Source organism: Crotalus tigris, unplaced genomic scaffold, assembly GCF_016545835.1.
Source record: "Crotalus tigris isolate CLP2741 ecotype Arizona unplaced genomic scaffold, ASM1654583v1 scf7180000017947.1575755, whole genome shotgun sequence".
NCBI lineage: Eukaryota > Metazoa > Chordata > Lepidosauria > Squamata > Viperidae > Crotalus > Crotalus tigris.
Window position 1 is genome coordinate 289,159 of NW_024096739.1, and position 71,706 is coordinate 360,864.

The following is a 71,706-nucleotide window of genomic DNA, read 5'->3' on the forward strand; positions in this document are numbered from 1 at the left end:
TTATAAGCAGCTATTATTACCACATGAATCTTAAATGGGCTTTTAAAGTAGAAATTATCACAGCGCCCTGTTTGTTTTGAGTCAATGGCAACCAAAACCAAAACCAAAGAGTAGACACATCCTATGTAAGAGAATATATAATACTCCTTATAATTGCCTATAAAGTGCACAATCTGGTCTTATTGGTCTGGATCTTGGAGCAGATGAGGATGGAAATCTAAAATATATGAAGGGCAACATATAGCTTTCTAATAGAATATAACATGTGCACAATGCATATGATCTGTAACTAAAGACAATATCTGAAAAGCAGTGGTGTGCAGATTGGTCTATAAGCTGGCTGGCAAATAGTTACTGTATTAGAGTTCCCAGTTTACAAAAGTATCCACAGAGGGTGAATGATGGCAAATATGAATCAAGTATTATGCTATTGCAACACTTGTTTATCATTTTTGAAAAAAAATATCAGATGGAATAGTGTGAACTTGTTTGGGATAAAACTAGGTTTTGCTTGTTTGTAGCATAGCATTCTGATTAAAATGCACCTAAACTGACTGGCACTGTAGTTAACATTAGGAGAGAATACTGCAGGGGCCAAGAATTAAGCCTGGTAATTTAATCTATACCTTTCTTATTAAAGTGTTAAATAAAAGCTTCACTGACCAAAGCTATGATGGGCAGCAGAGTTCCATATTTAAGGAACCATTTATGAAAAACCATGTAACATTGAAGGCTATAATTTGGAATGTAATGTAAGAGGAGTAAATGGCAAAGAGCATGAATTAACAAATGAAACGAAAGAAAGAAAAATATATTGTATTTTGAGTGTCTGAGGAAACTAAGGAAGGTGATTTGATCTTACAGAGCAGAATTAATGAATATATTTAATTATCAAAAAGATAAATTATATATTAGAAAGTATAAATTGGTGACATCTAGATTGAAGTGGCTGTCTACGATATGAACTGATGGATGGAAACGAGATTACAGGAACACCTGATTCAGTTGTAGTACGGATGTATTCTTACAATAGATAATAAATTGGATGATGTCCAAGATCACTTTCAACTGTTACATTTTGATATGATTCATTTGGAGATCCAAAAAGAATGAGGGTTAGTTGGCATCAACTGTGTTTTTAAAAAGTGTGTTTTGAATATGTAGCGTAAGCATGATTTTATCATACTGTATGTAAGCAAGACAAAAGGCATTATTGCTTATGATGAAAGGACACAAAGGCAATGAATTGTTCTGAATGTGGGACAAAACCATATCTTAGTAGTGTCAAGTGTCAACCTGGGGAGCATGGAAGATGAAAGAAATGAAGGAAAAAGAGAATTGTGGGATGAAAGGGTATACATCCTCTGCCAAAAAAAAAAAAGTTAGAAAGTCAGTTACTTCCCAATGAATTGAATAGAAAGTGCACATAAGGAAAAAGATTTTGTAATTTGTTCAGAACAGAGTGCTACAGAAGTGTGTAGATGATAAAATAACTATAAAATAAGAGAAAAATAGTTGCAAATATAGTCAAAGACCAAAAAAAAGTTAAAACTCAGAACTGAATACATTCTTTGGAAGTAGATGAAAGGACAGGACAAAGAGCTGGGTGGAATTAAAATAAATACCGGTATGAAATGGCAAAATGTACAAACTGTCGGGGAATTGCTAAGAGTACTTGACAAAGTTCTGACTGAAAGATTTTAAGAGGTGATAAAGTGGATATCTGGGGAAGCAAAGTGTGGATTTATGCTAGGCTTGTTGTGTGCAGATTCAAGAATGTGATTCATCTGGTTGCTCCCAATACTTCTTGGAGGAAAGTTACAGCATTCTGGAATGGACTTTACTCAGAATAGTCCTGACTATTGTGAGAAGCAGCATCACAGTCAGATATTTTGTAACACATGTTAAATTAGGTGATGTAAACTTGATGGCATTTTCACTATCTTTAGGAGTAAAGTTGAATGAATCATTCCCATTTTTAAAATGTCCTTAGTCTTCAAAGGTGGTTGAAGTTGGGTTTGGAATCAGTTACCCAAGTTCAAAATAAAGTCCTGCTGCTGTGCCCAATATTTTACTGTGTGTCCGAGATAGTAAGGCGGCATAACTTCCAAAGATTGTGGCAAAAATATGCCTACGCACTGTGAAGTCCTTAGCTTTTACATGCTATGTAAACAATATTTCTCACACAAAACATGCCAATGTTAAATTTCCTCTCCTCAAATTCTGAGAATGAACTTACTCTGTGTACAGAAACTCGGGTGTTCTAACAAATCAGATGCCAAGCTGCTACATTTTAAATTAACATATATTTTACTATCTCAATCACAGCAATCTCATACAGCAAGTTACACATAAAAATATATTTAGCATAATATCACATTTTTCTGAACTACAGGTATTTCATTATATGTATATACATTGGACTGTTTCATTAAAAGCAAGATAGTTAATCCCTGCTAGGTTCACTGTATAAATTACGTGGCATCACAGTTTTTAGTTAGTGTTATGTGAATAACAACATGGTATCCAAAACAAGAGAAAATTAAAAACTATATAGTATAGCAGCCAGCTAATAACAGCCATGATGCTTTAAAAGGTTAAAGAGAAACTCAATACAACAAAATAAACTATACAGGCAGATTCTTTAGAAAGACTAGATTTGTTTTAAATTTGACATTATATACACATTGTATCTACAGGTATATTAATATACACCGATAAAAGCCCATCTATAATTTTGAAAACCTTAATAACTCACATAAGCAATGATTCTATTAAGCTTTCTTGTTGGTGGGAAATAAAATAAAATAGAATGTAGAAAGCCATTTTGATCATCCTTTTTTTCGGATTTTCTTGAGCGTATATCCTTGTTTTGATATTATTTTGCTGCTGGCAACTTTCTGTAACAATCATTTGAAGATGTCATTAACGACAAAAAATATCAACAAACGTACAAATATATATTGAATCCCCTTTGAATTGCTGCCCACCCTTGCTAATCTTCTTCCCACCAACCCCTCCCTGCACACTGATAATGTAATCACTGGCCATTCATATAAGTTTAATCACATAAAAGGTGAAAGGATTATATTCTTACAAATCCTAGAATCAACAACCATGCTCTTAAAATGTACAGTTTTAGGTCAAGGATAATGTTCCACAAAACTCAGAATTCAATGCAATGGCATAAAAAGGCTACATAAATGTTAGAGTGATATCTTGATACACTTTGGAACTAGATCAAATTATGCATTTAAATCTACCTCCAGGACAGAGAAACCTTAATGGCTGGCAACAGCATTAACTCCTCTCACTTTTTTTTAATATAACCAAATTGCAGTGGAGTGCAGCTATGCAGAGTGTATGTAAACTATTCCCAGAAATGTGAATGAGAGACAGCATAAGTAAATGTGTGTGCACTCAACTCTTTCGAATATTGAGTTTAAAGAAAGGTGAAGTTATGTATCCAAATGTTTCTGATTCAGGAAGCAGAATTTCATCCAGTTGGATGGAATAAAGAAAACTGATTTATAGAAACAAGTCTCTATAACAATGGTAATATGCTGCGGGTCAGATAAAGTACAAAGTAAAATGTTATCTGAAAAAATAACCCAGAGACTTCAATTACATGATCTTACCCATTTTCAAAAGACCACATACTGAAAATATTTATTAAAATAAACTACTTCCAAATTATTTACAGTAAAAATAAGAATCTGATACATGTGCAACAGAAGAATCATCGTTGATTATTAGAAAACAGAGCACTCCAGGCATAATGTAACACATACAAAGTGACATCTTTTGAATACTAGAACAGTCAAACAAGAAGATGTTTTGGCAATGTGGACAATAAGATAAACACTCGGTTTAAAATCTAATGCATATATTGGAAAGTCTGCAAAATGACAACATCCATGATATCTCTACTGGAGCCCAGGAAATGTATGTAAACTTCATTTAAAAAAAATGAGTGTGGAGGGGACGAAGTAAGAGCAAACATACGTGTGAATGTTTTGTATAAACTACAAACAACTTTACAATGATCTGAATTGTTCTTCTGGTTGTTAGGTTGCCCCTTTATTCTGGTGCTATGTTACATAAATGAGGCAAAACCAGCAATAAAAGAACTATGACTTTTTTTTAGCAAAAGAAAGTAAATTAATTGCCTGGTTCTGAAAAAACAAACCAACAAAAAGAAGTGCTTCTCTAACTCATCTAAATGGAAAAGCAACTAAAAGTTGCCTAAAAAGAGTAGCAGCATCAGTTACACTACAAACCTGTATAAAACCACATCATCGGGATTGGCACCTATGCTGTATATACTATTAATAGGGCATATCTGTTTCTCTTCTCTTAAAAGTTTGCTAAAATACTTATCAGCATATTTGTGTTTTTAGCCCTTTTACCCCAAAATAAAGGATTCTGAAAAAATATTTTTTTAAAAAAAATTATCTATAAACCAGGTGCGAGAGCGGATTTGATTTGTAGTTTAGTTGATTGTTTGGCAGAAACCTGTGAACCTCACTTTTTCGACAACAGGGATCATAATTGTAAGCGTTGAGGCAAGTATCACAGGAAACTTTAGAACAATAAGTGCATGTGTTGGTAGCTCCTGAACGGTTGCAAAAACCACAGCGAGAAGAACCCAAAGCTTTGGATTTCGAACTGTGAGATGCTCGCTCTTGAGTCTGTAACATGTATTGTGGCTTTTCCCTTCCAGAAGATCCAGACGTATTTTCACCTGAAAGTGATTTGAGTGAATAGTTGCTTTGTTTTATTGCTGGATATTCTTGTCTGCAGATGAGCACATTGTCACATTTTTGGCAAATGGAGGTGCCACAAGATAATCCGCAATTTTGGCACTTAAGGGAAGAGGTCTCTTTGGCTAGATGTGCACGCTTATGGTAACTTGGATTGGCATAATTTTTGAGCAGCCATACATCATGTTTAGAAGACTCTTGTCTTTTAAACATGCTTCTAGAATCAGGGTCAGTATATAAATCTAAATCATCTTGAGGGGAATAGTAAGTACCAAACGGCATACCTGTTCTTAATATGCCATTGGTGTGGGATGAAATTGGCAAATATTCCTCAGTACATCCATCTAGAGAACTTGACATGGCTAGGAGGGATGGTGATGGTCGAATTATTTCATCTCTAATATCATCTTCAGTATCAACCAAAATGGGCTCTTTCCGGAAACTCAATGATGCCATCAAAGGTGGCTTCTTACTATCCAAATAATTATCATACGTGTCCACTGATTTAGAAGGCTTGCTAACTTTGGGTTTGAAATAATCTTTAGAGCCTCTTTCACTGGCAGATTTCTGAAGTACCATTCGTGACATGGAAGTGTTTAGATTCTCTTTGCATTCAGCACGGCGTTTCAAGGCATCTGAACAGCCACGAACATCATCATTGCTATTTTTTCTCTCCTTTACAATGTCAAGTTCAGAATAACCTTTTTCCTTCACCTGCAAGTGAATTTCAATCAACTGTTCACATTCTGTTTTGGCCAGAAACAGTTCAAATGATACCATCTTGACTTGAAAGGTATCAACCAGGTCTTTGAGCTTATACATAGTTCCAAGTTCTTGAACGTATCCCATCAAGTTTAATATCTGTTTTATATCCTCATCAGATAATGTAGACTTTACATAATAAACAAAAGGTCCTGTATAAGTCTAAAAAAAGGGAAGAGAAAATATTTATACATATATTAATGAAGTCAAATATAATTTTGACATATATTATATATATAAACACTTCAAGAGATCTCTTAGACTATAAAGATTTCTTGGGCACTATCCAAAAGAACTATATTGATAAACTATTAAACTTAATATTAATCAAATATTAAGCCATATTAATTTATATCACAGTACATCAATATCAATAATATGATAATCAACCTCAATAATTGGTAAATTGGGTTGCAGATTCAAACTGAAGCCAAACTTTATCAGTTAAGAGCAATAAAGCATTCTGGAACAGAACGCTGTTTCAGAAAATTCTTGGGAGTGAGTAAATGGAATAACTAGAGATTTTTTTGCTTCTATTATTTTTTATCAGAACCAGAGGTTGCTTAAAGCTTTTCTATAATGGACACTGAAATTCGAAGAACATTTGACAACAGGAGTTGAAACTTTACTCATTTAGCAACCATAACTGGGCTCAGCAACTCGATCATTAAGCAAAGCAGTTGCAAAGTGAAACTTCATCTGTTTATGATCTTATTTCACTTTTCTGTCACTTTATAGATCTGCAAAGGTCATAAATCCGAGGATTGGTCATAAAGTCACTTTCTTAACCACTGAAATTGAGAACAATTGCTAAACAAGACATTTTCTAAAGAAAAATTACCTGTATTACTAGAAGTAGAAATATAACATCAGCTTAGATTTTGGAGACTCAGGCCCAAGATAGGGTGGTTTATCAACTTCAGTGTTATAAAAGTCTTTTAGTAGGGACAGAAAACCTGTGATACTCCTTCATCACTAACAAGGGTGGTTGGGATTGCTATGAATTGAAGCCCATCAGTATCTAAAGGGCCATAGGAATTTTTTAATCTCTCCTTTACATGGAAGGATCAGAATACCATTCATTCAATTTTACTTCCATGTAAATGTCAGCATTACCAGGAAAATCTGGGATAAAAACATCTGTGTTTCCCTTGAGAACGTATTGTAGTCCACTTTTTAAAATCTTTGATGAAATATTTCTGCCAAAGAACTAACAGGAGAACATTACCAAATGTTCATATGTCAAATTATATTTCTCATCTGCATCTTATTTTTAAAGCATTTTCATTTCCTTTTTAGAAAAGAACAAAGAAAATAAGAAGTCAGCAAAAAGGATAGATAGCATGTATCCGAATTTACAACCCAAATGTTGAAGATGTGGAAATTTAGATGCAACTTATTTTCATATTTGGTGGACTTGTAAAGATATTAAAGCTTTTTGGATTAAGATTTGGTGGAATATTCAAAAGATTTTTAAGAAAAACATAAAGTTTACTCCGCAATTATTTTTCTTGGGTATTATTGTAGATTTGGATGTTAAAGAAACTAATTTGATGTTGAACTTTATAACTGCTGCAAGATTATTGGTGGGACAATATTGGAAGAAAAACTTATTGCCTACTTTGGAAGAATGGATACTTAAAGTGTCTAATTTAGCAGAAATGGCGAAAATCTCCGCCTATTTGAAGGATCATTCACAAGAAAGATATATTATGGTTTGGAGAAGATGGATTGATTATATTCAGAAGAAGTATGAAACTGAAAAGTATTATCTTGCTTTTGAATAGATTTTAGATAATTATTAATAGTATTAATGGTATTATTATTTTTGTCTTAATTTGTTAATATTTGTTTTGAGAAGGAGTTAAAGTGTATTATGGTTTTGATTGATAGTTTAGTTGGTTTATGTTAGCTAGAGTAAGTTTGTTTATTTGTTATCCTGTAATCAGCTCTGGGAAGTGGGGGAGGGGATGGGTGGGTTTATATTGTAATTTGTAAAACTTTTAATAAAAAAAAAAGGATAGATAGCGCAATGCCTTGGTAATATGAAGATTACCATGGAAGATTCTTCAGAAATTTCCAAGAAATTCAAGCATACTATACTTCGTTTCCCAGATATGATATATTTGTACAGGCTTACCTTTATATTTTTGAATTCCTTCTTCCAAGGGTAAAGAAAAAGATTAATTCCAACTGATTCTAGCACTTCGAATGCATTCTGGAGTGAATGCAGACTTGAAGCTCTCAAGGATCGAAGTGAATTTTCAGCAATTTCATAAAACTTAATTAACCGGAATCTATAAAAGGGATCAATCTTGGGAAAGCAGAGTAAAGCTGAAGCTGCCATTTGTAGATTGGTAACTGGGCACAGCTTTCTGTCAGAGGTATCCAATTTAGATTCATGGAACTGGATATATTTCCTAAATACTTCGTCTTTGTATTTTGTATCCATCTGGAGTTGGATTTAAGCACGCTCGTGGGCGGCTATCTCATCTCATTCATGGCTCTCTTGAAGCCCACTGATCAAACAGGCAATGTAAGGCTGCAGTGGAATAGATTCTAAAAGAAAAAAAACAAATTACATCATAGTTTCATTTAAATTTCATCAAAAGTATTTTCAACTATTTTTTCTGTCCTATAGAACTAAAGCTTTTTTGAGGATTCCTTTCATTTCAGACTTAAGTATTTCACATGAATCAGCAGAAAGAAAGAATGCTGATTTTTTGATCTGGGCCTAAGGGGTTCTCCAGTACTATTGTTGATTGCACTAAGATACCTGATTTTAATTTCATACAGATAAAATAGAATGAGAAGATATTTCAGAAAGGCAGAAAGGCCTAATTATATAGCACATAGTGGGTTCAAAATGTTTATTCTTAGCATGTCAATTCTAAACTGTATTAAGAGCTGAGGTGGCGCAGCAGTTAGAGTGCAGTACTGCAGGCCACTTTAGCTGACTGTGTTCAGCAGGTCAGCGGTTCAGATCTCACCGGCTCAAGGTTGACTCAGCCTTCCATCCTTCCGGGGTAGGTAAAATGAGGACCCAGATTGTTGGGGGCAATGTAAATATATATATATATATATATATATATATATATATATATATATATATATATATATATATACATTGCTTACTGGTGTACACTGCTTAGAGAGTGCTTGTACTTAAAGCAGTATATAAGTCTCATAAATAATAAATAATAATAATAATAATATTTTTACTAATCATTGCAACTCTGGGGAAAAAAAAACCTTTGTTATCCTCAGTAGGGGTAGATACAAAATTTGTCATTTTGAGGCAAGCGTACCAAATTTGTACTTCCCAATTATATATGCAAATTGAATATACCACTATGCCACAGTCAGAATTATATGAATTTTGTGATGCAATGTGTAATGGCATATGAACCCACATACATTAGGAAATGCTCTCCGTAAAGATGTCCTTTTTGTAAATGTGCATGCAAATTTGTTTATATTAGGCAAATGTTCATACTTCTACAATATAGAGGAACTGAAGGTTGCAAAAATGAAAAAAAAAACCTATTAAAAATGAACAAGACATGTTTCACATCCCTAATCTTTAAGCAATCCAATAAACCTTTCTTGTTCTCTTTTGAGATACAGAGAGCCGCAGCTAGTCTAATCTGGATAACAAAGTTACTTATAGGTGTTATGCAGATTTTCCCCACCTTCATCTACCTATTCAAAAAATCGCACTGTACATTGGTTTTAAGAAATATTCTATGGGATCCTGTTTTCTAAGAACTGTTTAACATGGAAAAATGTTGTTTGGTACAATACAGAATGGCCAATATTTAAAATACCGATGCGGTGTAAAAAAAACCCAAATGTATGGTTATAAGATAGTAGATACTAGCTAATAGCTTTATATATAGCTATCACTAAGTTTTTTTCCAAACATGGTTTACCTGATTGTATTAAAATAAGTACCTACAAAAAGAATGATTACATCTTGAAAGCTATTTGAAGAGAAAAAAATCCAAGCATCCATACAAATCACAATTCTTTCCTGTCCTTTCATTGGAAACAAATCCCATTCCTTCAGTGTGATCACTGCTAAGTGAAATTGCATCAGGTTAGACCACAGTTGTAATACAACTCACAAATGACATAAGATAATTAAATTGCAAATGAATATTAACGATTATCACCTTTATATCCTGCTACAATTGTATACACTCTCAGTGACTGACAATGTGAAAACAATAGCAATACAAATAAAAAAATAGAAAAAATAGTAAAACATGAAATAGCATACAATTCAGGTAGGATGAGGAATAAGCCTTAAAATATCCTCTGGAAAAGGTGTTTTCAAGAGATTCTGGAAGGTGACTAGATTTGGGGCCAAATGCATTTCTCATGACAGAACCATTCCAGAGGGTCAGTCCAATGACAGAAAAACAGTGCCTTTGGGCCTCAGCATCCCTGATCACATGAAAAGGAAGGGAAGGGTAGGGGCAACTACATTGTGAAATAACAACAGTAAGAACTACAGAATAATAGGTTGACTCAGCCTTCCATCCTTCCGAGGTCGTTAAAAGGACCCAGATTGTTGGGGGCACTATGCTGACTCCATAAACTGCTTAGAGAGGGCTGTAAAGCACTGTGAAGCGGTATATAAGTCTAAGCGCTATTGCTATAATGCAGTATGTTTTAAAGGATCAAGACAGGCTTTATAACATTTTAAAAGCCTACAGTTCAAATCTTATTTGATTTGAATTGTTCTATTTTGACTAGACTAGTTTTTATCATAGGTGGGGCAATTTTATCACACCCACACAGAAATCTCACAAAGTTCAACAGGAATTAGTCCAAGATAACCGCCTTTAAAAACTGAAACCTTACACCTGATTAAAAATCTTGAATAAATACTTTTGTTTAAATTGCTTGTATTTTTTTTATCTCACTTCTCATCAACAGTCTCTAGACTTATCATCATTCAGATGTATCATTTATAATGTCTCTACCACTGGGCAGAAACTTGAAACTGATCACAATAGGATTACTCAATAGGTTTAAAAGATAGACATTAAAAAGGTTCCTCCATCCCAGAACATAAACACACCCACAAAAATGTTCCCCATTTAAGAAGCATACCCTTTCCCAATATATGGCTGCACAAATAACAGTGGAGGCTCCTTTTTAATGAAGAGTTTATTAGCTGCAATATATCTTCACTCATCCGGCGTCCAAGCACGGAATCAAACTGAACAATGAAAACTGTGATTAGGAATTAATGAGAAAAAGGCTCCCTTATTTCAGTACTTTTTTCCATTCACCTTAACCTACATCACATAGAAGCTGCAGCTATTATGGATGGCAAGCAATGCTTCTCACCCGCCATCTGTAGTGGTCTCCCTTTTTATTACATCTCTGTAAAAACCAAAAGAGCGACTATAAAACTCAGACGGGGAGCCAATATGGTATTTATTCACTGGCCCACCAGACCCCCTTCTGGACCTCTCACCGCTGGGCAGCTGAGGAAGAATAGGCTCTCGCAAACATCTAGCTCTCTTCCTTGGGGATACACGGAGCCAAACCAATCCGCAACCCCAACCAGCAGCCACATCCAATGACGCTCAAGGCGAACCTACCCTTGAGTAAAGCCTAGGACCCGACCTCCTGCTTAGCTGAGCCTCTGACTTCCCTCTTCGCTTTGAGCCCACCGACTCTTCGCCTCCCCCACCATGCAAACTGCGGGAATCCGGCAGCAACAGCCCACCTAAAACCACCGACCAGCAACCGCCTTCGACACTGGCCAGACCGGAAGACACTCAGGACCCGGAAGAACAATCTCTTCTGCTTCGCTCTCGTTCGCTCTCTCTCTCTCTCTCCCGCCCCCCGGCCTTCTACAGAAACCCGGAAATGGGATTCGTCTTCGTGTCTTGCCGCTGACGCCTTTTTGCTGAGGGCGCAGGCGCAATTTCCCAGGGCTCACAGAGATACTGACACGGATGACGCGTGTGTAGGTGCATGCATATGATTTCAGGGTCTATGGAGATTCTCAGTCATTGGGACTATGATTTTCAGTTTGCGCTCGCTCTAATGTATTTGCTTTCCAAGCTGAAAGGATGGAAACTGTTGACTATCCAAGACAATAAAAATGCATTGTCGCCTACGTTCCTGAGAGCTTCCTAAATCTGCCTATAAGAGGAGCAGATAAGAACTTCAATTTTCAGCAACTCTAGCTAGAATGGCCAGTTAAAAAGGATTCTGGGACACGAACTCATTTCCTGTGGTCTTCTCCAACTTGATGCTCCAGCTGTCTTGAGAATTGCAGTCTAACATCTGATAGTACAAGTTGGAAGAAAAAGTTACTGGTGGGAAAATGACTACGCTGAGGATATATTTTGAACAGGGGGACGAATGACAATGTGCATTGTGATTTTACTGTGCAAAGTGTTTATTACTTCCATCTGATGTTGGAACCATGAAAAATACAGGTTTGTGTCAGAATGCACATTTTGTCATTTTTTATTATCATGGTTTGCACTTATGGTAAGGGATAAGCCAACCATATTGTGGGAACCCAGTGTGAATTAATCTTTAGAGGGTTGTGCAAATTAAGAGAAAAATACACAATGTAATTACTGGATTGGATATACATAAGGGGTTATGTATGTGTGTGTGTGTGTATATATATATATATATATATATATATCCATATGGTATTTTTAACCTACTGTAACCTCAAATGAAAGCCCTCAAATGCAATTCTGCTGCTACGGAAGCTTCTTGAGATGCACTTTGACAATATACCTTACAGTACTGATTAAAATGCCATCCTCTCTTCAGTCCTGTTTTGGAATCATGGTGAATAGAATGCTTTTTATATTTCTCAGTGCCTTCGGTAATGGTCTTCCCTTGCAATTGTTCTCTATCAAAAGGATTATTTTACAAACCATTATAGAAATGTACCCAAATACATGTGGTCAATGTATGGGTGTGTGGAAGGAGGGCTATTTCATTCTTGGAGCACTGGAAATATTCAGTGAGGGGCCAGCTTGATAGAGTAATACTGATGTTCTTTACGCCTGGCCATTTTCTAGTTTGGATTGAGTAGTGATTGGCTGACAGTACTTTCTATGAGTTTCATACAGGCTGAAATTATTGGAGAGCTACAGATGGTAAGGACAATATGAAGGAATTAAATATTGGTTTCACAACCTAAATCTCAATCTCTGTAGTTTATCCATAGTAGTTCAGAGGCAACAGCCGAATTTGGGGAGAAAAGAGGATATATTTGTTTCAATACAATCAAAATTCTGTTACATAAATGAAAAATGTGAGAAAGCAATCCCATTAATGTTTATATTCTTGCATCAGAAGGTGCAAAGATTTAGTCCTTAGAATAGATCAATTGACAGATGTTACCATTCTACACAAAATACTTCAAACCCCACATGAGTAACAACATAAATAAAATATTAACACATTATCCATTTCTTAAGCTGATATCAAGAAAACATCCAACAACCCTTTTGGATATTTTAAGTGCTGTTTTCCCTGAGGCCAGAGACAAATGCTGAATATTTAGATAATCTCTAAGAATGTCCGAAGAGAGGTAAGTCCATTTTAGCATTTTAATACTGAGAAAAATTGTTCTGTTTTTAAGGGGTTTTTTACAATACTTGTCCCCGGCCTAGTTCTTCCTAGATGTGTTGAACTTCCACCAATCCCAACCAGCAAGCCCATGCTAAATGTGAAAGATGGGAACTGAAGTCCAATGCATTGAGAGAATACATGGCTGGAGTAAAGGTATTTACCCGCTTTGTTCTGGCTCTACCTCAATGCTTGAGATTAGTGGCCTGAGGATGTATATGCCATTCTGCTTTGAATCATCCACGTTGTAACTCTTGAATATTCCCTCTGCTTATGACTGTCAGAAGTAAGTCTTCATCCTGGTTCATCCAAGCTGGGATAAATAAGCAACATAGCGACTGCTTTGGGAAGGTTACAGTTTATTGAAGAAGCAGAAAGATGGTCCTTTCAAGAAAGAGCAGTTGAGCACATGGGCAGTAGGTTTTTATATCCTCTGTGAACATATTTAGGGTTTTTATATCCCCTCTAGCCTTGTTTGGAATAATTTCCTGTTCCTGTGGCATGAACCTTGAGGCTATTTCTGAGTGTTTGTCTAGGCCTTGATATCTGTGGTTTAATCCTATTATCATATCCTGCTTCCCAGGTGATGGGGCTAATGAATCCTAGAGTTTGGGTGGGGCATGCAAATTTTCTCTTTGTCTTCTTGAGTGCTCTGGCTTCAACTCTCTGATGGTTTTACATCTGCATTTGTATGGGGCTAACTCTTGCTTGGAGCAGAGATAGATTTAAAAAATCCTTTTGAGGAAAAAAGTATTTTTCTGCCCTTTTAATATTTCCTTCTCTGGGCTAACTTCCCTCATGACCTGTAGCCCATAGGTTCCTGAGGTTCTACCACTACCTACCTCTCTCACACAGAGACACACAGTCGTGAGAGTTGGTCTTGTTTTGTATATTTGCCTGTTGCTTAATCAAGAATCCTACTATTGAATGGTTGCATCGCATCTCATTAAACTATCATGGTTTGTTGAATGAGCTACATTTGCTAATACAGAAGCTCACTGAATCGAACTTAGACCCTCTCCGTCCGTTCTGTCTTACAAGGTTCGCATCTCTGTCACGCCCCCGCCCCAGCTTTTAGCCTGTCTTGATTTCTAACCACCCGCGCGTCGCTCTCCCCACCTCCGCCTTGACGTCAAACGAGCCCTTCTAGGCGTGCGCCTGCGCATTTTTCCGTTGTCGCGCGTGATGGGCGTGGCCGAACTTGATCTGGCCCTTTTAGGCCGCCGTCGTTGCATGTGCTGTAGTTTCGCGGTAGTTCTTCTGTGAGACTGCCAGAGTGGCTTCGCGGAAGTCATTCTGGAAGATGGCGTTGGCCGAAGCGAATGCTCGGTTGCCGGAGGGTGCGACTGGGGAGCGAGTGGATCCGCTTTCTCGCTTCACTTGCCCGGTGTGCCTGGAGGTGTTTGAGAGCCCCGTGCGAGCGCCTTGCGGTCATATGTGAGTATGGAGAGAGGCGGAAGCCAGGCCACCTCAGAGAGGTGGGAGATAACTGGGTAACCATAGCAACGGAGGGTGGTTGGTCCGAATTGAGGTTGAGTCGGAGCTCACTTGTGTGAGGAACAAAGCGGGTGGAAAAACTTTACCCCAGCTTGCTCTTCTCCCAATACATGGACCTCAGTCCCCATCTTCCACATCTAGCATGGGCTTGCTGGGCTTGGAGTTGGTGGAAGTTCGGCGCCTCTAGGAAGAGCTAGGCCTGGGACAAGTGTTGTAAAAAGCCCCTTAAAAGCAGAACAATTTTAAATTGATCCTCTACGTTTTTCTAACCGGATGGTCCCAGATTTTGCCCCTTCTATGTTTTTTTTTCCTTTTTATCAACTTAGGTAATAAAATAATAAGCTGTGCAAAACGTTAACCCATTGCAGCCCCATTAATCTCCCTTTAGATATTATTGTAGCATCCGAACTTTCAAGAATTGCAGCCTGGTGGTTGCGGGGGCAGGGCTATTAATACGATTTTATAAAACGAAAGTGAAATGAAGTTGTGGGCAGAATCCAAGGGAAGCTTGAATCCGTAGGAGGGATTTTTGCTCATGTAATCTTAAACACTGCCGATAATGTTTTTACCAGAATTTCAGTGCAAAATTTTAAAAGTGAGGGAGTTCAATCCTTGGGTCACTCCACTGAAATTCTGTAATGGGACTCTTTTTTTGAGATAAAAATAAATAGGTTAAAGAACAAACCGGATTGAATAAATTTGAGAGAGAGACTGCTGTCAGTGGGGCATTTGTTTCTGCTAAGTTTTACTGTAGCTCATAATCATAAATGAGAGTCTACAAGAGTTTTACTTTATCTGATCATTATGCTTTTGTAGCATTCAAAATATCTATTTTCTGTTTACATCTGGCTGGGGCTTCCATTGTTAACCATTAGGAACAGAAAAGATACTACAAATAAGTCTGCAGGAAGCTAAATACCAATTCATCTTTTTTGGAAGACAAAATCCCAATGAAAGGACATTTAAAAAGAAAGGAAAAGTAATATATCTATGATTAGTCATACCTTCCTCTGATTTAGGTGTGACTGAATGCAATTTAGAGAAAGCGTAAAGATTGAATAGGGATTGAATAGAATCTATTTAAAAATTCTTGATGAATTCAGCAAACACTTTTGCTATATAATTAATTCTTGTTTGTAGTGAAGCCTTGGAATTTGAATGGCCTAATATAGTAGCACTGTGGTAGAAATGAAGTAAAATAAGTAGTACTAGTTTTGGATTTATCATATTTTATCTAAGCATATTTTGGTCATTAAGACAGAATTGATATGCACAGCCTATATTAGGATATTTGAAGCATTTAGGAACTGACAAGACAAATAGTTCATCCTTGTATATTTCTGAGATGATAATATCTGAATCTTTCAAAGAGGTGGCATCTATTTTTACAGCTATGGAAATGACCAGCTGCCAGTTGAGATGAGGTATTGTTTTTTCTTTCTCCTGTATGCAGTTTTTTTTTGTTAATATGTGTACAGTATGGCCATGGTCATAAATATTTTCATGTGAGGGGTTGGAAACTACATCTTGTTCCAGGCCTTCACAACTCTTTCTTGAACGCTGCATATTACCAAATATTATCAGCTATACATTAATATTGTCCTCAGAACTTTGCTTAACTGGAGCAACAGCTAAGATCGTTTTCATCTTTATTGGTAATTTCTAAATTGCATCCAAATGATATAACCGCAGGTACTTCAGGAATTTAACATTCTTCTTCTCTCTTCTATAATTTGATTTTAGGTATACAGGGATTGAGCGTGTATCTATTTTATCTTTCCTTACCTGGTTAATTATATTCATTTGCAATGTTTTAACATTTATGACTTTGTAATTGTCTCTGAACCTGGTTGCTGGATGGATTAGAAGATAACTTCTATTGCAGTACCAAGCATGGGAGTTTCTACTTCAAACCTATTAGATATATGCATTCTTAATAAATTTTATGCTGAGCTATTTTGTTTAAATAGCTCCATCCTGCTAAAAAACAGGATCCAGTTCTTGCTATTGTATAATACTATTGTAACAAGATTTCATCTTTGAACGTATTTATATCTTACAGTGCACAGTTAAGTATACTGCTCTCATTAAGCTGTAAGCAAATTTTATGGATACTTAAAATAGTAATTTTATTTACTATTTTGTTAAAAGATGTTTTTCCCCATTTAAGATTACATTGTAGTGCATTGATACATTGCTGAGGTATGCTTATCAATTATTTTATTTTATTGGGGGAATGGAAGGGAATTAGTACATGCCTGTATTTTTAATCAATGAAAGTTCATATGTATATTTTTCTGTGTTAGCTTTTGCACACCATGCATTCAGGAATGTCTTAAGCCTAAAAAGCCCGTTTGTGGAGTTTGCCGTAGTACTCTGGCTCATGGCAGCAGAGCTCTGGATTTGGAAAAGCAAATTGAAATGACAGAGGCTACTTGCAATGGCTGCAATCAAAAAGTATGAAAAACTGACCTATATTTATTACTACATAGAATGAATAATGATGCAAATAAATATACTGATACTCTGTCCTGATAAGCAATTGTTGTTTTTACAGAATTCAAAAAAGACTGTGATGGGGAAGAGCCAATTCAAATCTTTGATGGAAATGCCAAAAGGGGACTTAATTTCTTCCATTGCCTGTACTGGAAATGCATTAGAAATAAAATGTATTAGAAATAAAAATTTGCAGACTTTGTCATAAGACCAATCAGTTATGTAACCAATATAGAATCAGCAGACCTTGCCACAATAGACAGTTGTGGTTGTGTTTGGTAACATCAGTGTGAAAGTGATGAAAATGTTATGCAAATCCTTATGTCACTTTTTACTTTTTCTTTAGGAAAGGAAATGTTTGTAGAAAGTATTGGTCTAATGTGCCCTTAGCTATGTTTTTTCAGTTACCTAATGTAAAATGTATGTGGATATGGTATTAAGGAACCATAGAATTATGGAAATGACCTTAGAAGACCTTTCATCCAAACCCTGAATTAATGCAGGCTCCACTATAGCAGACGTCAAACTCGTGAATTCACGTGATGTCACACAACGTATCAGAGCTTTTTCCCCATTGCCGGCAATGGGGTGAGTGCGGTTTCCTGGTGACGCGTCCGGCCCATGGGCTGGCAGTTTGACACCCCTGCACTATAGCATCTCTTCTATAGCTTCTATTTGAAAATCTTCAGTGAAAGTTAATAGACTTAATACGGCAGCTTTTTCCACTAATAGTTTATGCAGTCAAGTTTCTCCTCACATGTAGCATGAACAAACATCTTGGATTTTTTTTTAATCCAATAATTCTGGTCCTGCTCTCTTGACAGCAAAGACTGTCCATTACTTTGCAACCAATAGATGTCAGCTAATTTTCAGATATTTGAAGACTGCTGTTGTATATAACCTCATCTGGCTCTTCCCAGTTCCTTTAACTGCACTTTGTAGGACTTGATTTTCAGATTCCTTACCATCTTTGAACTTGCACAGTCCTTTCCAAATTGTGATGCTGTGGGTTTTTTTCTCTCTCCAAAGCAGCTGATATCTTAGATGTTGGTATTTTGGGGCTGTTTTGAGCTACTGTTTTTTCATGAGTAGAAATACCTTTTGAGTTGCCTTATTTCATGAAGCAACTGTTGTAAAAAGAGTTTTGCAATTAAAAGCTCAGTTAATAATTTTCAGTTCAGGGAATAATAAGGGTACTCTTAATATACTATACCCTAATCTATGAAATTTGTGGGAATTCATAGCTTATTTGGCTGTATATGATTTCAGTAATTGATTCAGTGTCTATTTAAGGCAAATTTTAGAAATATCCCTATATTTCTAAACATATAAATATAAGTCTCCATGGCATTGAATATTTGTAAATAAATTGAGATACTGTGAATGTCTTAATTTTTACTTGTAAATATTAATAAATATTCCCTGATTGAAATTTTGGTACATCAAAAATTTGCTTAAATATTTTTAAAGCAAATTATGGAAAATTCAGTGGGAAATATGAGATTTGGGAGTTAATTGTTTCCTGCTTACTAAGCACACAATTATTTAAAAAATGTTAAAAGCAAATAGAAATAATGAAAAGCTGAAGAATATTAAAACATGTACCATAACATTTTGGACATTTGCTTATAATGTGCAGCATTATTGAGAACCTGTCACCATGAAAAATTTAAATTAGATAAGTTGATGTTTTGGCTAGTTGACTGCTCTTTGCCTAATAGAAGAACAAAAATGTAATTTGCCATATAAGAGTAGTAGTAGTAGTAGTAGTAGTAGTAGTAGTAGTAGTAGTAGTAATAATAATAGCCTTCCAGAGAATGAAAGATAAGAAAGGACTGTGCTCAAGTGAGCAAGGTGTCAGTTTTCAGCGTTGCTGGCATGTTACATATTAATTTAGCCTGTTCTCATCTATAATTATACATTATAATTTGTATTGTGTCTTACTCAAATCGTCCCATACAGTCCTCTGAATATATTTCACGTTTAAGTTAAGAAATACTGTGAAAAGTGAATATTTTGTTACATTTTCTGTACAGATGTATCTTTCAAAGCTGCGAAGTCATGCAGCTGCTTGTTCGAAGTACCAGAATTACATAATGGAAGGTGTTAAAGCTGTGACTAAAGAACCACTACAGAATATCAGGTAATCTTGATGAATTACAGCATGCCTATTCATAAAGTTTAAATTGTGTGCTGGTATTTATCTTGAACAAAGATAAACAGAGAAAAATCTGTAAATAAAGAATATTTGTTTCTTCTTTTTTTCTCATCTGAACCCTTACCGCCAACCACTCTTCATTTGAATAGCAACAAAAGATGGGAAGTGGTTTGATGATTGTGCAGCTGTCATTCCCCCAAAACTTGCTACCTTATAATTCATGGCCTACTTGCTGTTTTTCCCTCTGAAAGTTTATATAAGATCACCAGGTTTAATTCTGAAAATGTTCTTCAAAAGAACCTCTAGTTTTTAACACCTGTACTCCAGAATGCTATGTAAGGTATGAGTTAATTGCTTTTGTGAGCAACCTGAGAAATTTTATATAGCCATTGCTCACTTTAAGGCTTTTTTTATATCAGGCTCCCGTGGGGGTGGGAGTGGGTTTAGGAGAACTATAAATCTGTTTGTGACACTCTTCTTACCATAATTGCCATCAGTCCTCTTTCTCAGACAAGTTAACTTTTGCTTTGATCAAATTAAGAAGCAGTAATCTTTTACAGCAAAGGAAAAAAGTTTTTGATGTATTCATGAATTCTTCTTTAATATTTTGCTTTATGTACTTTTTTCTAAACCATAAAGGCCTTTTTTGTGTATTCCTGCAGGAGTGTTCCCAATAGATTTACATTTCCTTGCCCTTATTGCAATGAAAAAAATCTGGACCAAGAAGGACTGGTAGAACACTGCAAAAACTTTCACAGCAATGATACAAAGCGAGTGGTAATTAATGCTTTTTTCATAGTCTGATTCAGAGATGAACAATCCATAGGTTGCATTCAGTCCCCCAGCATCCCATTTTCACTCCCTAAAGTTGGTTGGGGCTAAAAAAATCAGCCTTTTTTGGTTTGGGAAACTCTTAAGAAGTGAAACAGATGCCTTAAACTTTGCAAAGATTTATGGTTGCCATTTCGCTCCATAGAATCTTCTAATCCTCCCCCAAATCAAGCTGACATTTTAAGATATGGCGGGGTTAAGTGACAAAATTGCTGTGTGCAGCCTTTTAAGGCACCCATTTTCACCCTTAAAAACCCATACATCCAAAACCAGATTTTTTTAAAGTGCTCCTTTCTCTAGCAGTGTCATAACATTACCAGCCATGACATTTACAGGCCAAAAATCAGATCTTGGCTTTCTAGGAGAAATTGTGCATTAGGGAAAATTATGTTATTGTCTCAGAGGTTTTCTTGAGTTATGTTTAGTCTTTTTTCATGATAAGGCTGTTTTTTTTTAAATTCATATAGAAAGTATTCAAATATTTGAAGCCTTTCAAGTAGGGAATTAATAATCTCAGAGCAAAATTTTTATTCTTGAAAAATGAATTCAGAATATGTTCACAGAGGAGCAACATGATTTCCTAAATATGTTGAATTTTATTTCAAAAAACATTTAGGGAATTCGCCACCCAAATACTTATTTGGGATATTTGATGAGATGAGAAAAGATAGTTCATACTATCTTTGTGCCTGATGAAAATGAACTAGAAATGTATACAACTTACAATTCAGAGATGGAACTTTCTGAGGCGTCTAGAAAACTCTTTTTTTTCTTTTGGATTATATCTGCTTCTCCATTTTAGGAATAGTTTGTTAGTTTTCTGGAAATACCAATTGTCCTTCTTGTGGAGTGGCCAGATGGTCTGGAGAAATGGAGCATTGGAGGAATCTTGATCTCTATAATGCAACATGCTGAGGAAAAATGGAGTTAATATTGGGAGAATTTAGTTTTACTTTCAAGGGCAGAACCTCTTTTAATCTAAGGAACTTCTGTAGTCTACTTGCTGATAGACATGGTTTAGAATGCATGGCAATGATATACCAACTTTTCCAGGTTTGTCCAATCTGTGTATCAATGCCCTGGGGAGATCCACACTACAGAAGTGCTAACTTCATGGAACATCTTCAGCGACGCCATCAATTTTCATATGATACTTTTGTGGTAAGTTATAATTGGGCTCTTTGTCTATTACACAAAAACCTAAAGCAGCAAAATACCTTTTAACTTCTGAGTAATCTTGTTCTATCAATTTGAAAATAGACTGCTTTTTAAAAATATGGCTTGTCATAATTCAGCCAGTATAACAAATACCTAGTGAGAAAGACCCTGAGCCTTTCTAAATTTTTATTTAGATAATAAATTGATGGCAGAAGCTCAAGTAAAGCACTTGTTTATTTGTTTGTCTTTCATGCTACTCCAGTCAAACTTCCTTTGAGCAGCTGTGATTGGTTCCTGGATTAGGCAAAATTGCTCCACTGATGCATATTTATGTCTTCTGTATTTAGGATTATGATGCTGATGAAGATGATATGATGGCCCAAGTCCTATTGCGTTCCTTGAGGGATCAATGAAAAAAGCAAGAAGTATTCTTAATACTTGGCTTCCATTGGTGAGAAAAGACTACAGAATGACTTCCTCCAAGATACTTTGGCACACATAAACTTAAACTGAAGGCTCTCCCATGGTTTTTATTCCTGTCTTCAAATTTCTAATTTTGCTTTTTTCTAATGGACTTTCTGTTGAAGCTCATCTTCGCCAAGGTCTGTTTTTCTTACTCATTTCTGGATATATATTTTTTTCATATATCTGTTTCAGTTCTGAATCCTTGCAGTCAGGAGACTACAAATATTTCTAATGTATTAGCACCTTTATTTTAATTAGTGCTATTATATTGTTTGACATGGATCATCAGTTAGAAGCCCAGGTTTCCTAAATACTTAGAAACTCTGGTTATTAGATTCAGATATCGGTCCAGATACAGGATTTTATTTCTAATAAATTAGGATTTGATACCTACTTTTCAAAGCTGGATTTGGTATCAGCCTTCAGCAATATATAAATCCCTAGTTGGAAATTCTTATATAGTAAGCCATTGGGTTTTTTTTTTCTTGAGTGTTAAGAGTGATGTTTATCTTAATACATATTTTGACTCTGAACATTTATGCAGAGTTGAGATAGAGACTATGAAGAGATCATTGTATGGTTCCTGAAAGATGAACAATTCAAGGTTAATATTTCATTTCCAGCTTCCTGAAGCTGACTACATCTTTATATATTTCTACCTCTATGCCTAGAATTCAGAACAATCTGATAGCAACAATAGTGCAGACTTTAACATCTGGTTCTTTAGGTATAACAAATATTAAAGCCTCTTATGTTTTGTGAAAACTCTGCTGTTTAATGCAGAAATTTGTTCATAAGTGAGGCTTCCATGCAGACCATAAATATTTCATGTACTTAACAAATCATGCCATACAAATTGACACATCCTGAATTCAGAGGCTGCTATGAATCTTGTCATACAGGTTAATTCCAGTTTTGATTCTCCTACATGGTCTTGAATTTTTGAAGATAATTGGTTTTATTTTGCTCATGTGTTGATTGAGGCCAAATATGGCAAACAGGGATAATACAAACTAGTCCTGATATATCTATGTTTTCAGTAGGAAATGAAACTATTTGTAAAGATCTGTGTCTTTACAATGGAGTTACAGACTGACTATATGTACCTGGGAGCCCCGATCTTGAGACAAAATGTGTGTACGTATTGCTTCACTGCCTACAGAGGAGAAGTTGCAGGTGGATTTCTACTCCATCACGTTTACTGAGAATACTAATAAATGGAATAAGATTGCTGTGGTGAAGAGACTTAAAGATTTTGATGGGATTTGGTGATTGCTTTTGAATGTATTACAGTGTTTGGAGATTAGTCCCAAATAATTTAATTTTTTTATTTTAGAGCGGCACAAGCAAGACATGTTCAGAATGAAAAACTACAATGCCCATAAGTGGCAAATACATGTAAGACCTGAGCTAGATAATGGATGCTTTTGTTATATAATTAAATGTGTTCAAGGGCAGCTTTTTGCACTAAGTAGATGTGATGCTGACCTTGAGTGTACATTGACCAGAAAAAGATTGATTCATACACATTTGACTCAGAAGTCATATGGTATTGATCTGAAGCTTAAATGTGTGAGAAAGACCTTCTGGAAGACGATTCCTTTAAATTTAGTTGATGGCCTAGAGCCAATAATGACATAGCACATCTGGGTGTCTTGATTTAACTGCCAACTGTTCATGCTGCCTTCTAGAAAGAACTGCTTAATTTATGCTTCAGCACTGACTAAAGTCTTTGGTGGCTAGGATTTTGGGAGTTTCCACTGGATCATTTAGTGATTGTTCTGGTGAGGTTGTCCAAGAAATAAAGAGTGGCTGGGTTTATCATGGGCTTCTTCAAGTTACCTCTTCCAACAGCTGACCTTTGTGCGCTCCTCCCCATCTTGGAATGACTCCTGAAGGAGCCAGAAGGGAAAGCTGACCATATATAGATGCCCCAAAGTGCCTTCTGCATGCATGTGAGCTCCTTGGGTCCAGGCCATTGTCTTTCAGTATTTGAGCAAGTAGAAACGTTTCTGCCAGTCACTTGCGGAATTCACAGGAGCAAGATTTCCTAATCCTTGAAAGTACTTTTTTTTTCCCCTTGTATTCTAAGTGCACTTCTAGTGTTTTAACAAGAATTTTAGGAGTTCAAATTTGTCTTTTAAATAAATTAACTTAGTTGATAAAATGTACAGAAATTTTGTTCCTTGTTATAGAAGTTCCAAAGTTGTCATTTGAACTAGATTAATAAACTGAATAGTAAATTACATTCTCCCAGCTTTTGCCCTATCCCTTCTGTTTACTGTGAAGTGATGCTAGCATATAATGGGATTGAATACAGCAATCATTTTTAACTAAATCTACTTCAGTATTGCCCCACTTATAGATTCTACTGTGCAGCTGCAAAGTGGATCAGCATAAATTAAACTGGTTAGTTTGGATGAAACCTGTACTTCAGCAGAACAATTCACTGAATGCATACCTGAACTTCCCAAGGATGTATTAATGATATGGAATGATGTATCATTTTCTGAAGACACAATGCACTCACACAACACTTTTCTCAGCTTCTCTTTGGGAAAATGCCACAAGGATAAGAGGAAACAGAGGGATGCAATTTTGTGACTCATGGTTCCAACCAATTCGTTTTCACTGGGCTTACTAGGAACTTGTCTTCCAAAATGAATGGCAAAATATTACAAATGGCAGAGCTTTTGTAGAGTTCAGTGATTTTTCCTAGATTTTTTTTTCTCTCTTGGAAGCTACAAGTGTTCTCTCCAATTAACCCACAGTTAATTGTTTGGAGGAATCTGCCAAATGTGAAAGAATGTGTCATTGTTGACTGGGAAATGCCGGCTGTTACCTTTGCCGTTCTTTATTCCACCATACCATCCATCCTATTGCATTTGCTGTTATCTTTTCCAATTCTGTCGAAAGTAAAGGTTCTGAAATTATCTTGAATTCACTAACTTTTGTCCCCTTATTTAGAAATGGGCAATAAATAAAGGAGAATGTTTGTACCTCAGAGCTGAAATGAGGAGTCCTTGGTGCTCTCTGAGCTTGGTTGTTTTCTGGCAGACACCTTATTATCCAAATTAGGTAACAACATCAAATTCTGCAAAAATCCCTATGCAGAAAAGATTCCTTTCTAATGGAAAAAGTTTTCAAACTTTCTTAATGTCAATTCCACCCTCAGTAATGATAATAGGATTACTACCAACCCATCTAACTATCCCAAGATTGAAGTTCCCTCATATTCTTTTCCTCTATTTAATTTGAAAGTGAGGAACCATGAAGCCTAAGGAGATATTGTTGAATAGTGATAGAACATCACAGGTATTCTTAGATAGTCTTTTAACTTCACTGAAGTTATTTGGGAAAAGTACATTCATCAACTTTTAATGAGAATTTGTACTGCTTAATTGCACATTCTATAACTGGTGGAAAGAATTGGCCAGCTTTCTCATTTAGCATAATTCCTAATTGGAACTGCCTGTATTGGTCATATTTCAGTGTGTGTCTGATTTTATAGCCACAATCCTTCAAATTCCCAGGACATTTATGATGTTGAGATTAGATTCCCATCTTCCAATAACTAAGTAGCAAAAGGAGATGCCCGGACTGAAATTTGGTGAACATTAAGGTGTCCATTCCATTGGTATATGTAGTTCCTCTCCCCTTTGTGCTCTGAATCTGGGAGCATTCTAGAGCACTACTGCAGAGGATTAGTGGGGGAAGAGAAAGTGCAATAATAACTGAAGTCTGTCTCTGGGTTTACTTCATGAAGTTAGGACCTATTTGTGTAATTTATATAAAAATAGCATCTATTGCAATAAACTTCTGTTCCTCCAAATCAAATGCCGCAACAATAAAAATATTAAGATACCCAAGGTTTTTTTCTTTTATGCTTGGTACAGTTGCCATTTTTTTGAACATCTCTCTTATTTTGTTGTCATATTAAAAAAAAACACATCTAAACAGAAGAAGCGCTCTTGCAATTCTTTAGAACTGTAGTCAGTTGTATAGTGTTTTGTGTATCATGATTGTTGTCTTCTTGGCATTGTGTTTGTTCAACAATATTTGTTTAATAAAACTGAAATGTCCCAAAAAAGGGATCTAACCACAGCTGCAGTCATTCCTATATCATGGATCATGCTGATAAATATTTGAATGATCCTCATATGATATTTTCTTTATCTTCCTTTTATTCTGTTTCTATAGCAATTGTTTGTATTTAACCCAAGTTAGTATAGGTTCAGAAGCCAAAAGTGACATTCAGTAATCTAGTGCAGTGGTTCTCAACCTTTTTAATGCCGCGACCCCCAACCGGTCGTAAGTCGAGGACTAAACCAATTGTAAGTCGAGGACTACCAAACTGGTTGTAAGTCGAGGACTTTCCCTGCCCGGGAGCACCGCACATGCCGAGGCGTAGCTGGCAAGCGGCAGAGACGGAGCAGGCCGACCACCGGCTGGGCCACCAGCTGACCCAGCCCAAGGGAGATAAGGCACCCGCCGGAAAAGGGGAAGAAAATGGCGGACAGCCTTGCTTGGCGACCCCCGTGAAATGGTCGATCGACCCCAAATGGGGTCGCGACCCATAGGTTGAGAACTGCTGATCTACTGTGATGTGATACTTAACATTCATGTTCGGGTCCAACTGTTGGGATTACTTTGGACCTGTTGCTATTCTTTTGCCTTTCTCATGAAGTATTGCAGAGAAAAATTGGAGGAGGGAATGCTATTTTACTGCTGAAGGGGATATACCTCTTATAAATACATGAAAATAGTGGATTGGGAGGTAGACTTCATACTTGGGAACTACTGAGCTGCAAGTAATTACACAATCCTGCTGCGTAAGGAACTCCTGAGGTTAGAAGATCAAATGCATGTCACTCTCTACTACTGTTCCCTTATTGGGCTGGAGCCAGGCAGACAATCTTTATGCCTTGAAGCCATTTTTTTTTAAAAAAAAAAAATGGGCAAAACCAAGGTCTCAAAATGACAAGGCAGTGGCATCCCTGGAAATGAGGCTGGAGTTTCTAACTTCACTACTTAATGGATTGAGTAGTTTTTTTTTAAAAAAAAGGTTCTAAGCTTATCAGAGTCTTAGCACTCCTTCAATATCATTTAAACATCAATGAGGAAACTACATTGCCATAAATTTGACCGTTACCCAAGTTGGACGTCACAATTTGTGGATGACTTAAGAAATGGGTTGAGGGCCAAATGTTTTCCTACCCCTGCCCTAGGGAGAAAAAGCTTTCTTATTGCTTTCAGCATTTGGCAAGGGTGCTAAAGCCTTTATGTTAAATTTAAACCTTTGCCTGAAAATGGGCAAATTTTCCAGGTTTTAACTAGGTTCATTTCCTATTCAATCCAAATCTTGACTTAAGAGAGAGCCACCTACACTATGGCCTGGCTGTGATGCTTGCACAAATGGACTGCTTTTCCTGTGGGTCCTGCCTGTTTGAGTGCTGTCAGACATCTGTTCTTTTTTTTAGTGAGTTTTTTCGCTGTATATACCAAAAGGAAAGAATATTAGTTTGCTGCCAGAGAGACAGAGAATTCAAATAAACTTTTAAATGGTTCAGGCTACTGCTGCTCTTGGCCTCCTAACACTAAGTACTGGGAGAAATAACAGCTAATGGCTATTGTGTTTTCTGTGTCTGGGAAGAGTAAGTGGGCCAGAATGCTGGAGAGGCAGCTATGGAAAATGTTTCAATCATCCAGTAGGTGGGCTTGTGTTCTTTCCATTGCATGAAATGCCCCAGAATCTTGATAGATAGCCAGCAGAGTGTACTTGCTTACTCAAGGGCTTGGGAGATTGAGGGAATGGCTGAAAATGCATGAATATACAGTTAAATGTCAATCGAGATTCTCAGTCATCCAGGTCATGGTTATCTGAAAGGTGCTTTTTGAAAAGACAACTAGACTTTGTTTTTCAAACCAAAGTTCAATTGCCTTTTGAAAAAAACACCTTTGGGATATATGTACAGTTAATTGATATCAATACTTATCTAGCATATAGTTAAAGAGATCATTTCTGACACCGTTGCACTGTTACAATACGCATGGAATGCAAGTGGGCAGATTCCTATCACAAAGAGGCTTACAATCTCCAGGTAAACAGAAAAGGAGGGGAGGTGCAAGCAGAAGCTCAGGCTCCTGAAGCAATGATGACAGATGGCCAAATTACTATGTGCATATAACTACATGGGCAGCTGCAAGTTGTTCAGCTAAACTTTCTGAAAGATATTCAAGATCATAAACATAGAGCAACTCATGAGATGACAAGGGTTTGCATGACTACCCCGATGCAAAAATGGCTACAATTTGCACAGAAAATGTAATTATGCAAAGGCTCTCCTATTCCAGCCGGAAAGCTAAGTCCAGAATCTCCACATTGTGAGCCAAGTACCTTTAGGGCAGGGGTGTCAAACTCGCAATGTCATGTGACATGTCGAGACGTATCACAACTTTTTTGCCATTGTCGACAATGGGATGGGCATGGTTTCGCTATGATGTATCCGGCCTATGGGCCGGCAGCTTGACACCCCTGCTTTAGGGGAACAACTCATTCAGAGCTAAAAATGGAAAGTCTCCAGATTAAATAAGCCTTTGAATCTACAACCAATGATTTGGAGCTTAACTACCAAAATTGTCATCTTTGGGAGTAGAGCTGAGAAAAAAATGAATTTCATGGCTCAGAGCTTCCACTGGACATCAGTAACTCTTATGCCGAGTCAGTCTTCTGTAATTTGGTGTTTTTCAGTTATAGTGGACTGCCACTCTCATCATTTTTAAAGAAAATAGCCAGAAACAGAAATAGAGCAAGACCATCTAGATCAGGGTTATCCAACCTGGACAACTTTTAGGGCAGGGGTGGACTTCAACATCCAGCTTGGGAGTCAAAGTCCAGAAGTTGCCAAGGTTGGACACCCCTGATCTAGAGACTTCAGAAAGACTGTAGTACCAAGGTTTCAAATGAGACAACTTCTTAACCCTCTCTGGAGCTGCCAGATAGGAGCACTGGAACTCACTGCACTGAAAATAAATACACCTTGAGTTTGACAGGAGCATCCTGAGGAGTTAAAAGAGAATTAAAGAAAGGTCCCAGGGAATAATCTCACAATTTTGTTTTTTGTTTACAGTATTTGTAAAGTACCTCAATCAAAAATGACCTTAGGCAGTATGACCCCCTAATTATAACATTCTACACTACTACATTACTAAAGCTAGATGGCCTTCTACACTTTTAAAATACCCTTTTATTTCTGTGATGATCAAGTCACAGAACTAAAACCGATTTATGAGACTTCTGTAATGCTGGAAACTTAAGTGTGCCTCCGAAGACAGCATTTTCCACAATGTGGGAACCACTACTGAGACTTACTTTTTAACTCATGCTCTCTTACCTCAATGGAAGGGATAAATCTTGCTGGGTAAATCTTGCCAGATAGTAATTTTGTTTTTTGCCATCATCCCCAACTAGTATGGCCATTTGCAAGGAACTGTGAGAATTATAGTCCTACACATCTAGACTGCACTGGACGGTCTACCCTTGAGGAACATAAGTTGTTCCACAGCAAGAGGGGAAATAAAGTTCCCAGGAGCTTAATGTCTATGGAGATTCTCAGTCATTAGGACAAGATTCAACAGTTGATATGCATTTAAAAGACAAAGGCCACTCTTTTGAAGACAGCAAACTCCACACTTTGGACAGAGAGGACCGCTGGTTTGAAAGAGGGGTGAAAGAGGCCATCTATGTCAAAACTAAACAGCCGTCTCTCAACAGAGGGGTAGGGATATGACATCTATCTCCAGTCTACAACACAGTCCTTTCAGCAGTTCCAAGAAGGCTCCACATCCATTTGCACTATCCAGGTGACTCTGAAGACACAGATAACCCCCCTGTCAATATCCAGCTTGAGAATCCAAATAAAACTCCAGGTTCATTCTGTCTCCAAAAATCTTTATGTTTATTGAGAACACTGCATGGTAATGTCAAATCAAAACTAACTCTGAGGTTCCAACACCAATTCATAGACTTAAACAATAATTTTCCCAGCCAAATCCCCAAAGTATTATGTAATCCATAAAAACAAGTTCATGTTCAAATCCACATCTGTTCTGGTATCCTTAACAAGGCTTCAGGCTCCCACAGTCTGTAGCTGAATCATAGAAGTTTCATTTCTCCATCTAACCCACTTAAAAGTAATACCTCCCCACCTTACTCTAAAGGCAAGTTGAAACACAAGGACACATAGCTGCCAAAGTTTCATCCTTGACACCCCCAAATGGCCTCAACAACTCTCTAAAAGAATGTAAATGACCAGCTGCCTGCAAAGAAATATAAATCCTTCCATTCCTCACTATCCAGTCAGAGCTGAAGAAGCTTCTTGGATGAGAAGAAAAACAAGAAAGTCCAGTTGCCTTTTGAAAAAGCACCTTTGGGATTCCCAGGAGCTTAAAGCATATATTATGAAACATCTGACTCCTCTCCAATACTGGAAAAGGAAAAAAAAAATCAGCAGCTGTTTTGGAACTGAAAGTAATTCAAGAACCTTCAGCAGGTGCCACTTTGGGCTGCCAAATTCTTCAGCAAAGGAAGACCCTGATGTACTTTAGGCAGCAGGACAAAAAGAGAGGTTGGTGAATGAAAAAGCCAGAAAGATCTTTGAGAAAGTTTCCCCTTCAAAGACAGAGACAACAGCGGAAAAGATGGGTAATCTGCACTCACTTTTTCTCTTTAAAAAGTCATTTCTGCCATCCAATTTGTAACTCCTAATTCTTAGACAACAGGTAAAACTGCAGCCAAACTACCTGTGATAAGTTTTGTTCAATCACAGAGTTTAAAAGTGCTGTTGGACTTGCAATAGATAGGAAACTGTTACTGGGGAAAAGACCCAGGAAACTGCAGATATGTAGTGTCATAGTGAAAATTGGAAGAAAAGACTACAGAGCCTGCAGGCTTTTTTAAAGGGATGGAAATAGGGTTAAAAAGAATGCAACTTTATGTTAGTGAATACACAACACTAGCACATAACAAGTCCTCTAGCTTAATACAGTTTCAGACAAGTTGAAGTCTACATTGAGGATTATTTTTACTTTTTGCAAGCAATAAAGCAGGAGACAAGAAATGGCCATGATAGATCCCAGGACACAGATGTTAATAATGGGCACAGACCTAGGTCTTTCTATTACTCATTAAGTAATAACTGTTAGGCAGGTACATTTGGAGATTGCAAAGAGCAGCAACATGTTGCTTTTAATAAACTTGCAGTTTGCCTGCTCAAAGTGTAGAGTGGGCCTTGTGACTTTTGTTCTCTCTCTCATGGGCTAAAACCAATAGCTGTTTTTGCAAACTCAGTTTGACAGCATCTCGGGCAGCACTATTTTGCCTCTGTTATAAAAAATATTTTGGCCTGAATAGCCCTGAGTTGAAAAAAAAAGCAGCAATTGGAACTGGAATGTATGTTTGCTCCCATCCTTTTAAAAGGATATGAAGAGTAAATTTAGCCGTATACAATCCTCTCAATAGAAGATGATGCTTGGATAGATATACCATTTTAAACTACAAATACTGGGCAGAAGCATCTCCTTTCATGAATTACTGTGCCATCTTTTGCTCATTTTTCTCTTTCTCCCTTGCCTACAAGTAAGAAAATAGGATGAAAGCTGACTACCTATCACCTTGGGATACTATTTTTCTATTGTATGTAGTTTCTACAAGGGTAAGGGACAGGGGCATCTCCAGGGAGGATTTAAAAAGTCCAGATTATGGTTATGATTGTGTAACTGAAGGCCCATAGTTTATGTGTGTTGTGTGGGGGGGGGGAAGGGGGAGGTGTGGATTGAATGATTGCAGTAGGCATCGCTGGCAAACAGTCTATTGTCACCTAGAACAGTGTTTCTCAACCTTAGCAACTTGAAAGATATGTGGACTTCATTTTCCAGAATTCCCCAGCCAGCATGAGTTTAAATCAGGGGTCCCCAACCCCTGGTCCGTGGACCGGTACTGGGCTGCGGCATGCCAGCAACCGGTCTGCACAAAGAAGCAAAGCCCCATCCATGGGATGCAGGCAGCATACAAAAGCATGCACTCTCTGGTCCGCAGAAAAACATTTCTCCATGGTCCCTCATGCCCAAAAGATTGGGGACCTTTGGTTTAAATGACCTAGAATTTAAAGAGAAGACTCTCCAAATCAGCAAGATATTGGTTACATTTATACATCACACTATGCTTTTGTTATCCATAGTTTAAGCTACAGTAAGATATTCAAACCATGCTTAATTAAAAATAGAGCTATACAGAATCCAAACCTGATTCTTCCAGAACTTTGCTTAAACTAAAGATGGCCTCAAATTCAGCTCACCTGCTAATGACTTCATATCCCTAGGGCTTTTTTTTCTCATAGAACACCCAGAACGGAGTTTCGGCACCTTTTTTGGATGGAACCTTGTAGGGTAGGCAAGGCGGGTTGTGTGACGTGTGTGAGTTCCGGCACCTTTTCTTTTTAGAAAAAAAGCACTGACTTCATATCCCTATAATTTTCTTCTCAACAAGATAGAAGTGATTGCTCCTGTCTTCTTCTGGACTGCTTTTTTTCCAACTTGAAAAAAAAATAGCTTAATGTTCTGATATTTTCAGGTGGTTTCCCATTCAAAAACTGACCTGATCTGACCCTATAAAGTTTAGAAAAAAATCTGCCCACATATTTGTGTAGCTGTAGGCTAACAAAAGAGAGAGAGAGACAGCTGAGAATGAGGCAGCCTTAGGATGAAATAAGAGAAATGTTATGTATATTTAATTAGATTATTTAATTAGATCAGCCTGTGCTTGGCATGAAATAAATTTCAACTTGCACTGAGGCAAAGAAATAATGCCATGTGTCTCTTCTTTCCTGCTTACCTGTTTGAAAAACAATATTAAATGAACAAAACTATAACATGGTAAGTGGCTAACTACAATTTCAGAAAAGTTACCATCAAAACATGTATTGTTTTAAAAACAATGAGTGATCTATAAGAGGGTAATACACATATTTAGACCATAGACCTAGAGCAGCGGTTCTCAAACTGTGGTCCTGACCCCTTTGGGGGTTGAATGACCCTTTCACAGGGTTCGCCTAACCTGCAGCTCCGGAGCCTCCTCCGCCATTTGCAGAGAGAGAGAGAGAGACAGAGACAGAGACAGAGAGGCACTTGCGCTTCCCTTCCCTCTCTCTCTCTCTCTCTCTCTCTCATGCAGATTTGCCTCCTCACAGAGCTCCTGATTGGCCCTGTGGCCAGATGCCCTGCCCCCTGGCAGAAGGATGGCTAGGAAGGCTCTTTCCCTGGCTGGTCCCGTCTGAGGTGCACGTGGCCGGGGCACTCCTCTGGACCAGGACTGGGGTTGTGCAAATTGCAGCGCGCCTCCTTTCCCACTGGCCACCCTGGCCCGGCTCACCCTCCTGTGGCAGGCAGAGCTCAGCAGGATTTGGCCCTGGAAAGGCCCGGCCAGCTGGGAAGGCTGAGCAGCCCCGGTGAAGGAGCCGTTCCCGCCCCGTGGCCGGCTGGCCAGGAATCTCATCCAGCTCGGGGGCCGCCTGACCGCCGTGGGGATGTCCATGTCAGCCGCCTCCTGGCGGGCCTAATTGTGGCCCCCGGCCAGCTTCCTCCGTGAGTCAGGCGCCCGGGACTCCGTGGAGCTGCCCCTAATTGCGCCCGGGAGGGCCCGACCGAACCCCGGGCTGACTTGCACAGCTCCGAAATGCCACTTACCTGAATTCTTTCTGCCTCCTGGGGGGAAGTTGCGCCTCATGGCCCAATTATTATGGGTGTTATTCCAGCATGGTCACTTAATTTGGATGCTTCTGTTGTTTTTATTGGTTTTGCCGTCATTACTCTTTTAAAAAGTTTTTAGTATTTTTAATTGTAATACATCTTTGAATTCTAACCTGCCCAGAGTCACTGAAAGGGGAAACCTGAGATACTGAGGGGAGGGGGGGGGAAGAGAGAAGGAAAGAGAGAGGGGGAGAGGAAAGAGAGAGAAAGAGACAGAGGGAGAGGAAAGAGGAGAGAGGGAGAGAGGAAAGAGAAAGAGAGAAAGAGGAAAGAGAAAGGGAGAGAGGGAGAGGAAAGATAGAAAGAGAAAGAGAGGAAAGAGAAAGAGGGAAGAGAGAAAGAGAGGGAGAGGGAGAGGAAAGAGAAAGGGAGAGAGGAAGAGGAAAGAGAGAAAGAGTGAGAGGAAAGAGAGAAAGAGAGGAAAGAGAAAAAAGGAAGAGAAAGAGGGAGAGGAAAGAGAAAGAGAGAGAAAGAGAAAGAGGAAAGATAGAGAGAGAGGGGGAGAGGAAAGAGAGAAAGAGAAAGAGAGGAAAGAGAGGGAGAGGAAAGAGAGAAAGGGAGAGAGGGAGAGGAAAGAGAAAGAGAGAAAGAGGAAAGAGAAAGGGAAGAGAGAAAGAGGGAGAGGAAAGAGAGAAAGAGGAAGAGAAAGATAGAAAGGAAATAGAGAAAGAGAGGGAGAGGAAAGAGAGGAAAGAGAGAAAGAGGAAAGAGAAAGGGAAGAGAGAAAGATAGGGAGAGGAAAGAGAAAGAGAGGAAGAGAAAGAGAGGAAAGATAGAAAGAGGGAATAGAGAAAGAGAGGGAAGAGAAAGAGAGAGAGAGAGAGAGAGAGAGAGAGAGAAGAAAGCATAATCACTATGCTTTAATTACATTCAATTCATAACAATGAAAATGTACCCTGCATATCAGATATTTCCATTACGATTCATAACAGTAGCAAAATTACAGTTATGAAGTAGCAACGAAAATAATTTTATGGTTGGGGGTCACCACAACAAGAGGAACTGTATTAAAGGGTTGCAGCATTAGGAAGGTTGAGAACCACTGACCTAGAGGAATGTTGTTCATGGGGTCACGATGGGTCGGACACGACTTCGCAACTAACAACAACAAAATTATAATAAACTTTGAAGATGCCACAATTTTTTTTTTACTCTGTACAGCAACCCACATTGTACTTCATGTTGTATTTTGCCAAATACAGAGTCAGCGATGGTTTTAAATCTGCTTTCAGAAATCGGATCTGAATTTGAAAACTAGTAAAGTCTACAGAGATTAATATGGAAGAGGCATTATGTAAGCAAAAAGGAGCATCTGAAAGTGTTTGTGGTCTCATTTTAACAGTCTCAGGATTAACATTGATTTAAAAAAATACAAATAAAACCATCTGGTCTTCCTTTTTAATGCATTTTTGCTGTGTTTTCTAATACACTACCTTCATCTATACAAATATTGAGGGGGCATTATTACTGTATGATTCAAATATTGCATTTTTTTTCTTTAAATATATTGTCACAAACCTGACCATCTTAAAGAGTGGCTTTCTGCAGGCAGCATGTTTCTAGCTTTTAACCAAATATGCTACATGTATTGATTTTAGCTTTACATAAGAGGGGAAATACATATTCACTCTTTTTATGATTCAGAATTCAGACAAAGCCAGAGATTTATTTCATAACCTTAGCTCAGTGGTTCTCAACCTGTGGGTCGGGACCCCATTTGGGGTCGAACGACCATTTCACAGGGGTCGCCAAACAAGGCTGTCCACCATTTTTCCCCCTTTTCTTTGGCCAGGCCCCTGACACCCAATGATGTATAAGTGGTTGGGGGTCACCACAACATGGGGGAACTGTATTATGGGGTTGCGGCATTAGAAAGGTTGAGAACCACTGCCTTAGCTGCTCCTAAGATCAGCATCTGTACTACCTATCATGACACAAAAAGGTGCAAAAATTGACCGGTTAATTTTTTAAATCTTAGATCCATATAAAGTTAAGCAAACAACATTAAAGTTAAAATTGACAACTGTAGAGGAAGGATTTTTTTTGAAGATTGCCCTGCTCTACTGTTTTCAGATGAGAGTGTGCAATTGCTCCAACAACTTTTTTTTTTACATAAACATTCTAAAGATTCTTCATGAAATCCTTTCCAGTAATTTGAACCTATGCCTTAATAACCACTATAAGTGTTAGGCTAAATACTAACAGATCTTTAAATTAACTCTGTTGAAATATAAGGTGTCTTTACAAAGTTCACAGTACCTACAGGTAAAAAGTTAGATAATACAGTTGATTATCTCACTGCTGATTAGTTCAGGGAACATGTCAATCAGGCCTGGAGGTTCTGGGCAGAGGGCCTGTGTGAGGAAGTTGTTTTCTAGCCCCTCTTATTCTGTTGCTCCCCCCCTTCCCTTCCCTTCCAAATGAATTTACGGAAAATGTATTAGGAATGTGACAAAGCCTTGTAGGGCAATTATCTATGAGCAAAGTCAAATGAGATAGGAGTCTGCTGAGTCTTCTATCTCATTTGACTTTGAAGTTACTTACACATTGACCTTTTGAAGATCTTTAATCTGTAGATTTATCTTATTTCTAAAACGACAGTAATTGTTTTAAAATGAATTCTGCTACAGTTTAATTCTGGGAGGCGACTATGAGACCGATGAATTCTACCGTAGCTGTATTCAGAGACATACTGGAAGGGATCCAGAGCAATACTGATTAGGGGGCTAAATCCAATCCCTCCAAAGACAGATTCAAAAAGTTTGAGAAGAGGAAGATGGGTATGATATCACTCTTTCTAGACCTGATCTCAGTCAAAACGCAGGATATGGGATCACAGATTTAAGTGTGGAGGTTTTTTAACAATCAGGATCTGCTTTGTTCTCATACTTTAAGAGCTATTCAACAGTGGAAATTATTATAGTGAATATTTTTAAGCAGAATGGCTAGGAACTCTGGAAGTAGTAATACTAAAATGAGTGCCAAGCTGAAGAAGATTACTTTAAAATAGAGGTGTCCAATTCTGGCAATTTTAAAACTTGCTGATTTCAGCTATGTTGGGGAATTCTGAGAGTTGAATTCCACAGGTTGCCAAGATTGGGCATCCCTGCTTTAGAAAATTCTCAAAACCTGTTTTAGGCCTGAAATCTGTACATAAATTAGCTAAATTACTTAGCTTTCTGAAATCTGGCTTCAATAGAACTACTTTTGAATAAACATTTCCTCAAAGTTTGCTTGAGAGGGAGGATTCTCTCTCAAACATTCCTTTAAAATTCCCATAATCAAAGTATCACAGCTGAGCCCAAATAATCCTACAGGCCATAATTAAAGGCCATTGTGACACCCTGTCAACAAAAACCTCCTTTAGCCAGTGTGTGCACGTACGTAGGTATATTCCTCATGAGTAAGTCTAACACTGATGCTGAAAACAAATTGTTTTCGCTAGTATATTTGTAAATGTGAAAAGCATGTTTTATGTATGCATTTGGTAACACTCATGGATCTGAAGTCAGCCAAGCCATGGATGGTATTATACTTGTAAGTCTTGGTAGTATGCTAGCTACTTAAGGGTTTCTTGTTCAAACTGTTCTGTTTTGAAAATGCTTTGGAAATATTTAGTACAGTAACAAGAGTGGGCAATCATGCTTCCCGATTTCCTTTATGATTTAAATGTTCCCTTTCTGCATTTCCTCTTTTGTCTTGCAGCAGATTCCACATACATTTCATATAGGGATGCTTTTCTAGAAGTCTTCACAAAGCAGCCTAGGACATTTTGACTTGCAATGGTGGGGAAAAAACTTTTGGTAAAATTGGCTCAACTCTACCCCACCTGTATATTTTTCATGGCCAATGTGCTTTCTATCCTTAATTAGGCTGCAAATGATTTTATTTCTGTGAAGACCTATGCAGGATTTTTTTATTTCACTAAACTAAAACAGTATAATTTAGCGTTTCTCAACCTCAATGACTTTAAGATGTGTGAACTTCAACTCCCAGAATTCCCCCCAACATGCCGGCTGCAACAGTAAATTGATCACCTCTTAAAAGTTGCTGAGGTTGTGAAACACTGTTATAAATCATTCCTTGCCTATAATCAGATAAATATTGCAAATTCATTATAAAATTCCTTCCTCCCAGGGACTAAAGAGTACCAATAATATTATTATTATAATAATATTATATAATATCCATAGGTGTATTTTCTCTGAGACAAACAAGGTTTTCATCACAACTACCTTTGAGGTAAGTTAGTCTGAGAGAGTACAAGGTTATTTCTTTGCTTGTTTGCTTCATTTAAATCTCACCTTTCCTGCAAAAGCTCAAAATGGCAGTGCATAATATTCACTGCTCCAGTTTTTCTCCACAAGAACCTTGTGAGGAAGTCAGCTGAGAGATGATGATTAACTCTAATTCAGAAGGAGTTCACATTAACTTTTCTAACATATTTTATTAAAAGGGATAAGGTTTTATAACCACAGAAGAGCATTTGATTGACCTGAAGTTACCTAGTGAATTTACAACTGAAATGTGGTTGTGGTCTTGAGTGTTTCATGTCTTGGTCCAGCCTCCTAGCTACTATATTGTAATTTGCTTAGATTCCCAGCTGAAGTAGAATTTGAACCTGCATCTCTCAAGTTCAAACACCATTAAATGTATAAATTCCAAACTCTGTCAAGAAGCTGGGAACTAAGACTCTTATTCCTGGATGTTCCACATAGGAAAATGTCCAGCAAGTATTTGCAAATGGTGAATATTGTTGAGCAGTATCCCAACCACTTTTGCTAATCAATGCAATGAACTGCTTTTGAAGATGTAAAATCTAGAGACCAAACTTAGTTAGACCAACTGAAGTTTGAAGGCATCCACATGGGGGAAGAAGGCTGAGTCTTTTCTGCCTGCAATGCCTGTTTTACCCTCTCTGATCACCGCTAGGGTGAAAAATGCTGAGAATGGTAGAGATGCTATGGTTGGAACAGCTCCATTTTGTAGCTTTTCCTGCTAGCTATTTCCACCTTCAAAGGAAAATTAACTTTATGATTTTTTTCTCCTACCTTTTCATCATCAAAAACAATCTCTAATCACAGTTAAATCCCATTCTTATTCTGAGAACACATGGAATCCATAGTTTAGGTCTCACTGCAAGATGTGGGGTGGGGGTGGGCATATAAATTTAATAAATAACCTAACCTACAAGTCATGAGTACAAATGGGGTCTAAGGCATTTAACCATGACCCATAAACTAATCCGCTGGATTGAATTCATGGGTCCTTACATTACCTTCAATTACAGAGAATTTGAAGTCAGACTTTCTGAAGTCTTTTTTAAAAAATCTGACTTTCATTCAAATTTTTATTATAGTTTTGAGAATACTCTTTCAACATGTGCATCCAATCTAACCCATTAAAACAAAACAAAATGGAAAAAAATATTGTGCAAGCTTAAGTGATAAAATTCCATTCTTTTTTCTTCCTTGATGACTTTGATTGGATTACAGGTGGATAATGCAGTTCAGGACACATGATCATGCTGTGGCTGCAGCCTTTCTTCCAGCAGGACCCTTTACAATGATCTTATCATTACACGATCAGAATTTTCCTGAATCACCAGACCAAGGTGAGCAGATCACCTTGCTTACTTGCTCGTGACTATGTCTCTCTCTCATACACAATCTGAAGGTACGCAATCTTCTTTGATGAAACCATGAGTGCTCCTTTTTCACTTCTCCTCCCCCAAATTAGTCTTGTAGACAACTTATTCAAAGGACATTAACACCATGTGGAAAGGGGGAGCTTGTACAACTTTTTTTTTTCTTCACAAGTTAAATTAGAACTCGGTCTCCAAATTCTCCCCCTCCCCCATAAATTCCCTTGTACTTGAGTTTAATCAGTTTAAGTGAATCAACATAGCCCAAGTCTTTCAGTCAATAGCTATCTCACTTTATGACCAGCAACCATTGTCTGACTAATGTAAACCCACCTTTAACTACACCTAATTGTATTCATTTTTGGAACACTTTAGCACAATAGGGACATTGCCTTGCCCTCTCTTGTTTGAAAAGAGTCCCTTGCTTCTGTCAATGGACACAGGTTTTGCCTTTGAAAGGTTGAATGAGTGTTTACTTAGGTGGGAGTTAACTGAGCACATTGTTACAAACATAGCCTTGGAACTATAGAATTTATCAAGGAGCAGTTTTGTCCACATTCTTTCATTAGCCTAAACATGAGGTCAGCCCTAACATTTTACCACCGGTCTAAAGATGCTTTGCTTTTATTTTATTGTTCTTTGCTTTTTCTTGTTTTTGAGCAGGGTAGTGTCAATAATAGGTTTAATTAACATTCGAATTGTCCCTAGTATTTCTTTGATTAATGTGAAAACCCAAATTTATTTTAGTAGTATGTTAATTCTGTGCACCTACAATGAAAAAAAACCCATATGTTTCTTCTAGGTAGAAATTTTGTTTAGGAAGCATTTGTTGCTTCCTTTCTTGAGAGTAAACCCTGTTGACAATCTTTTGCTTAACCATGATTTAATAAGTCATAATCAAATTCTGCATGCAGCAGGCTAAGTAAGTCACATTATGGTTTAGTGTGTGACATGTGGACCAGGCCACAAGTTATAAGATGCAGGTTTGTGTTTTTCAGTTTTGGATGCAATAACTTATTTTGGTCTCTTTTGCTATCTACCGATTCTGATTAATATTTTTGATGAAATCAAAAACCTTTCTAGTTCCACATAGAATAGTTTAATAAAGGTCTTGTATCATTATTACTGTTTCCGTTTTTATTTTAAAACACCTACCTACCAGCATTATTCATTAAACTAAACTGCCTTTCACTTTCATCATTTTAATGTCTCAACATGCATCACCCATATTGAAAGTTTCTTAGTTTATTAAATGAAAGACTGTGATAGGTGTTTTCCCATGCAATCTTATCCATGTGTATTCAATAGGATTTATCAACTTGTAAACATGTATAGGACTGAGTCCAAAAACTTACATCCAAAGAATTATGAACTATATATAACTATATTCTTAAAGGATCTAATTGTGAATGTCTTGAAGGATTCAGAGGAATTTTCCTTTGTTTAGATGAAAATAATTGTATCTACCGTTCCCCTTCTAAGTAATACAGTTGCAGCTTCTCAGGTGGACACCATCCATTTACAAATTTGTTAGTTAACTGCATTTAAAATAATCTAATTAGACCTTATGTTCTGTTAACAATAGCAGTCCCTTAATTTGCACAAGCCATTTACACCTTTCTAGGTGATCTTAATTTGTCTAATCCTTTTGCCCCTTCTGAGATCTTATATGATAAGGGAAGATGGCAATTACTAAAACTGTATTTCAATTGTCTGAGCAGGTTATTTGGCCTGTTTATCAAAAGCATAATTTGAGAACTTTGCATTTCATTGCATATCTTAGTTTGTTTAAAGTCACAGTGTACAAACTGAATTTTGCAACTGGGGTTATTTAACATAAACACAGTGCCTCCTTGTCAAAGTGACCTCCAGTTCCCCCTCCCTCCATTGTCATTTTAATAACTATCTTCCCTGATACCGTAGGACAAAGGGAGATAGGGAAACAATTTCAATACCTGGCTGATCATGGAATGTTGGAGGTGGAAAAGACCATTTGGTCACCAAGAATCTAAATCAGTGTATCCACAATATCAACTTGAACACCCTGAACAGGAAGTACACATTAGGATAAAGTTTTAATGTCTTCTGCATACTACAATTAGGGAAAGAATGATTGGTTTTTATGGCATCAGCAATCAGTTCTTACCAAGTAACAAATCCAGGACAAAATTGGCCAACATTAAGAGTATTAAAGTTGATTTCACTAGAAGTCCAAAGCAAACTGATTGAGGCTGTAATCCTACTTTGGGTATCTGGGTGGGCTTAATATAAAAAAGTGTTAATTCTGCTGAATGTTTCGCTTCTGACAATGATTTGGGGGCTTGGCTGAAGGAGTCCTGGAGAGGGCGCTCATGGCCTTGTGGAGAGCCAAATGAAGACATTCTAACAGTACTGCAAGGCTTCCTTTTCTCAGTGTTCCTGGTGCCTCATTCGTATATAATAATCCATTAAATCATCTCTATATGTGTAGTTTAATTTCTGTATTCCAACAGTTGATACTGTAATAAACCCCCCAAACTCACCAATCATTATACTGTATAATGTTTCCTAGAGAAAGGCAAGCATTTTGTTCCGGGTTTTCCCAACCTGGTGCCCACAGAAGCGTCAGACTTCCCAATATTCTGTACCTCACTGGTTTAGGAACCATGTGTCAGATTTCACAATATACATCAGGCGAGAACCTAGCTGGAACAAGGGAGCCGGGTTAGTTACCGCGGCTGGATTTAGACATTAACTTAGGTTGCAAGGGCCAGCACCACCTGTTGAATAACCAGCCGTGCGAACTCAGGTCCCCACGACCTTTACTTTCTGTTCACCAAGAATCGACCTTTCTCCAGTTCAGTCCAAAGCATGTGCGGATTGCGGACAGGCGGGCAACAACCTCGCGTGGATTCGCTCGTCCTGCCGCCCCAGGAACTCCGTGCCTGTCCTCAACCCCGACCGGAGAGGAAAAACTTGCGAGGGCTGGTGCGGAAGACCGTTATGGGCCCGGGAGGATGGGAGTGTGTGTGTGTGTGGGGGGGGGAAATGAGGAAGATGTCGAGAGGGTAAAGGCTTTGCGGATTTCCCCTGCAAGAAGATGGTCGGCGGGCGGTTCCCGTTTCGGACAACCGCGGCACGTGCTTGCGGGATCGCTTTTTTTTTTTTTTTTTTTTTTTTTTTAAGAAATCGGGGTGGCGCGTCGTCATTTCCCCTCTACGGAATCGAGGCGGCGATTTCCCTCCGCTTTCCTCCTCCTTTGGAAATAAATGCTGACCCCGCCTTTCAAAGACCTCTTTTCTTAGCTTGGAGAAGGGGGAGATCGGGACCCACTGCTTCCATCCCCCCGAAAACGCGTCAGGAAAGGTCGCACCTTTGTTCCTTCTGTTTCTCCCCTCCTTCCCCCCCCCCCACTCTGGAGGCTCCCGAAATAAGGGTGGCGATCATGGGACGATGCCTCCCAAGAGACACGAGCGGATGTAGGCTGGGTGGGGGGGAGGAGGGTTGATTCCTTTGTACTCTTAGTTTTTTCCTAACACTACAAGCGTTGTGCGTCGGGACGGGAAGAAGCGGCACAGCCTAAGGCAAGGGTGGGGATGATGGGAGTGATAGTCCAAACACAGTTGAAAGCGCCGGGCTGAGAAAAGCTGCAAACGCTCTACGTGTTTCAATTAGGGGAACCTCGTTGAACTTGAGTGGGCTTCATTCCAAAAGAAAACATCGACTGTGGAATGGACACGTGAACACAGTCGCTCAGACAGGAATGGTTGACACGTATGGTAGACTTCGCGGGGGAGGGGAATGGAATACTCAACGCTGATCCTGACACGCATACACACACACACACACAGCCACCGAGGACAAATCTGCTATTCAAGCAAAGTTGCTCCCACTTTCCTGAGCCGAGGCGACCCACAGACAGGTTTTTATCCCACCTCCGAGTGAAAGTTATGCGGCCAGATCTTCAGGCCTGGCTTTTCCCCACAGCCCTGGCGAGAGGTCTGGCAGCTCAGACGAGCCGTCAACCTCGCCGGTGGGTTTTGTTTGCGGAGCACCTGCTGGAAGAGGCTCGCAGCTGGACCCCTCCCCGCCTTTGTCGATTGGCTGCCAAGTGACACGGAGGGGGGGGCGGGTCGGCCTCGCCCACCTGCCGCTCGGCCCATATTAGCTCGTGGCTGAGCCGCTCCACTTGCTTGCATCGCAGCGGCCTGGCGAGTGGCGGAGGGAGGATCCGGGTTTATTTGGGAAAGAAGAAGAAGAGGCGAGCGGCCGCGACTGCAGTTCTCTTCCCGCAGTAGCCTGGATTGGAGCCGCGTCGCCAGAAAGATGCCGCGTTCCTTCCTCGTCAAGAAACACTTTTCGGCCAGCAAGAAGCCCAATTACAGCGAATTGGAAAGCCAGACGGGTAGGCGCTGCGCCCGGGAAGAGAGAGAGGGTGGTGTGGCGCTGGTGTGGGGGCTCTGGCAGTGCTGGGGGGGGGAGGACTGGCCAACTCAAATGCCCCGTCGAAGACGGGCTTGAATTGGTGGGTGGGTGCCGGATTCAGCGCAGCGGCTCCTGCTCAAAGTTTCCCGCTAATAACTTGGGGAGGGAAACATGTGGATCGTCTCCTTACGGAGGACGCGGAACGGCGGATGCTATCTAGCAATTAGGGAAGAAGTAATCCTGGTTTTAGGTTAGTTAGGTGCCATCCAGTCGGGCTCGGCTTGAAGACCGCGGAACAAGCTCCCACAAGTAGTAAATTGGGAATAAATCCCCTTGAGCTCAGCGGGCCTTCCTTCCGAAGAGCTCTGCAATGGAATGCTTTCCAAACCAGCTGCTTTTGACTTGGAAATGCAAAACTCCCAAGTCCCGTCAGCCTTTGTGCCACGACTCTTTCAACCGGCCTGAAGCTAGAGAAGTTTCCGTCCTTCCAAGAAGGGCTGGTGCTGTAGGTTTTGCTATTTTTGACCTCCCTCTGTGGCTAATTCCAACTGGAAAGGATGTTTAAGATTTTGTTCCTCAGGTTTCTGGCCCTTTGCATATGCCCAGAGAACTTGGCCAAGGGCTCCCTCCCTGAGCATGCCAAAAGCCAACCGATCTCAAAAGAGGTAGGGTTGTGTCCAGTTCTGCAGGATTTTTTTTTTCTAATAGATTTCCTTGGGTCTCTTTTGCAGTGATCGTCTCTCCGTTTTTGTATGACAAGTACCCCTTGTCTGTCATCCCTCAACCAGATCTCCTGGGTGCTGGCTCTTACTACCCTCCTCTAGCCTGGGACACTGGGCTGTTCTCTAACTTCTTCACCTCGGAATCGGAGTACCAGAAAAGTGCAGCTTCTCCACCCAGCCCTGATTCCAAACCCCTGGACCTGACCTCCTTGTCAAGTGAAGAGGAGGATGGCAAGACCAGCTCTGACCCGCCCAGCCCAGCCTCCTCTGCCACGGAAGCCGAGAAATTCCACTGCAGCCAGTGCAGCAAGTCCTACTCAACTTTTGCTGGCCTTTCCAAGCACAGACAGTTGCATTGTGATTCCCAGACCAGGAAATCTTTCAGCTGTAAATATTGTGAAAAGGAATATGTGAGCTTGGGGGCTCTCAAGATGCACATCCGAAGCCATACCTTGCCCTGCGTGTGCAAAATCTGTGGCAAAGCATTCTCAAGGCCATGGCTCCTGCAGGGCCACATCAGAACGCACACTGGTAAAGATCTGAATTCTTCTGTTTGTGTGTCTGGTCCTTGTTATCTTCCTCTCTTATCTTTTCTCTAGCCCCAGTCCTCTACCTTGCTTGTAACCTGATTCACGTCAACACTGCCTGTGGCTTATCAGAAGAGATAAGGCTCTCCAAATGGTGTTTCTCTGAAAAAAAAAAAAACAACACCCTGTTTTAATTAAGACCTTTTAAAAACAGATTTGTCTGAAATCCACCCTGTTTGGACTTATACTTGTCAACCTCTGACTTAATTGATTTTGGACTCCCTTTTTGTATTCAGTGGCTATATTTGCTGAGCCCAACCCCATTATAGGACAGTTCAATTAATTCATAGTTTAATATGCTGGGTAAGTCCACATAATCATGGATAAAGGTGTCCTGCAAAGCTAGGATACCTTTGTAAGCAAATCTAGATTTGTTTATAACTCAATGGCATTTTTCTCAGTACCTTTATTACTTGGTTTTTTATCTGTCGGGTCACAGCCTTTGCACAACACATTGATCCAAAAATTAGCCAACATTCTAGCATGTGTGAATGCAAGCCATGTGATTAGAGGGTGGTCCTAGATGTTCTGTAAGCACAGAACATTGGGTTAATTCAGTCGGTATTCTTGTAAATACTACCCTCCTAAAGCAGCTACCTGGTTACAACTCCCACCCTTTTTCCATTGTTTTGTTAGTTTACATAAGACTTGGAGTGGTTCTGGGGTAATGATTCCACAGCCACATCATCATGCCTACTTAGTTTGGATACAGACGCCCTGAAGCCAGCTCAGCAGGCACTCCATCATGTGAATCAGCCTTGAGTCATTCCAAGTACACACACTGTGTGTGTGTGTGGGGGGGGGGGATGTTGTACTGAAAGGGCTTGTAAGCATTGTAGTCTAATGCAGGGCAGCCAGTGCCAAACCCTCTCCTCTATTTCCCTTGCTTATATTTGCATTTCAACCCTCTGCAAGGTCTCTCCTATTTCCCCCCCCCCTCTTCTTTCTTGTCTAACCTCCAGTATATAAAACAGTGCTAAACATGGGCCATACATTTGCAGCAGGGAGGGGGGGGGGAAACAGCCTACTTCCTCATTTTTCCTACATGGAAGGCCCCTGAAAGCTTCCTCTGATATCTGACGCCTTCCCTGGTGCAAGCAGGATATGCTGCCTTCTGGGCACAAAAAGTTGGTGTTGGGAGATGCTTCATTCCAGCATTGTTTGCCTAATGGGACCGTGGAAATGGTGGGGAAGGGCTTTTGGAAGCTGGGAGCTGCCTTGGCAGGTGCTCTTAGGGAGCTGCGTTTGCTCTTCCCTTCCTGCACCTGTTACTGTAACGCCCCAGGCTAAGCACCAGATTCCACAGCTGTGGCTTTTTGAGTGTTTAATCCAAGGAGTATCACATTTACAATGCTTTTTCCCCCCAAGCAGCTTTTGTGTTGGGCAGGTGGAGGGGGCAGGATCCTTTAATTGTTACTTAGTGCTGATTTCACACCCTTTTAAAAGTCCTAAAGATGACTGCCTGAAGGAAGCCAGAAAGACTTAATTGTGCTTTCCAAAGGGAGCAGCCTGTTGGTGAGCTCCAGAAGAATTTTCTCCGTCAGGAATTCAACCTGGCTTTAGTGGTTGAGGCTTGAAGGAGGGGGAGGGAGAGGAAGGAAAGGAGGAGGAAAATTTGGAAAGGATATAGTTATATTGGAATGGGGATGCAATTAATGTTTCAGGTTTTGATGCACTAAGTTGTCAGAAGAGGACATTTTGTACCAATGCTGGGAGCTCTTTGTCAATGTATTGTATGTAGACCAGTGCAATACATGTATTCTTAAAGTAAGCACCTTTGGTATCTAAGGATGTTATTCTCCAGATGAATATGCATAGGATCTTGGAGTTCTCTACACACTCAATGGAACCAAGCTCCATTAGAATAAAAGTAAAATCTTCCTGATTCCAGGTGGATTTTTGTTGACAACTTGGATATATTATTTTGGCAAGAATTGGGAAAGGGGGGCTTAACCTGCAACCTAGTGTATGTATTACTTGGTGATCTCCTACCCAAGAACAGACTACTTTGCTTAGCTTTTTGAGGACACACTTAATAAGTACAATCCAGCTTCAAAGTTCAGGCCCTGCTTTTTGTCCTTTGAAATAAAGAGACTTGGTTTTTATCTCTTTATTTTAGAATCCGGCATGTGTCAGATTTAAACCTGGGCTAATGTCTTGAATACAAAACCATTTATGTATTTGGTGATTCAAGCAGAATTTATTTCCGAACTATGAATTGTTTTCTAGAAATTTGCTTAAACCTAGGATGAATGCTTGGATTTCCATAAACAGTACTATTTTACTTATAGTAGTGAAAGATTGGGAATGTGATATATAAAGGGCCAGGAAGTGATTTTTGACTTCTGTCACATGTTTTGTCAAGATTCAGGCTGATAATCCTTTTTATTCTTTTATCTTTCTAGGGGAAAAGCCATTTTCGTGCACGCACTGTAGCCGGGCCTTTGCTGATCGCTCCAATCTCCGTGCTCATCTGCAGACTCATTCAGATGTTAAGAAGTATCAGTGTAAAACCTGCTCCCGGACTTTCTCTCGCATGTCACTTCTCCACAAACATGAAGAAACAGGCTGTATTGGAACCCGTTGAATACCATGGACTCCTCTGTGCAAAGCCATGTATTGTAACTAGTGTCCCTAGGAAAATAGTTCTGCTGAGCTGCCACAAACAGCTTATATTGAAATCTGGTTGTTTCCAGCTGCTTTCAGGCCTTAAAGCATCATACACATTGCTTCTTTCACTCTTTGTCTTCCAGAGAATTTTTCAAACCTGATTTGCTTTTGTATTCCATTCCCTGGCCCTAAAGGTGGCAAAATGCTCCTTGATTCAAGCCCATGCAAGACCATTGCTTCTTCAGAAATGATGGGTTGCCAAACAACATGGGATGTTTTTTTTAAAAAAATGAGCTTCTAAAAGCTGGTGCTCTCCAGATGCGTCAGACAAATGTCCCCAGAATTTTTAGAAATGGAATTTTTGTCAGGGAATTCAGTATGCTAGAGCCCACACTCTGCAGGGTGGTACCAATACAGGAACAGCGTCTCCAAAAACTGACATGTGGCTAAAAACATCTTGTTGAGCTGCTTTTCAACTGGGGTCAGATACATCCTTCTGGAACTTGTAGGCAGATTAGAGGGATAATGATTACCTCTTTCTCCTGCCCCCCCTCTCCCCCAGTGCATCTAATACTCAGAGTTTACTGCACCAATAATGGAAATCCATACCGGCTTTCATATCTAACAGCCATAGAGTCCTCCCTTCAGAATTTTTCCCAACCTCTTCAAAGTCATCTAAATAGCATTCACTACCGTTTTACAAATGGGAAAAATATTTTGCCTACTTTGCCTAAGAGACCAGTCTTTCATTTTTATCCTTAAAAAGAAGATGACCAGAATAAAAGATCCACAGTAGCTCACGACCCTGAATTGATATGCCTCTAAACAAAGGGCAAAAAAGCTTAAGTGTTAACGCCTCTTTCTGCCCCCCCCCACCTCAAATTCTCCTCCGGTGCTCCTCATATTGTGTCTGGACCCTCCTTAGGGCAGCTATGCAGGGATACAGTATTTCATTAGTTCTGGGTCAGCAGAGGGATAATTCTGCAATGCTTCAAAGACTTATGTCTGCAGAAGGCACTGGGTAGCCATTCAAAGCAAGGCTCCTGTTTACAAGAGCAGCTATGCACTCAAGCACCTGTTAATATGACTTCTTTTAACAACTGCTTTTTTCAAAAGAACTGTGACTAATAGCAGGCACTTGTCAGGCGATTCAATAGCCGCTTGGGCAGGGAAGGCTGCCCCATTGACAGGTGTGTGCCAAAAGAGCTACTTAAGGTTATTGACAGGTGCCTCCTGAATGCATTTCTTTTGTACATTGTTTCCACATCAACAACAACAAAAGATGAAAAACAAAAGGGTATGTTTACATTTCAAAGGTACACTGGTATTTATATATTTTTGTGCCACAATTTTATACTGAATTTAAGAAAAAATACTTTTTATATATAATTATATACAATTTATTGATATTCAATAAAAAGGGTAATTTATAATTTGGTTTTGTGTACTTTCTTGGCTGTACTTTTGTTTAATCATTTGCCATGGTTCAGGAATTGGCAGGTGCGAGTAGCACTCTACAAGTGATTTGCAACTAACATCAAATGCTTTGATTGGGATGCTAGGAGCTTATTCCAGAATATCAGTGGATCCATTGGACAGTGTTGGGAATCACTGCTCACTTTTGCCTCCGATCCCAGCCAATAGGCTGCTTCCCAGTGTATGCCCGTGAAGGAATGTGGTGCTTGATCAAGAAAGATTGTCCAAATTTTGTAAGTGAGATACAATTGCACTTAAGATATAATATAAATCATAGGAAGCAGATTTGTAGCAAAACATACTGTTTGACCTGTGTTCCAAGTTTCCTGATTAGCTACATCTCCCTAGGGTTTCAGACAGGAATCTTTGCCAACCCTATTTGGAAGTGGTTAGGAGTGAACTTGTAATCTTACCTATCAAGATTTATCATCAAGCTGAGTGGGGGTGGGGTGCACTTTAGATCTTTCTTTCAATAACCTCTACTCTTCCCCTGAATTTTTAGCCCTATACTCTGATTTTTGTTTTTTATTTTACATTTTCCTGAAAACCAGAAGCACTGTGGGCTAGATCGAATACTCGGCTTCAAATGCAAAAACTTATTTATTTATTTATTTATGAGACTTATATACCGCTTTAAGTGCAAGCACTCTAAGCGGTGTACACCAGTAAGCGATGTATATATATATTTACATTGCCCCCAACAATCTGGGTCCTCGTTTTACCTACCTCGGAAGGATGGAAGGCTGAGTCAACCTTGAGCCGGTTCAATAACCGCTGACCTGCTGAACACAGTCAGCTAAAGTGGCCTGCAGTACTGCACTCTAACTGCTGCACCACCTCGGCTCTTACTTACTTGCAGTGCAGGGTTACTTGGTTATTACTCAAGTTTCCTGGAAAACCAACCACCTCTCTAGCCTCTCTAAATCTTTGTCAGACAAATTGTTTACAAGGAAACTCTTCCTTAACCAGGCAGGTCTCAATATATTCCAGATCTACCTCCCTCCACACACACCAGTTAAGTCATGGAAGAGAGCAGATAGAGCTGGTGTTTGGTGGGATCAGTCTGACGCTAAGGGTGCCAACAATTCAGCATCCAGGATTACAGAATGAGGCATTAGGACAGGAAAAGGGACTGTGGGACAGTAAATCCCCTCTTCCTCTGAAATGGCCAACCTAAAGCCTATTATGTCATTTTCTTGTCCCTATTCCTCCCTCAACATCCTATGACCTCTTTGGCTTCTGCCAAGCCTGGGCTATCTGATACTACATTACATTCACTCCCTTTAGTGGTGATCTGGCTACTTGATTGATAGCTTTTCTAACTTGTCCCCTAACTTGTCTTCATCCTCCTAAAATCCCCTATCCAAACTGACCATTTTATCCAACCTCTTGTCATCTCTTTCCACCACCCACTTCCTCTAGCTGGGGCTCAGTCCTTTGAGAACATTCCCTCCATGCAGTCTTGGGAGGTCAGTCTTAACCTCTTGTTGAGTAAAGTTTGAACTGTGGCCACCTTGGTGCTCTCTGAGCTTGGTTGTTTTCTTGCAGACATTTCATTGGTAAACTAGTTAACATTTAATGTTGTAAGCTGCCCAGAGTTGATTCAAAGCAAGATGGGCAGCAAAAGAAGAAAAAATAATAACATCAGTGCATCAGCTTCAGCACCATCAGCTTGAGTTCTGTATCCAGGTTTAAGGTCACAAACTGCATATGGTTCCCAAACATCGTAGCTCCCAAGATTCTTCTAGTTCATTTTCAGAGTTCATTCCTATCAGGTGACCAGTGTTTTTAAGTTTCTGTTTCTGTATCATCACTTCAAGGTAGTTATACACTTAGTATAACTACTGTACCTCCAGATCCATAATACTAAAGTGTCAATCTTTTTTTCTCAATGCCTGTCTTTCACAGCTATGTAAATACTACTAAGAAAACCTGCACGCAACTATTCTGATCCCTGCTGCCATATAACTATCTTTAACCTTTTGTAATGCTATCTAAAATTGTCATTAATATTTCTCTTTATTTTTCCAGTATGTGGCTCATCTATCTATTCTTGAGCCTAAGAAACAAAATGATGTACCATCTTAACTTCTTTGTTGTGAACTGTAGGTTCAGTAAACACATTGGTCAACAATATCTTTTAGCTATTTAAAATTAACACAGACTTTTCATTTTCACTTTCACTTTTTACTTTCAAAACCACCAAAACAACAGTAATGATAGGTGGGAATTACTTTGGGAGACAGGAAGAAGAGACAATGCTGAGAGAATAATAGAATAAGAGGTAGCACAGCCCACGGTTGCATAGTGGTTGGAGCAAGAGGTTCAGAAGGGACTCTCCCTAAGTTCTCGGACTGTAAAGGTGACAGTGAGAGAATTGTGCTTGCAACATTCTGTTAATGTAGCTTTATAATAAAGTAGCATTACCTTATCTGACCAGGTCTCCTATCTGGTAATACTGGCATTAGCTTTTTGTATAGTTCACTGAACTAGACAGTGTGGTTTCTTGAAGAGTGAAAATTCTTTGTGCTTTGCCTCAACAGTACACCACCAAGGCCATTGCTATTTCACTGAGAAATATATATGTGTCATTAGTTGACTGCAGTTTGAAGGACTTACATATTTGCTTGATGAAATGGATACTTGTTGCATTGCTCCAATTGTAACTTGTCTACATAAAATGGCTGCTGATGAATAATTTATGGTTCTCTGTTGGTGGGCTTTCTGCAGCTCCAATTCTCCTACTTTACAGAGTGCAACCAATCAGGTATACAAGCTTGAGTTACACTAGTCTCTCTTTTTGCAAGGGAGGGCTAAATGTTTGGCTGGAATTCTCTCCCCAGGACTTTAATGGGACAAATATTAAATCAGAGCTTTGAGAGTTACTTAATCAGGTCATTAGAAGCCAACTCATTTTGGCGGCGGGGGGGGGGGATCATGAATTTTCCCTGGAGTTCCTTTTGTGAATATGGGGATTTCTGCAATTATGAAATGGCTAGTCAGAAAGTATTTCTTCCAAACATCACAGTTTAAAACCCTGAGCCAAACTTCTACTGGCTGTCTTCCCACTGACTTATGAGAGAAAGATTGAGATGGGGAGGGAGGGAGAAAAAGAAAGTAGTATTGTTCTGTTCATTCATCCCAAAGATCCATCTAGTTCAACATTCAGCCTCCATCAGGGGATAGCCAAGTATCCTTGGAAAGGAGCTTATACCAACCGTGGAGATAGTGTAGTATTTCTCTTTTCCCAGAAGGAAGCAGAAAGAGGTCTTCTCCCTCTTCTGCTGGATTTTCACCAAGATAATTTTAGGTTTCTCAGTTGTTTGGGTATGTGTGTGTCCTCCAAGATAAACAGAAGGACTGTTTTGACAACGATTAAACTGAAAGTCCATCTCAACTATACTTCTACATCAAAAGTTGGCTAATACTGTTCTTGTCTGTCCTCACTATACTGTAGGCTTTTTAGAACTCAATGGCTTGATTAACTCTGAAAGTTATTCAACTTAGTTTCCACTTAAGAACAAACACTGAGAATATAGGTTTGTCATATTTCCCTTGCAAGGCAGGACAGCTTTTTGTTGGCAGGAACTCCACTTTTTTCTCCACCTCTGTGGTTCACCCTCCAGACATTCACCATTAAATAAAGGGATTATTTTGTCATTTCCCCAACAGTGGCTGACTGGCTTTTTCATTTTTTTTTATTTCCTCCTCATAAATAGATAACTCAGAAAAATGAAGAGTAGGAATAGTAGGTTGACTGCTTCCTATTTTGGGTTCTTTTCCATAGGCTGGCTGGATATGATACTCCAAGCAGCCTTTATACATAATTGTGTGGAAGCACAAAACCATTTGTGTATGTTTGAGTAATGAAACCATTCACCTAGAAGGGAAATATGGATGTGACTGGATTTCAAGCTGTGTCTAACACAGTGGTTCTCAACCTTTCTAATGCCGTGACCCCATAATACAGTTCCCCATGTTGTGGTGACCCCCAACCACTTATACATCACCAGGTGCCAGGGGTGTGGCCAAAGAAAAGGGGGAAAAATGGTGGACAGCCTTGTTTGGCGACCCCCGTGAAATGGTCGTTGGACCCCAAATGGGGTCCCAACCCACAGGTTGAGAACCACTGGTCTAACACAATCGTTCTGAGAAACTTACAAATCTGGCTGGATATCATAAATCTTTCCAACCATTTCAAGCTTGCAAGAATACTATAAAACCTCAACTGAAAAATAAAGAGCTAGCTCGATAGATTGGGGGGAGGTGTTTTATTATTATTATTATTATTATTATTATTATTATTATTATTATTATTATTATTATTATTATTTTATTATAAGATGGCTCTTACTGCTATTCCTGTTTAAGCTAATGGCATTGATGCACCAAGGAGCATGGGTGCATTAGAAGTTGAAGCAATATAAAGTGCATCTTCAAATGGAAGATGATGTTTTCTAAAACAGATTGACAGATTGAATGGGCTGGATCACAGCAGGATTTTTGGGATCAGGGCTGGGGAAAGAAAGGCCCGGGGAGATCAGGAGGAGCCATATGATTACTTCCTTGTGTGATCCTCTGCAAAGGATCATCTTGTCAGTGTGAACAAAGCTCAGATGTCTATCAACTTAATTGCAAGTACCACAAATCCCAGCTCCACGTCTTCCAGAAAGACCACAGGAGATGGTGTGTTGTTACTTCAAATGCTCTTGATCCTCTGCCAACATTCTCCTTAGCTCAGAACTGCTTTATGTTGGTCTGAGAAAAGCTGTTGATGCTTCCCCTTTTCTCCCCTTCTCATCATGCCACCAATCCTGTATTTCTGGTCACTGTAGGACAGTGTTTCCCAAACTTGACAATTTTAAGGCATGTGGACTTCAACTCCCAGAATTCCACAGCCAGCGTTGCTGGCTGTGGAATTCTGGGAGTTGAAGTCCACATGCCTTAAAATTGTCAAGTTTGGGAAACACTGCTGTAGGACATATGATACAATCTCTCAGCTTCCAAAGGAAGAACTCCTAAAAACTGCACTTTTCTCACTAAGGTGTTTCTTCCCAAACCTCTTTGAGAGTCTCACACCTCTCCATCTTTCAAAGGCAATGGTTATATACAAAGACCCTGCTTGTATTTCTCACTCTAAATATGTGAGCAGTGTATCCTTTCTTTTTTTTTGTAATGAACTGTTAAGGGCTGTAGAGACAGAGACACTGCTCTACAAGTCTCCCATGCCTAAATGCCTCCCATGCCTTCATTTCCCATGCTAGAAATGAAGCTGGCTGAAGAAATTTAGACTTAACACCTTCCTTTGCTTTGGCCACAAAGATGGATTGATGTTTTGGAAGGAAGGAAGGAAGGAAGGAAGGAAGGAAGGAAGGAAGGAAGGAAGGAAGGAAGGAAGGAAGGAAGGAAGGAAGGAAGGAAGGAGGACTACAGTTTTACCTTTTCTCCTGTTGTCTTGCTAGATCTATTTTGCCTGGTTAAAAATAAAAAGAGAAAATTAGATCTACCCTTGCCCTGTTCCAACATCAATTTTGTAAAAACCCAACAATCCAACTTTTTACCACCCCACTCATGAACACCAGGAGCATAAGTGGTGTCCCCCCACCAACCTCAGTGGCCAGTTGGCAGGATTTGCATAAAAGGAATTCAAGCACTGCTCACAAACTGGATAGCGTGTCCTGAGTGCTATGACAGAAAACATTACTTTGGGATCAGAGCCAGAAAACACAGGCAGAGGTTACATTAGCTGCTGGATGGAAATGGGTTAAGTACAATGTATGAATTCCCTGCCCTTCAGAAATGGTGGGTGGTTTGTTCATGCTGGAATCAGCTGAAAATGCAGATCTGCCTTCAGAAGCCAAGAAGAGAAAATTCAAGGGAGTGTTGGAAAGGAACTTGCTTCCCATTGGCCAAAGAGATGGGTGGGAAAAATTGAGGCCATAAAGAGGATTTTCCCCTTTCCCCAGTTCTCTTAACTATAGAAAGCTGCTTGGAACATATCTAACAAAATAAAATACGAGTGCCGTAGAATTAGCTTGAAAAGAATACAATATCCCCCCCCCCTCCACCAAATGCTTAACTTTCAACATGGGAAAGTTCTTTGAAATATTTGGGCGAGGCATTCATTTTAAATTCAGGGTGATCCTCTTTGGATGTAAACACATGGAACTTGTGTATGTTAAGCTGCCGGCTAGGCTCCTGGATTTTTATTGGTGGGAAAGCAAGGAGAAACTTAGCAAATTTACAGTCCAAGGTGTACCAAGAAAAATAACATCTGATGTAGTAGCTTTATATTTCAGTGGAACTGTTGAAGGAAGAAGAAAAGGAGGAAGATAAACGTGGCAATTTTTCCTTCATGGAAAACTTACTTATTCAAGCCAACCCAATGATTTTTTTTTTTTTTTAGAGAAAGAGGAGGAAAAACACCTTTAAGTATATTTTCCCATCCATTCTGTGTACCCAGGGCTCCAAACTGGTTTTCTTGTATAAAGCAAAGCTCTGGCTAAGGTGTAGGATTGAGTTTCTTATATTTTTACTACTAAAGTGAAGTGGAGAATTGATATATATGGAGTTCTCCTCGCCTGCACCTTTGCTCTTGTGAAACAGGAAAAGTTGTATATCTTATGCTGCACACCTATGAAAGGTACAAAAGTTGTTATATCTTCAGGTCACCTACCTCTGGCCTTCATACTTTAGTCTGCCACCGAAGAGTATACAGAGCCTACCTATTGTTGATTTAACCCAGAAATACAAAGTACATTTTCTGGTCATCATATTGGTTGTTATTCTCTAACCTAGATTGGGGGACACCCAAATAAGAAAAAAAAGGGGCAGCACTTCAATATAACAGTTTTTAACTAAAACAAAATTCTGGACAAACATTTGTTTCTCTCTCTCTCTTTTAAATGGAATACTGTGAAATTGTCTTTCATTTGTTTCCCAAATAAGCCCGGTAAAATAAAGCAATGAGTCATAGAACACATTTCCTCTATACAAGCTGGTGACAAGAAGATTTGAAAAAAAATTTCCCCTGCCATTATTCCCAGCTCAGTGAGCTAGGGAGCAGGTGCAGGTAGAAGCTTAACTTTGGCTGTAAGTTGTGCACCAACAGACGTTTGGGGAGGATGATGGGGAGGGAGCCAGGAAAGGCTTCATCCATTAACAGCTGGCCATAAGAAGTCAAGATCACAAACAGAGTGCAGGTGTAGCTGTTTGGTCAGCTCTGAAAAGAGGGAAATGAACCATCATTCCAAATTAATTTTTAATCAGCCAATAGCACATTATGGCCTAGATCTGCTAAGGACAACACTTTCCATTACAATGAGGAACTGAGCAAATATAAACAGAGAGAATTACTGATAATGGAGTAGGTAGAAGGATCACAGATCAAATCCCACCATGATGGATTTATGAAGTTTGAACATTTGCTTTACACCAAAACAGAAAGATTATTCTGCTATGTTTTTTCCAGGTATTGAGTGATCAGAAGACAGAGCCTATTCTTTTTAAGGCAGGGGTGTCAAACTGCTGGCCTGTGGGCCGGATGCGTCATGGTGAAACCATGCCCACCCCATTGCCAGCAAGGGGAAAAAAGTTGTGATACATTGCAACACGTCACATGACATTACAAGTTTGACACCCCTGGTTTAAGGGATTTACAGGAAAGAGATTTTAAACAGGTGCGTTTTTCTTCCAACTGTGCACTACCAGCTACACTTGCTCAAGAGAATAACCATGAACTTTGCTGCAGGGATAAGACTGTTCTGTATTGAGCCATCGATTGGAACTAGTCTCTTTAATAGCAAACAATTAGCAAGAGATTGCATTGAATTCCAAGCCTTGTTGCTGCCACTCGGGATGTATTTGAGTTTCAATTTTCATAAATCATTAGTGCCAAAGTTCAGATGTGGGAGTTATTGACCACCAGCCTGTGAAAACTGACTTCACAGGTCAGTGAAAGAATTGGCTACCTATGCATCCTTTCTTAGTGCTGGTGTATTTCTTGTGAAAGTGAGGATTTGTGCTTGTCTCTCATTGACATATTGCTGCTAGGGATATAAGTAGTTTCTCTCCATCTGCTGGAGATGGACTTTAGTTTTTGTTCATTCAGCCACAAAGTTTACTGAATTACATTTGCCATATCACTTTCAGCCAAGCAAACTGGCTGTCATGAGAGAAATGAAGATAAAAAACCCCCTAATAATACTAATAATGATAAATTTGCAAGAGTTACCATTTGTTTACAAGCAAGAACTTGTGGAACATAAAATAGAGAAAGTAATAGAAAATGAAAAAGCTAAAGTGCTTTGGGACTTCAGAATTCATACCAACAGGCACTTGCCAGATAACACCCCAGACTTAACAGTTGTTGACAAAGTATGGATAGTGGATGTGGCAGCACCTGGAGATAGCAGAATAGAAGAGAAAGAACTGGAGAAGATAACAAAATACAAGTATCTACAAATAGAGAATAACTGCAAAAGAAAGCAAAGGTAGCACTAATAGTAATAGGTGCCTTGGCTGCAATGCCAAAACAACTGAAGCACCACTTGAACACCATTGGCATTGACAAACCATCATCAGTCAATTGCAAAAGGCATCTTACTCAGAACAGTTTACATCCTGTGATGATACCTTTAATACCATCAAAGATCCCCATCGGCCAATCCCAGATCCTTGGGAAGGAATCTATAAATGGATAAAAATGCAAAATCCAGTCTGATCATCTGGCTATGTGACAAACCATGACAAATGATAATAATATAACTGTAGTCTGAAAGCATTGCTTTGGAACAATAGTTTGTCATCAGACTACAAACTAAAAAGAAAAAAAAAACCTAGTTTACAGTACAAAGTAACTCATTCACATTTTTTAAAAATACATAGTTATATATTAGAAAAGGTCAAAAGATCAAAAATAATATAGCGCACAAATATCCATAGAAACTATTTGTATCTGAGACAAACCATACCTAGAATAGGACCAAGTGCAATAATATCCAATTGTCATTGCAGTGGTACAAAATTACCGGTAAGCCATTATCCTGGAAACTTGCACTACTGCTATACTGATCTAAGTATTGTAGTTTTTAATAAGGAGGAGAATTAACTTTACTTCCAAGGATGGTAAATAGTCATTTCATCCTCATTCTTTTGAGAGCTGACATAGGGTAGCAATGAAAACATTGTACTAGGTCCAAAAGATAAAGGTTTACGTTTCCTTTCAGTCACAAAGTTCATTCCATGGCACTGCCTCATTGCTTTCACAATATTTTTGTGAAGACAAAATAAATGAAAAAGAATAATGGGTGCTCTGTGAAGTATAGATAGAAGAAAATCAATACTCTAAGTCACTGTTGCACTGGAACTGAATCATTTCCACATCCTCTACCAATGCCTGTGTGTAAGACCAAAAGGCTCCCAACATCCATAATAAATAAGCTAACTAAAAGTAAAGCTTGTATTTACAAGACACACTATAGTTAAATAAACCATGGTTCATTTAAATGATTTAGTTTTCTGGATTCCCACAAGGACTGAGCTCAGTTCATATGATATATGTAGTATGTAATTGGTTAATTGGCATGAACACAGCCAAAGATGATTACTAGGAGTATCTGTAGGAGATTCAAAAAATAAAATAAAATAAAATAAACACAACCATTCCATGGTTTTGTGTAGATCTTGGTGTGCACATGTGGGAGCTGCATTAATTGCCAATTTGCTTCTGGGTGCACTTCAAGGTACTGGTTGTCACCATAAAAGCCCTTCGTGGCTTGGGGCCAGATTATCTAAGGGATCGTCTCTTGCCGGTCTCGTCCACTGGGCCCATTAGAGCAGGAAGGCAAGGAATGTTGCAGGTCCCATCCCCTGAGGGACCCAGAAGAAGGGCCTTCTCTGTGATGGCTGTCTCCCTTTGGAATATCATCCCTTCAGAATTTAGACAACTCCCCACTTTGACACTCTTTCATAAGGCCCTGAAGACTTGATTTTGTCAGTGGGCCTGGGGAATCCAGAGTGGGATAAAGTCTATCAAATGGTTTGACCATGTGTTGTCATGGGGGGGGGGATTTTTTTTCTCCCTATACTGTGTTTTATTGCTTGGAGGCAAGTGAGCAAATAGGTGGCTATATAATTTTTTTAAATAAATAAATAAATAAACCATTCAAAGCTCCATCCTTTTAAAACTGCTCCATGATGCATATAAAAAGGGATGGAGCTTAGACTCTATGGCTGTGGTTGGTTTTTTTGATTTTTTAACACCTGCCTCCCCAGATGCCCCTATTACTTTCTGTTAGCTCTAGAGTATCAAAATGATTGGAAAGTGGGAACTGTGCAAGCAAAATCTGGATTCACTATTCGTGAAGCATGCTGGATGCGTTTACCTTCATCACTTTTTCTCAGCATAATCTGTAACAAAAATGTTACTTGGAAGATACAAGGAAAAATCACATTTGTTGTCTTGAGAGCAGTTATAAATGATTTAAAAATACCTTAAGGAAAAAAAAATACTTGCTAGTTTTTCTGGCAATAAATGATATCCTTATTTATTTTTCAAAGCCCATATATCAAAGTAGGAAACCTCTTAAATCTGTTCTTGGTTTCAGGCAACCCTGTAGAGTTGAGTACTTCACTTAAACTTGACAGGTGTGTGTGTGTGTCCAGAATGAAGTGGATTTTTTTTTTTTTTACTGTATTTTTCTTTGTAAAAGGAAATGGGGAGAATTTGGAATGCTTGTTCTCCTCTTTAACTACATTTAAACCTCCACTGCAATCATTGTGTGTTTCTCATCAAGAAATGTCAAGAAACTACACTACTGGTTTTCAGCCCCCTAAACTTGGGGGTATTTGAAAAATGGGGTTCATACTGGGACCTTAAATTGCCCATCTAAAGAGATTTCTAAAGCAGCTAGCAATGACTACAGAGTTTTTAAAGGTGGGAGAGAAAAAGAAACTCAATGAAACAGTCCCCAGCTCCTAGTCTATCCTCATCTGTTCTTTGCTTTGCCCCATTTTAGTATTTTTTTTGTCCTTCCATTTGACAACAATTTCCACTGAGTGTTTTAGCAACTTATTCTTTTCCAAGCTTGTGAACCTTTAGGAGCTGCTCAGTAGACAATAGACACCAGTTTTGACTAAAACTTTAAAGGTTGCCATTACGCTTAACAGAAAAAAGAAAAACAGTCATAGACGAATAAGAAAAGTTCTTGCAAAGGAGGCTTGGTGAAAAAGGCTTGTTTTCTGATGATTTAGGGTGAATATGGCAAAATTAGGACATTCTTTCTAGTGTTTTCTTGAGTACTCCTCAGATTCTTTGTTGGGACAGGCTGTTGCCCAGCCTTTCAATGAGTAACAGTCTGTCTCCCTTCTTCATGGATTTTGTAATGCCTGAGACAGTTTACTCGGTTGTCCTAAAGCAGGGGTATCAAACTCAACTTCACTGAGGGCCGCATCAGCATTGTGGTTGCCCTTGGGGGGGCTGGGTAGGTGTGGCCAGAGTGGGTGCAGCCTACTGGGTGGGTATAGATGGAATGGCTGTGGCCTACTGGGTGGGCGTGGCCAGTTCTACATCATTCGTTTCAAGGGTGCCTGTGGGAGCCTGGGCAGGAGTGGGACAGATCTGAGGGTCTCTGGCAGAAGGGGGTGGGACCGGGGCAAGTGCCAAGGCATGGTCCACTGGGGCAAGTGCCAAGATGGCCATCACAAAATTGTACATTGGCTCCTGGCTAGCCTGGGCCAGGGCCAAAGCAGCAGGGGCCGTTCCCTCACTGTTTCCAGGATGGCTTCACAGGCCATATGAAACCACTTTGTGGGCCGCATCCGGCCCCTGGGCCTTGTGTTTGACATGTCTGTTCTAAAGTGGCTGTTTAGGAAATGAAGATAGGAAGAGCTGGTTTGGAGGTTCTAGCAAGGAAGTTCTCACTATCATATACCCTTGACTAAAGACAGAACTTGGTCATCTTCTTCACTGAATATATGGCTTTGGGAGAGACACCTATGGAACAATGAAGAAGGAAGGGGACACCTGCCTAACCAGCCAGAGCAGCTTAATCAACCATAGCAATAAATAGGGTGACAGAAGGTACAGACAGATCAACATCACATTCAGGGGTGCCCACAGAATATGGTAAAAAAAAGTAGGTGGCCACAACAGAGCAATGTTCCATTGGTTTTTATGTTTGTTGCATACTATGGTGGATGCTTTGGCTTTTTAAAAAATACCTCATGGACATGTCAGGGAGGGAGGAAGGGAGGGAGGGAGGGAGAGAGGGAAGGAAGGAAGGAAGGATATACAAAGGGACCTCCTTAGTATTGATAGTACTCAACATATTCTTTATTTCCCACATTTCTACTCTTGCAACAAATAACAATTACAAATCTGACCCAAAAATATCTGGCTGAAGAGATCTTCATTATTATTTTTTTTGAAAATGGAAATAGGCTTAAATAGAATTCTTCTCAGGAAGTACTCCATAACTGAAAAAGTATCAAAGAAAATGGAGACATTTTTCGACTCCTTGAAACAGCTGCTTTACTGGGAGAAAAAAAATCACATGGACATAGATGGCATTCCCTCAAAGCCTGTCATTAACTTGCTTTAGCATGGGTCTGGGCTGTGTTATTGTCTGTTCAGCTCCATCACACAGCACATGCAGATAGCATTTGGGATTTTGTCAGTTCGCACCTGTTTGGCAGAATCGGTAGCTAATTTTTTGTTGCCCGGACCCATAATGGACTTCCGGAAGCGGCATCCACACAGAGAACCGGTTGTTCACATAGTTGAATCCCACCACTGGATTTTGTCCGCTGAAACTCCTGTCTTACCCAAGGACCTTAAGCACAAAAAAGATGCTACCATTCATACAATACTATATATGGGTTAGGATGCTCTATCCAATAATTTTCCTGTTTTTTGGGCAAAAGATTATTGATTGTTGGGTGGAAGCAAAAGTTGCAATTTTTGACCTCTATACACTGACATCTACTGGTTGTCTAGATTTGTATAGATGCCACTGCTTGTTAAGTGTTGTTGAAAAGCCAGATTATAGAAAGAAGAGTTAGGAGCACATAAAGGGTTGCTTCTGATGTGTGGAAAGATATATTCTCTCATTCCAGGGCATCAATCCTTCTGCAGGTCAATAGATCAATATCCTGTTAAAATTCAGCCAATCAAGCTGCAGCAGAAGCCAAGGTTCTAGACTCACCTACATTCTCACATTGGACCTCCCGAGTCAGTTGAATATGAGCCATTCATTGACATGGGCTATCATTACAAGGCTCTTCTTTGTGAGGTTCTGGGAAGGAATGTTAGGAAAACATCACTTCTACCCAGAAATAACTGAAGCTGACTGGGCAGTTTCAGGAGACGGCTGGGAATGAGATGGAAACTTCATTATGTCCTCTACAAATGATTACAAGTGAGTCACACACACATGGCAAGCAGGACATGGTCAGAATGGCTTCTGGAGGCTTCAGAAATGGCAATGTGGAGTTGTACACAGCCAGGAGAGTTGCCTACTCCTGATTTAAAGATAAAAGTGTCTTAAATTGCAGTGACTACCAAAATGGTCTTTCAATAAGATCTCTCTTTTTTTCTGCTTGCTGTAGCATTATCCTACAACAGAAGCTACCAATACTCTTCAACCATAGCCCTATCCAAAATATCTTGCACAGAATAATCTCTACATTTTGACAATGATAGGGAAGCCTCACTGTACTTTCTAGGATTCCTCTCGATTCTCCGGCTATCCTAGATGGAATCTAGCCGCAATCTGGGTAATTTAAAAATCAGAGAGACCAGGTGGTGGCTCAGTGAAATGCCATCTTTATTTTATTCTTTAAAACACCTGCTCCTCTTTGCACCATCAGGGGAAAGTTACAGAAATTGTGAAGTGCGATTTTCAACATGAAATGACAACATAAACATACAAGGGAAACCCTGCAGTATGGGAGGATGTTTCTGTTCAGTGCTCATCTTGCTCCATCCATTGCATGGAATTCTTCTCATTTCTCTCCACATGTTTTGCAACAGGCAGCTTTCCATGATCGTGGAACATGGTCAGTACCCATGATAATTCACGGAGTATAATAATAATTATAAAAAAAGATGGCGGCTACAACAATGCAACTGAAACTCCACCTGCTTTTTATGGAAATCCTTGTCAGTCTTCAATAGCAGTTTCCTCTCCCACCCCCGCCGCCTTGCTGTATTTTGAGTATTTGGGGAGGGAAGAGGATGGACCTTAATATTCACCCACCTTCACCCAAAGCAGTGGTTCTCAACATTTTTAATGCCGCGACCCCCAACCGGTCGTAATCGAGGACTACTCAACCAGTCGTAAGTCGAGGACTACTCAACTGGTGCAGCACCGTTTGCAGAATGGGACTTTTGGCGGGCTCAGCAAGGCAGAGACAGCCTGGACAATTCCTATTGGCTTTTGAAAGCCAATAGAATTAGATTCTATTCAAGAGAGTCTATTCTGTTGGCTTTCAAAAGCCAATAGAATAAAAGGGAGTAGCACAGCTAAGGAAAAGGAGGAAAAAAATGGCGGACTGCGTTGTTTGGCAACTCCCGTGAAATGGTCGTTTGACCCCAAATGGGGTCCCGACCCACAGGTTGAGAACCACTGATCCAAAGCTTTGCCTTCTCCATTACTTCCTAATGGCAGATCTCCCTTCTTTTCATGAAAGCTGTTCAACAAAAACCAAACTGAAAGCCAAACCCTCCACCACAGCTCCTCTGTTCTTAGAACTCATCTCATCGGAGCCATACTTGGCGAGACTGTGTTTGCACCAGCTGAGTTTGATTTCTATTAAGTACTTCTGTTGCTACTCTGGGGTGCTGCTTATTTAAATAACTTAGCCTGTGGTGCAAATCCAGTTTAGTTGGATAGTTTTCGGATCAGTATATTGTGCACGTCTAAAAGTTGGGTTAAGTCAATAGGCGAGATATGATGCCTCCACAGGGATTAGGCTGAATCTCAAAGTGACCTCATCAAACAATGGCAGAGCATTTCTACCCTTAAAAATGAAAGTGTGGCTCCTTTTCCCTATCCATCCATTTTTTTCAACTTTCAGCCAGATACTCAATATAGGTACAATGGGAGTTGAGGAGGTTTGGATTTTTTGTATAAAGATTATTTGCAAACATTGGGTTTCTTTTGAATTGCCAATGCTTTTCTCTAGTATGTGAATATGGTTTTAGCTTTGGGCAATTTCAAGGAGTAAAAAAAAACCCAACTCAGTGTACATTAAAAGGGATCAGGGTTTCAAGTTTAGTGTTGTGGCTGCTATTGTGATCTTTTTACCACCACCAATCCTCCCATGGATACTCCTAATTTTAGCTATACCTAGTAAAAATGAAGCAAAAGCTCAGATCTTAACCTTTTTGCACATTTAGTTGTTTGTTTATTTTTTTTCTTGTTCCTTTTTTGCTCTATTTTAGTTTGTATTAATCTTGTGTTTAAACTTTTCGATAAAATTATACAAAAAAAACTTGGATCAACACAACAAAGAATAATAAAAGAAGCATAAATGAATAACTTTCCAGAACTTCTATTTAATAGTGGTATAGTAGTAGTAGTAGTAGTAGTAGTAGTAGTAGTAGTAGTAGTAGTAATAATAATAATAATAATAATAATAATAATAGTTGGAAGGAGGTCATCTAGCCCAACCCTCTGCTCAGGCAGAAAACCCTATACCATTTCAGACAAATGGCTGTCCAGTCTCTTCTTAAAAACTTCCAGTGTTGGAATATTCACCGCTTCTGGAGGCAGGTTGTTCCACTGGTTAATTGTTCTAACTGTCAGGAAGTTTCTCCTTAGTTCTAGATTGCTTCTCTCTGGTTATTTTCTACCCGTTGCTTCTTGTCTTGCCTTCAGGTGCTTTGGAAAATAGCTTGACTCCCTCTTCTTTGTGGCAACCCCTGAGATATCGGAACACTGCTATCATGTCCCCCCTCGTCCTTCTCTTCATTAAACTAGACATACCCAATTCCAGCAACTATTCCTTATATGTTTTAGCCTCCAGTCCCCTGATCATCTTTGTTGCTCTTCTCTGTACTCTTTCTAGAGTCTCAACATCTAAATCAGTCTTGCCAATTGGGTGTCTTCCAGAAATAATTGACTATATAATGCCTATAGAGGAAGCCCTGTCCAATATGAGGCATTGTGAATTATAAACCAACACATCTGGTGGCCACTAAACTAGGGAAGGCTACTACAGGATGCTTCAGTTGGCATCACATAGTAGGAGTAAGCACAGTGGAATGAAGTGAACAAGAAGAGAGCTTCAATAGTGAGGAAATTGTAGGGGGTGAGCAAGTGTGTAGCCACAAAACCGTTCCCTCTTGGGAGCAATATTGCCTTGACTCATCTTGTTCAAAGAAGAAGCTTCAAGTTAAATAATCAAAGGCCTGCTGGCATAGGTTTGCACCAATCTGCTGCAGAATCATTTGCAGCATGTGACTGCACTGAGCAAAGTTAATAGAAATTAACTGAAAACAAGACCACACAGCCTGTTCTTCTGTAAGAAGATTAATGGTGAAGCCCAATCCGTCCTGTTACCCAGTGGAACAGTAACAGGCCCAGTTTTTCACCTGGCTGGAGATGATATTGCTTGGCAATAATTGTATTGTATTTCCACACGCTGGAGATCTGCCTAAAAAAACCATCAGAATATAGTTTAAGCCCAACATAACATACATATTTATGAATTGCCTTCTGCTTTACTGGAGCTCAAGCTAGAGCAGTGGAAGGCCTGTTTTAACATTCCTCACTAAAACAGATCAAATTTCACATGTGAGAAGATGGGAGTCTCATGAGTTAATTAATACAGGTTCCCCTTCACCACTGGATTTTCCACGCAGAGTTATACTGGCGAGGCTTTGTCTGTTTCTTCCATAAAGAGCTTGGTGTTGAACTGTTCATCTGACTTGTCGACACTGTGCTAGAGGCATAAAGGGGCAAAAGGCAGTCTGGGGAAGTGGGGTGTGGAGTAGGAGTTGAGCAAGGCCCCTTTACAAAGGCCTTCTCCAAGTACCTGTGTTATATCATTACCTAATTAGCTTTTTTGACAACAGTCCTCCCTTATGGAGACAGTTGCTGCCCACTTATTAAAAAGGGATCTGCAGTGAGAAAGGGGGTTACTTCCTAGCATCTTGCCAAACATGAGTGGGGAGATGTAAATAATTTAGGATAAGGTTAGAAAAAGTTATTTTGAAGTAGGAAATCCAAATCATCAGAAGACAAGACAAGAAACAGTGGATAGAAACTAATCAAGGAGAGAACTAAGGAGAAATTTCCTAACGGTGAGAACAATCAACCAGTGGAATGGCTTGCCTTCAGACCAGTCAATCAGAATAGAGCTGGAAGGGACCTTGAAGGTCTTCTAGTCCAACCTCCTGCTCAAGCAGGAGACCCTATGCCATTTCAGACAAATGGTTGTCTAATCTCTTCTTAAAAGTCTCCAGTGATGAAGCATCCACAACTTCTGACAGCAAGCTGTTCCACTGGTTGATTAGCTGATGTTACGGGTGCCCCATCACTGGAGGCTTTTAAGAAGAGACTTCCAGCTCTGTTATTCTATGTTCAAAAGCTTTCTCTTTAATTAACATATTGGGAAGACTACCCTCTTCAAGAAATGCTGTTGGATACATGGGATTACAACTCCTGTCATCCCCATGTCCATTGACTAAAGATGAGGGGAATTGTTGTGCTGCAGATCTGGGATATATATACTTCTGAACAAACTTCCCTGAACGCATTCTAGAAGGAGCTCCTAGTTAGTTGCTGGCAGCAAAAAAATGAGCACTCTGGTGCACCTTCTCTGAGTAACCCATTTTATGAAATGACAGAAGATTTTGTGAGCCGCCGGTTATGAAAGTGTATGCTTTTTAATGAAACTTGTTGGTCGGTATTACTAGTCTGCTGATTTTAAATGTCCTTGTGAATGAAAAAATGGGGCAGATTTTCATTGCATGTCTGTGCCCCCTTCCATGTCTTTTAAGTAGAGTTTCTTTGTAAAACAAAATCCTTCTTATTCAGTTTGAGGGAAAAACAGAAGAAGATTTTATTGAAATCCTCATCTTTGTTACAAGAAGGCCAAGGGACGTACGTGGGTGTACAATTTTCTTCCCAATGTCTGCAACTTCCCTCACTCCCATTCAATCCTAAAGTAAGGTTGACTCAGCCTTCCATCCTTCCAAGGTCAGTAAAATAAGGACCCAGATTGTTGGAGGCAATATTCTGACTTAGAGAGGGTTGTAAAGCACTGTGAAGCGATATATAAGTCTACATGCTATTGCTAAGTGCTAGTACTAAATTCCCTAGGGGGTATTTTCAGTTCAAGAAATGGAGTAATCAGGGGAGGTTACAATACAAGGCAGTAACAGGGAGCAGCAGAATAACAGAAGATCTTGGAGGTCATCTAGTCCAACCCTCTGCTCAGGCAGGAAACCCTATACCATTTCAGACAAATGGCTGTCCAGTCTCTTCTTAAAAACTTCCAGTGTTGGAACACCCACAGTTTCTGCAGGCAGGTTATTCCAACTAAACTCTACATCAGCCCTCTGCTACAATATGCTCAAAAATGTCTTTAAAAGAATTCACCCCTTCTCAAACATCCCAAGACTATAGAAGAAAAAACCAGAAATCTTCAGAAGAGGAAACACATGTTTAGTAGGAAACAAAGAGAAATTTCGGTACAGAATTATTTTCAGTTGGCTTGGAACAGCAGAACAAAACCCTATGGATCGAACTTGCTTTATTTGGCAGCTTGTGGCAAGGATGTCAAACCTTGGCAAATTTAAGACTGTGGACTTCAATTCCAAAAGTTCCACAAATCTTAAAGTTGCCAAGGTTGGATACTCCTGGTCTATGGCTTTTACAATCTGGGATTTGGAATAATAATAATAATAATAATAATAATAATAATAATAATAATAATAATAATAATAATAGTAAAGTTGGAAGGTACCTTGGAGGTCATCTAGTCCAACCCCCTGCTCAGGCAGGAAACCCTATACCATTTCAGACAAATGGCTGTCCAGTCTCTTCTTAAAAACTTCCAGTGTTGGAGCATTTACTGCTTCTGGAGGCAGGTTGTTCCACTGATTAATTGTTCTAACTGTCAGGAAATTTCTCCTTAGTTCTAGGTTGCTTCTCTCTTTGGTTAGTTTCCATCCATTGCTTTTTGTCCTGCCTTCAGGTGCTTTGGAGAATAGTTATTCCTAATAGTGTGCTAAAAGTTGATTTACAATTTCTACGTCTCTGAAAGTGGCTTCTGTTTCTCTACTTCATCTCAGGTTGCTTGAGAATTTTTTTTCAGTATGTTTTGATGTTAGCTTGGAGCCGTCTTCATTGGTGAAGGTTATTCAGTGCATCCTTGGGGTCAGGGCAGAGGAGACTCTGAATAAGATAGCTTTCTGGATGCCCTGTTCCCCCAATTTCCCTCTTGATAACCTCCTCCTGACACTTCTGCCCCTACTTTTGTTTTCTCTGTTCCTCTGATTAGGCACTATCTAATTTACTTTTTAAAGTAAATTGGGTGTTCCCATCCCCTACCATTTTAACATAGCACTTATATACCGCTTCACAGTGCTTTAAGTCACACTCTAAGTGGTTTACAGAGTCAGCAAATTGCTCCCAACAATCTGGGTCCTCACCTAACTGACCTCAGAAAGACGGAAGACTGAGACAACCTTGAGCCTGTCAGGATCAAAGGAATCGAACTCCTGGCAATGTGAGCAGAGTTAGCCTGCAATACTGCATTCTAACCACCGTGCCATCACAGCTCTTTTGGATCTGTATCCTGTAGTCCAGACCTTGCTACAACATTAATGGTCCAATATCTTTATATAATGTTATAAGAAATACTGAACTTTATTTTATCATTGTGGACTGTGGCTGACTTAAAGCCAATGTGAAAAACAGTCCAGATCTGACCTGCCTCTCTCCTCTCCTCTCCCTCTCCTGTCCTTTTTTTTTTGCAGGGCAAATTAAAGCCACAATCATTTTTTGTTGAAATGAAAGGATGCATTTTCACAATATTGGCTACCTCTCTGTAGAAGGAAATCACTGGCTCATAAATATAAAATGTGGAGACAACGTGGGAGTAAGTTAGAACAAGGGCTCTGAGGCAGAGCAAATGGAGAGTGCAGTTTCCCGAGTTCTCCAAAAGAAACAGTTTGCTGTCCAAAGAGCAGCAGATGTACAGAGAAGTTGCCCTGTGCTGAGAAAGGGCTTCATGTCCTTTGCATTAGATTATGTTAGAGGCTGTGGGGCCAGCCTTCCTCAACAAGATGCCTTGCAGATTGTTGGGATTTCAATTCCCATCAACTCTCAGTCAGCCTCCTTAACCCCAAGCAAGGAGGTAGAATTCAAAGTGGTTGAAGTGGTTGAACACCCTGTTCATCAGCTTACTTCCTGTCTCCCAGGCTTCTCGTAAAATGTGTGATCAACCCCTTCCCAAAACTCTCAGAGTTGATAACCCTAACATCAGGCAGGACCAGTTCCAAATATTTTATTAGGAGGCTCTAAAAGCTATATTATTTGTGCAGGACTTCAGATTTGATTGTAAAACAATGGTCTCAAACTTAGCAACTTGAAGATTTGTGGACTTCCAGAATTCCTCAACCAGAATTCTGGAAGCTGAAGTCCACACTTCTTAAAGTTGCCAAATTTGAGTAACATGCTCTAAAACAGGGGTGTCAAACTTGCCATGTCACATGACATATCATGACATATCATGACTTTTTTCTCATTGCCAGAACTGGGGTGGGCACGGCCTCTGCATGATGCAACTGGCCTGCAGGCCATCAGTTTGACACTCCTATTCTAAAAGGTGCTTCAGCGTATACCAGGATGCAAATGTCTGCAAACTTTTCATGCAATTATCCTACCCCCCCCCCCCAAGATTGCAAAGCAGCTGGGCTGTGCTCCTTGTCAGTGAGAACTGTTATATATTGAGATTGATATTGCTTCAGTTCCCTTAGTTGTTGTAATGATGCCCTACTTTCATGAATTGTGGTCCACCAAGTTAAATGCATGGCACTCATTGGATATGGGTTTTTAAGAATTGTCTAGTTTTTCTCCTTGTTAGGAATTAAAAGATTGCTAGGTATTTTGTAGGCATTAAAATAAAGCTGTGGCCTGAATTTTGACTGCCAGTGTGGAAACATGATCACAGCTTGTTTAGCCATGTTGTCAGAATGAGATGTGCCTTAAGCACCCAAGAAAATTATCCTCCTTCAGCTTAGTGGTTGTGTGAATCTAGCCATTGTGGCATGCAAGTTATGGCTTATGGTGTAACTATATGAGGGAATCAGGCATAATGGCCTATTTAAGAAACAATGGTTGAAGCAAATCATGGCTTAGTGCATGGATGAAGTCACAGATCAGTGGTCAAGTGCATGCATTATTTGCATAAAGTCCCAAAATCTATCTCTGGCCTCTCCATTCCAGAAGATCAATAGAAAGATACTTTTGATGTAAACCTTGAAGAGATGCTGTCACAGCCAAAATAGAGAACTCTGGGCTGACAAAAAGGTAAGTTGGTAGAAGGCAAGTTTAACTTGATACATGCTTATGAATTAACATCAAAGCACCGATGAGGGGAAAGATGAATAAGTTCTCATGAGGACTGTGGAGAAAAAAAGAGAACAAGCCTCCAGCCAGAGATTCTTTCCTTCAGAAAGAAAGATGGTTCTCAGACACTGCCAGCCTGGCTTCATGAGTCACAGCTGAGCCCGTCTAAACCTCAAGAATGTGCTTAAGAGAGGGTCAAGAAATCAGTAATGAAGTAAGTGATGCAACTGGGAATGATAGTTTCAGGTCAAGTTCACTCAGGCTGGAGGGAAACTTTTGCAGCCTAATTTGAGGAAATGTGCTTATATATTACTGCTTCTTCTTTTTTGGTAAGGCTCCTGTAATAGTTATTAGTCAGTGGGCATCTTATTTCTCATCCATCCATGATAATCTAGAATGAGGTCATATGAAAAGGAGTTTGGGACAAGGGAGTGGTCTGGTTCCCATCAGCCTGCTATTCCCTCATCCAGGATAGTCCATTTTATTTCCCCTCATCTGACTGATTTTCTCTTCCTCCCCAATAGCATTTTATGACCAATAAGCAAATGAGTGGTTCTCACTAAAATAGGATTTTTCTTGACTTGTTTAGAGAGTTATGTAGCCATTATGACTATGTGCTGAAAAAAATCTATCCTTCATGAATTTATCTAATATTCAAGTTATTTATCTAAATATCCAAGAATTATTGCATCTTGGGGCAGGAGGTTACAATGAGATACATTTTCTTCCGTCTGCCCTGGATGTCCCATCAAGATCATGCTTAGAATATTGCATCCAGTTTTGGTCACCATATTATAAAAAAGATGTTGAGACACTGGAAAGAGTGCAGAAAAGAGCAACAAAGATGATTAGGAGGCTGAAGGCTAAACCATATGAAGAACAGTTGCAGGAATTGGGTTTGTCTAGTCTAGTGAAAAGAAGGACTAGGGATGATATGATAGCAATATTTAAGGAGCTTACAGTGTTTCTCAACCTTGACAATTTTAAGGCATGTGGACTTCAACTCCCAGAATTCCACAGCCAGCAATGCTGGCTGTGGAATTCTGGGAGTTGAAGTCCACATGCCTTAAAATTGTCAAGGTTGAGAAACACTGAGCTAGGAGGTTGGACTAGAAGAT

General features: G+C 39.4%; 3 protein-coding genes across 6 annotated transcripts; 2 read left to right on the forward strand and 1 right to left on the reverse strand.

Annotated features, from left to right (window-relative positions):
* Window positions 1-2,287: 2,287 nt before the first annotated feature.
* SPATA2 (spermatogenesis associated 2) lies at window positions 2,288-11,393 on the reverse strand. 2 transcript variants are annotated; one of them, XM_039345249.1, is made up of 3 exons: window positions 11,272-11,393; window positions 7,666-8,084; window positions 2,288-5,687 (listed from the first exon to the last, which is right to left on the reverse strand). In XM_039345249.1, exons 2-3 carry the CDS (start codon window positions 7,975-7,977, stop codon window positions 4,452-4,454), a joined length of 1,548 nt encoding a protein of 515 aa, XP_039201183.1. In that variant the 5' UTR covers window positions 7,978-8,084; window positions 11,272-11,393; the 3' UTR covers window positions 2,288-4,451. The 2 variants fall into 2 exon arrangements, with proteins under 2 accessions (XP_039201183.1, XP_039201182.1); XM_039345248.1 differs by having other exon boundaries at window positions 11,144-11,351.
* A 130-nt stretch (window positions 11,394-11,523) lies between these two features.
* Window positions 11,524-25,860, forward strand: RNF114 (ring finger protein 114). 3 transcript variants are annotated; one of them, XM_039345251.1, is made up of 7 exons: window positions 11,524-11,992; window positions 13,001-13,113; window positions 16,955-17,105; window positions 19,181-19,287; window positions 19,965-20,079; window positions 21,187-21,294; window positions 21,639-25,860. In XM_039345251.1, the coding sequence occupies exons 2-7, from the start codon at window positions 13,100-13,102 to the stop codon at window positions 21,702-21,704; spliced, it is 561 nt and encodes a 186-aa protein (XP_039201185.1). In that variant the 5' UTR covers window positions 11,524-11,992; window positions 13,001-13,099; the 3' UTR covers window positions 21,705-25,860. The 3 variants fall into 3 exon arrangements, 2 of the variants coding, with proteins under 2 accessions (XP_039201185.1, XP_039201184.1); XR_005556925.1 differs by lacking the exons at window positions 11,524-11,992; window positions 13,001-13,113 and adding an exon at window positions 13,805-14,588 and having other exon boundaries at window positions 21,639-21,893; window positions 22,800-25,860; XM_039345250.1 differs by lacking the exons at window positions 11,524-11,992; window positions 13,001-13,113 and adding an exon at window positions 13,805-14,588.
* Window positions 25,861-42,542: 16,682 nt separating this feature from the next.
* Window positions 42,543-48,951, forward strand: SNAI1 (snail family transcriptional repressor 1). Its single transcript, XM_039345252.1, has 3 exons — window positions 42,543-43,589; window positions 44,341-44,862; window positions 47,324-48,951. Exons 1-3 carry the CDS (start codon window positions 43,511-43,513, stop codon window positions 47,503-47,505), a joined length of 783 nt encoding a protein of 260 aa, XP_039201186.1. The 5' UTR covers window positions 42,543-43,510; the 3' UTR covers window positions 47,506-48,951.
* The last annotated feature ends 22,755 nt before the right edge of the window (window positions 48,952-71,706 follow it).

Coding starts and splice junctions, on each gene's coding strand:
- RNF114 (XM_039345250.1), top strand. CDS start 14,455: ATGGCGTTGGCCGAAGCGAATGCTCGGTTGCCGGAGGGTGCGACTGGG. Junction 14,589..16,954: donor CGAGCGCCTTGCGGTCATAT/GTGAGTATGGAG, acceptor TTTCTGTGTTAG/CTTTTGCACACCATGCATTC. Junction 20,080..21,186: donor GCAATGATACAAAGCGAGTG/GTAATTAATGCT, acceptor CAACTTTTCCAG/GTTTGTCCAATCTGTGTATC.
- SPATA2 (XM_039345249.1), bottom strand. CDS start 7,977: ATGGATACAAAATACAAAGACGAAGTATTTAGGAAATATATCCAGTTC. Junction 5,688..7,665: donor AGGAATTCAAAAATATAAAG/GTAAGCCTGTAC, acceptor CCCTTTTTTTAG/ACTTATACAGGACCTTTTGT.
- SNAI1 (XM_039345252.1), top strand. CDS start 43,511: ATGCCGCGTTCCTTCCTCGTCAAGAAACACTTTTCGGCCAGCAAGAAG. Junction 43,590..44,340: donor CGAATTGGAAAGCCAGACGG/GTAGGCGCTGCG, acceptor TCTCTTTTGCAG/TGATCGTCTCTCCGTTTTTG. Junction 44,863..47,323: donor CCACATCAGAACGCACACTG/GTAAAGATCTGA, acceptor TTATCTTTCTAG/GGGAAAAGCCATTTTCGTGC.